We start from the raw sequence: 72,089 nt of genomic DNA, 5'->3' as shown, positions 1-72,089 counted from the left end.
ACTAGTAAGAGATCTATCTCTGTATCTATTCTGTGTCTATTTTCTATATCTAGAGAGAAAGAGAGAGACAGAGAGAATGAATAAGGAGGAGACTGATTTATTATAAGGAATTGGCTAAAGTGATTATGGAGACTGAGAAATCCCAAGATCTGCAATCAGCAAGCTAGAGAGCCAGGAGAGCTGATGGCATGGTTCCATACAATCCAAAAGCCAGCAGGCTTGAGGCCCAAGAGGATCCAGTATTTCAGTTCGAGACAGAAGGCAGAAAAGACCAATGTCTCAGCTCAGCCCTCAGGTCAAAGGAGCTCCCTCTTACTCAAGGGAGAATCTGCCTTTGTTCTATTCAAGCCTTCAACAGACTGGGTAAGGCCCACACATATCCGGAAGGGCAATCTGCTTTACTCAGTCTACTGATTCAAATGCTAACCTTATCTAAAAACACCCTCACAGACACACCCAGGAATACAGTTGGAAGAAATATCTGGGCATCCTTTAGCCCAGTCAGGCTAACACAAATTAACCATCACAGGCCCTTAGTTGCCCAGTTCTCTATTTCTTTCCCTACTTTTGGAAAATAAAATTTCACAGAGGAGTCAAGGTCCTTCCAGATTCTGCTTTCAACCAGAGGTGTCCTTTAGATGTCTAGTTAATTCTTATTCCCTTTCAACATACTGTTCCCCAACAATATACTGTTTCTGCCAATTTTGTTTTTCATGAGTTGTGCACCATTCCACACGCAAACATTTTGTATCGATCACCTATTATGCAGCAGGGACGGTGCCAGAGATCATTCACTCCTTTTGTCTCACCCAGTGAACTATGAATGTCCCTGATTATTTGATTTCAGTTCCTCTCTGCTGCTGGCTTTGCCCACAAGCTCTGAGGAGAGGGTCCACTCTCAGTCCCTGCATTTTCTGGCAGGCACCTATCTATTTTCTTCATATATAAGCAGTATTTTTCTCACTTTGTCAGATTGGTTATTTATTTACATAGTTATTATTTTGCACATCTGTTATAGCTTATAATTCATAGGCAAAGCTAGTGGTTTACTCACAGCAAGATAAATGCAAACAGGAAAAGAAGTCATAAGCTGGCAAGAGATTCACCTATCTGAACAGTACAGAGAGGCTCTAAGTGACCCTCTTGACTGACTGTGTTTGTCTGAGAAATATTAAATTTGGGTAAAAGGACAGCACTGAAAGAGAAGTGGAGTGCAGTGATGGAGCTCTACAGGGAACAGAACTCCGAAGGACTGGGGGACAGACCGATGGCACCTGAGATATTCATGTTTAGTTGGCCGAACCGAAGTTCAGGGATGAGACCACAGTTTCTGAAGAGTGAATTAGCAAGAACGGACTCTGAAGTGAGTGTCTGGTTTTAGACCCACTTTGTAGCTGATAAATCTTGGGCAAATTGTCTAATTTCTTTACCCTGGTTTTGTCATCTATGAAGTGGAAAAACTAACAGCACTCACCTCACAGGATTGCTGTGAAGCTTAAGTGAATGTATGTAAATTACAACATGCAAAGCCTAGCACAAAGTAAGCATTTTAATTTAGACATTATTTTACAGGTTGTCTGAATGGGAACTAATGAGAAAGAGTAATTATAGGAAGTAAATGAAGGTGAGAATTGGGAGTGTCTTCAGGTTCAAAAATTTAGTGAAGAATGTTTCTACCAAAACAGGAGATTAAATGACTAACATGGTAATAAGTGAGGGAGTGAAAAAGTCACCCTGGCACACTTGGCCCAGGCCTGGAAGACCTTGCTGAGCTGAGAGTGTGACCTCAGAGATAAGCCCAACCTTATGAGCAGGCATCTCAGAATCTCAGGTGGGGAGGAAACGGCTACCAGCTTTGGGGACTCATACAGGGCAGTCCTGAAATGTGTTTAACCTCCTATTCTATACAAATATTTGGTAATTTTCATTATGAAATGATATATATATATGAATGTATAACATGTGTAGACTAAATAATATTAGTAAAACACCCCTATATTCACCAACCACAAGATAAAGAATATTATAAGAACCTATGAAGCCCTCTAAGTCCTCTTCCCCACTTATGACCCTTTCCCGTCCCCCATAAGTTAACACTATGCCAAATTTTCTAACAGATTTTTATCATCTATATCAAGTGTCTCTAAACACACTATCTAGTTTTTCAGAGTTTTGAATTGTATGTGTACTCCTCTGTAATTTGCATGTCTTTCTCAGCATTGTCTTTGAGATTTACCCATGCTGATTCATGGACCTGAAGATGTTTCACTGTCATTGTGCTTTGATGCTGTTAATAGAAGTTTTAATTCACTGAGCAAACATTAAAAAATTTAAATAGGACTTTCAGCCAAGATGGAGGTGTAGGTAGACAAACTGTGCCTCCTCGCACAACCAAAAGAAGGACAACAATTTAGAAACAAAATAACCACCAAAAATGACAGAAAATTGAACTGTATGGAACTCCGACAACCAAGGACTTAAAATAGACACATTCATCCAGACCAGTAGGCAGGGCAGAGTTGGATGGCCAGGAGGAGGTCGAGACACAAAAAGTGGTGGCACCAGGCGCACAAGACAGCTCGGTGCGCAAGATGGCAATGGATGGACCCTGGGCACATAGGCGGTGGCTGGCAGACCCCGAGCTCAGGGTGACAATGGGCAGACCCAGCAAGGTGGCCATTGTGAAGCTAGGCACTGTGCATAAGGCAGCTGGCTGACCAGGCGGTCCCACATTCATGTGCAGATAAACCAGGCGAAACTGTGGAGCAAGACAGACCGAGCACCCAGGGTCCCAGCACCAGGAAATAAAGCCTCAAATCACTGATTGAAAACACCTGTGGGAGTTAAGGTGCAGTGAGAGACTTCCAGCCTCACAGGAGAGTTCGTTGGAGAGACCCATAGGGTCCTAGAATGTACACAAACCTATCCACATGGGAATCAGCAACAGAAAGGCCCAGTTTGCTTAGGGGAAGTGGCAGAAGGGACTGAAAGCCAACAGAGAGAGGAACGAGTGCCATTGTTCCCTCTCTGAACCCTCCCCCACATACAATGTCACAACCCAGCAACCTGGGTTGTCCAGCCCTGGTGAACACCTAAGGCTCCGCCCCTCATACATAACAGGTGCAACAAGACAAAAAAAAAAGTGGCCCAGATGGAAGAAGAGATCAAAGCTCCACAGCAAATACAACTAAGCGATGAAGAGATAGCCAACCTATCAGATGCACAGTTCAAAACACTGGTGATCAGGATGCTCACAGAATTGGCTGAATCTGACCACAAGTTAGATGAAAAAATGAAGGCTACTCTAAGTGAAATGAAGAAAAATGCACAGGGAACCAATAGTGATGGGAAGAAAACTGGGATTCAAATCAATAGAGTGGAACAGAAGGAAGAAAGAAACGACCAAACAGAAAAGAATGAAGAAACAAGAATTCAAAAAAATGAGGAGAGGCTTAGGAACCTCCAGGGCAACTTTAAATGTTCCTACATCCAAATTATAGGGGTATCAGAAGTGGAAGAGGAAGAGCAACAAGTAGAAAACTTATTTGAACAAATAATAAAGGAGAACTTCCTCAATCTGACAAAGGAAACAGACTTCCAGGAAGTGCAGGAAGCTAAGAGAGTCCCAAAGAAGTTGGACCCAAGGAGGAACACACCAAGGCACATCATAATTACGTTACCCAAGATTAAAATGAAGGAGAGAATCCTAGAAGCAGCAAGAGATAAGGGGACAGTAACCTATAAAAGAGTTCCCATCAGACTGTCAGCTGATTTCTCAAAAGAGACCTTACAGGCAAGAAGGGGCTGGAAAGAAGTACTCCAAATCATGGAAGGCGAGGACTTACATCCAAGATTGCTCTATCTAGCAAAGCTTTCATTTAGAATGGAAGGGCAGATAAAGCGCTTCTCAGATAAGGTCAAGTTAAAGGAGTTCATCATCACCAAGCCCTTTTTTATGAGATGTTAAAGGAATTTAACTAAGAAAAATATAAAAAACAATTACAGTAAAATGACAGCAAACTCACAATTATTAACAACCACACCTAAAACAAAAACAAAAACTATGTAAACAGCTACAACAGGAACAGAACCACAGAAATGGAGATCACATGGAGGGTTAGCAATAGGGGAGTGGGAGGAGGAGAGAGGGGGAAAAGGTACAGAAAATAAGTAGCATAGATGGCAGGTAGAAAATAGACAGGAGGAGGGCAAGAATAGTATGGGAAATGTAGAAGTTAAAGAACTTATGACACATGTACATGAACTAAAGAAGGGGAAGGTGGGTGGGAGAGGGTGTGCAGAGAGGAGGGGAGTAAAGGGGGGAAATGGGACAACTGTAATAGCATAATCAATAAAATACATTTTTAAAAAATTTAAATAGTAAGTACTTAGTGGCACAGCTTTAAAATACATAAAGCAAAATTTCTTGAAACTACAGGGGGAAATCAACAAGTCCACCATCATGAGGGGAGTTTTAATCTAACTCTATTAAGACAGTAAGTCAAGCAGAGAAATAAATCAGGAATCATAAAAGACAGAAACAAATAGTTGTACAGGTAGCAAGATGAAATTGGTGAACAAAGTATTATCAAGGAAACAGGCATGGTTTAAAGGGAGATTATAAAAACACAAATGAAAAAGAACAAAAAACAAAAACCAAGCATTCTTCAGAACACCCTTTTAATCTATGCCTCTTGCTACACTGGGAATAGAGCTTTAAGGAGAATTATACAATTTTAAAAAATGTCTCTCATACCATCCCTGCCTTTTCTTTAATTTTTTCCTGGAAGGAAGGAACATTGGTTTGATTAGTTGGATCTAGATGACTAACTGAGCCATACTGAACAATGATAAAAGGTTACTGTAGATTTAAAGTTGCCCATATATTGGTTCTCTCTCTTCTTTTTCTTCTCCAGCAAAATGGTGAGTGAACAATTCTGAGGCTGAAGCTTTGGGCTTCTTAGAAGGAGCACGAAATAGAGGCTCCTTAAACTGCATCTTCTGCAATAATTTATAAGAATTCTCAGCATCAGGGCTTAGGGCCCAAGTGTAGGTAACGAGTCATATTTTGCTATTTTTCATCATTCCTTGTAGGCAGATTTTTCATGGGGATGTGTAATTACCATCTGGTGTGCCATTAAGTTATTCCTAGGTTCCCTGAAAATAGTAATACCTATAAGCGTACCAAATGCCCCTATTTTTTTTCTGAGAAGGATATAGTCCTTATTCTGAGTTCTGTCCTCCAGAATCTGTCTTCCCCTCCATGGGAATCATCCTGATTGTGTAGCTTCAGTTGTTCAGAATTTCTTCTGCATCTTTATCTCCTCTAGGCACCTTTTCTCCACACTCCTAACCCTTGATCAGGCTTTAATTTGTCTTCAGGTCATTGGAAACCTGCACTTTCAGATTTACTACTTTCAGTATTTCCTAATTCTCTCTAGGAACTCTTCCTCCTCCCCATAAGCAAAAGAGAAAAGGAACTCTTCTTAAATCCCTTACTCCCCATGAAACAGAGTAACTGTCTACTTTATATATTTGTATATAACTGGTCCCTAAATGATGGAACAATTCACCTGTTCCTGTATGTATGAAACCCAGTTGTAAGGACAGTGTATTTGTCATTTCAATGAGATGCCATTGATAATTATGCAACAGCCATACTGATCTTTTTGTATTTGTATGCTTTGGTCTGCATTCTTGCTACAGGTCTTTTTTAATATATCATTTCCTCCTGACTTCAGTATTTTCCCTTCCACTCTTTGCCTTGTTAGCTCCATCTCTACCTTCGGATCTCAACTCAATCATCATTTCCTCAGACTTTCTTGACCTTTCTTACATCCTTGATAACATAAAATACCTTTATGTTCTTATAGTAACATATTTTTCTCCTTCATGTTTGGTACAGTTGGTATTTCTTATATTTGTGTGTTTGAATAATATATATCTTCCACACTAGACATATGCTCCCTAAGGTTAGGAACTCTATTAGGAGCATAGAGAATTGGGAGAGGTGAGGCTTGGAAGTTAAGCAAGGGCTATATCATAAAGACTTGTAGTTTGGACTAGGAAACTTTAATTTGATCTAAAAGTAAAAGTTTTCTTATGGGCTGTGGATTGTATTTTAAAATTTTATTCAAATTTTTTGTGACAGAAACTGTTGCATAATTACCAAATTACTCATCAGCTCAAGAAGTTGCTATTGAATTAAACAGGAGAGAATTTGAATTTACTCCGTGAAATGAGAAAATTTGAATTCGCCTCTCTAAAAGGAAACAAACTTAAACCAAATCACTAGAAAAATGATAAGAAATCAATTTGTGGTGTTATAACTAAGCATAATTAGTATCCAACCAGAGGAATCAGCTGACCCAGCATGTACTAAAGGAGATCTTCCAGCTCTCCTAAAGGCACTCCCTAATTCTCCAAAGACAGCACCTGAGAGAGAATGTCTACAAGAGGAAGGATAGGTTATACCTCATAGCAAACTTTTGCCCCCTCCTAAAACCTTTCCCCAAAGCACCTAAAATTGGAGATATGTGCATGAAACCAAACTCACTCTTTTCCTGCCCCCTTTTTCCTTATTTCCTAAAAATGACACCAGCATCAATTCTACATCTCTTTCAGAAAACAAAAGATGAAAGATCACTTCCCAATTCATTTTATGAAACTAATGTTACCCACAAAGACAGTATATTAAAAGTGAAGCAAAAGATCAATATCTCATGAATATAGGTGAAAAAAACCCTTAACAATGTATTAGCAAATACAATCCAGCAATCTATAAAAAAGAATTATATATACCATGGCCAAGTTGGGATTATTCCAGAGAGGCAAAGCTGATTTTATATGCAAAAATAAACCAATATAATCCACCATGTTAACATGGTACAGAAAATCACACGAACATAATATAGAAAAACTTCATCACCCATTCACAGTAAAAACTCTCAGAAACACAGGAATACACAGGAACTTTCTTAACCTAATAGAGCATCTATAAAAAACTTATGATAACATTGTGTTTAATGTAGAAAGAGTGAATGCTTTCATCCCAACACTAGGTCAAAGTACTCAGTGTTCATACTCAGCATAAGTGCTGTAAGTTCCAGCCAGGGCAGTAAGGCAAGGGAAAGAAACAAAAAGCATAGAGAGAAAAGGAAGAAACAAAACTGTCCGTACATGCTGATCCCATGATTATTTAGGCAGAAAATATCAAGGAATCCATTCAAAACTGCTAGAACTAGTAAACAGGTTCAGCAAGGTAATGGGATAAAAAATAAACATAAATACTACACTAATAATACTTACCTGGGTAATGAAATTAAAAGTACAATACCATATACTATCACTTGAAAAATGGTATACAAGTGTAAATCTAACAACATGCATATAGGACTTGTATGCTGAAAACTACAAAATGCTGATGAAAGAAATCAAAATAAACAGAGAGACATATTCGGCCCATGGATTGAAGAACTCAACACAGTAAAAATGCCAATTCTCCCCAAATTGATGTGCAACTTAATATGGCTCCTACTAAATTTCCAGCAAGACTTTTTGTAGCTAATAGATGAGACTATTCTAAAACTTACATAGAAAAGCAAAGGAACTAATATAGCTAAAACTTTTTTCAAAAATAAGAATTAGAAGGAAGCAATCTGGCCAATTTAAAGATTTATTATAGAGTTATAGTAATCAAAACTGTGGCACTGGCAGAGGGATGAACAAATGGAATGATGGAACACAACAGGAAGCCCAGATATTGACTCAAACAAATATTCCTAGTAGCTTGCTGACAGAGGTTCAAAGGCAATGCGGTGCATCCAATGGAGGAAGATGGCCTTTTCAACAATTGGACAAAAGATAGGCAAAAACCTTGACCTAAATTTCACACCTTATTGTAAAATTAATTCAAAATAGAGCACAAACTTAAATGTAAAGTGTAAAACTATACTTTCACATTAAAATATAGTTAGCATTTCAGGTGTACAATATAGTGATTCAACATTTATACACCTTACAATATGATCATCAAAACATCAAAATAAGTCAAAAAAACCAATCTTACCTTCATCTTCAAAGATGAGTAGAAATTTTTCCTTTCCAATTGCTTTATGCTTCCTATCAGAATAAGAACAATATTTATTGAACACATTATGTGATGGCCATTCTAACTTGATCCAATTTGATGGTCACATAACACTGGGAGAGAATGTTATCCCTATTTTATACGTGCAGTATCTAAGGCTTAGGGAGGTTAAATATGTATACAAGATTACACTGTTGCTTGCCAAGTTCTAAAGTCAAGGTTCACCTGCAGACTTGTCTGGCCCTAAAACCAGTGTTCTTAACCACCGTATTTTTCAAGGACAATCTGTGATGAGCCTCGCTTGAGCAGGACTTTATTTTGGGCTGAGAGCTAGCAGCATGAGATCTTAATTGTTTTTCCCTCAGCCAGTTGTTTTTTTCTCCTATCTCCTTTCTGCCACTGCTCCTCTGTGCTCTAGTGCAGATACATTTCTTGTATTCCAGAAGCATCGCAAGCAAGCTGAGCTTTTTCTGCTCCACTGACTGACCTGATAAAATCCAATATTTCTTAAAATAAGCTTCTAAATAGCTCATGGAATCATTCCCCGTCATTGCCTGCAGCACCCAGTTTGTTGTTCTTCTGAATCTCCCAGTAAAAGTAGCTGCCTCGCCCTTTCCTCCAACTTCTCTACTTTCTGGGCAGTGGTTTTTAAGTTATGTTAACAAGAAAACCCACTCATTATAATTAATCAAAAACCTCAGGTAGGGGTGAATAATCCCTCAGCCTATGATACCAAATGTTTTGCATTTTCACGGTTGGAGAGATTGAATTCAATATTGAATTAATATTGAATTAATTCTATTTGAATTCAATTAATTCAAAATGGATATGGGAGATTCTTTAGAATTGTCAGCCACACATGGCTCCATAGAGATTGCAGTAAACAAAATGCTACACAAACCAGCCTATTCTTTAGCAGTAATCTCTCTTAATAGTCCTTTGGGAAAGAAATTGAATGTACATTAATTTAGTTATTTATGATGTTTTGGGCACTGTGCTGAGTACTATAAATGTGTTAAATGCTGTAATCCTCCCCAAATCATCACGACATGTGTCTATCATACTCATTTGACAGATGAGAAACAGAGCTGAGAGGTGAGGTGGCTTGCCTCACAACCACACTCGGGATGAGGTTCTGAACTCAAGACGGTCTGATCAAGAGCCCAGAAGCTTAATCTTCATGTTTTTCTACTTCTTCATTTTAACTTATTTGCTTCTCTATTTTACTAATTTGCTTCCATGTACCTTTGGGGATCATTAGAAGAAAGCTGAAGTCAGGAAGAAAATGGAAGTAGAGATAATATCAGAGAAAGTGATTTTTATAATGATTCCAAAGCCAAAATACTAAAAAGAATTCTAGTATGCCTTCAGCCAAGTTTTCCAGTTGTTAGCACTTGACATATTTTCTCTTTCTTTGTGTGTATAAACACATTTTTCTAAATTAGTTAAAAATTAAGTTTCAAGCATGATGACCCATTATTGCTATTTGTTAGAGAAAAGCACTCTCCCCCACGTAACTGCAAAATTGAAAAAAATTAACACTGAGATCATATAATCCAGAAGACCCATTCAAATTTTGCAAATTGTCCCAATGTACTTTATAGGAAAGAAAAGTACAAAGATCTCTGGTTCAAGATCCTTCTGATGATTAAGTGTTACTATACTTCATCACCATTTCTATTTTCAGCCTGGAACAATGTTTCTTGGTTTGTGGTCTTAATGTTTTTGAAAAGAACAAAGAGTTACTTTGTAGAATTCCCTTCAATTTGATTTCATTCATGTTTCTTCAATACTAGGTTCTAGTTATACATTTTTGGCAAGAATGTCACCAAAGTGATAGTGGGTTCTTCTCAGGGTATCTTAGCAAGAATACAATGTTGATTTGTAACATTCCTAGTGATGTTAACTTTCATCACCGGGTGAAGGTGGAGCCTATCAAAGTTCTTCACTGTTAACTTAATCTTCCCTTTGTAATTAGTATCTTGTAGGGAAATCCTTTGGGATTACATTACTATCCCACTAGTTCAATACTCGACTGATTACTCTTGATGAAATAATTATGTTGTTTGCTAATGATAACTTCACTTTGTAGCTCTATCATTCCTTCTATGTTTATTCAATAGTATTGTACTGTAAGAAAGAGCTTTTCCTATATTTATTGATTCACTAATTCATTTATAGGCTGATCCTTATATAATCAGTAAGTTACGATTCATTAATCATTATTTTGATGATGAATTCAGTGTGTGATCAGTGAGACTGAGTTGCCTACTGGATGTATAGAAAGATGGTGATCACTAAGATGCTGAGCAGTAGGGGCTCTGACCATTGAACAAGACTGAAGATAAGTCTCTGAGAGTCACCCATGTATCAGTGGTAGTGGAATAGATGGTAACAGATGATACAACCTAGAGAATTTTGTTCCGTGAAAGGAGACGTCAATGACAGAGTCTGGAAATAAAAACACCCAAGATGTGCTCAGAAGTAGGACTTGCAAATGGGCTTCTCTGTCCTATTTCCCTTTTGCTATCTCTTACAACCTCATTATGTTCTCTCCTCCTTTCTTCCGTCCCACTATGCATCCTTACTTCTTCACATTTTTTATTGTTGTTCAAGTACAGTTGTCTCCATTTCCTCCCCCCCACCCCAGCCATCCCCACTTCCCACCCTTGATCCTACTTTTACGGTAGTATTCAATAATGCAGCTGTCTCCCTCACTGTATTCTTATCCTACCAAAATTTCTATTTGCTCCTTCATTTGGGATTAACTTTACATTAGAAAAGTAAGCTGAGTCAATCAAGCCACCCATGGTTAGTATCTGAAGACCAATTTATGTTGAGGTGTTTGTTTATTCAGTCTCTCTGGAAAGAGGTTTAGGGCAGAGATGTTTTCCTTAACTCACACCAATTGACATCACTATGCAAGACCAGGCTTGTGGGCTGAAGGGAATGTACAAGAGGATGGACTTCCAAAACTTTTGAACTTTCTCTGAAATAGGAAGGCATTGCTCTATCAATTTTTTCTTCCTCTAATCACTTTCCAGGGCTTGAGCTTTAAAAATCCCATTCAGAAAGAGAACAGGATGATCATAGAATTATAGTTTACAGACCCAAAAATGGGACAGTGTCATAGTAACACAGAACATCTGAAAATGTGACTCTCAGAAAATTCTAGAACTCTGTTTGCAATGTGAAAATTCAATAGGAGTTCAGTCCTAGCCCAGGTATTACCTGCACATTCATTAAAAAGTTATTCGGTCTTCTTAGACCTTGATTTTCTTATCCCCACACAAATCTTTCAAAGGGTGATTATAAGAATTAAATCCTCAAAGTTCCATATAATGTAAAATCCAGAATCAGCTCCTCAACCCTTTACAGATAGTATTGCATTAAATCTTCACAGGAATCTACATGGCAGGTACTATTCCTTACTACAACTTTACAGATGAGAAAACAGCCAGAAAGATTCAGGAATGTATTCAAGGTCACACAGTTTGAATTTGTAGAACTCAGGCAGTCTGACTGCAGAGCCTGCACTTTTTAACTACTATATTATTCTAATTCTGGTGGAATATGCTACAGTATTCCATTTGGACTCAATGCAAGTGACTGGTGATTTTCAGTGTGGAAAGCATGGGCATCTTGAGGGTAGGGCTTACATTAGATTTATCTTTGTACCCTTCCCCAACACCTCCCATTCGTGTGCTTTGATAGTTACTCAGTTTATTTTAGTTAAACAAATAAAACATGAACTCAATAGTAAGTGGCAAATGATTTTGAGTGGAAAAAATGTAAATCTTCATTACTAAAATAGTCATTTAAGGCACAGGATTTTATGTAAGTAATAAGTATGCCAAAAAATAATATTGAAGCTAATTCTTCTGTTCAACACCTCCACCAAAAGCTCAGAATTCACCAATCTTAAAGCACAAATCTCTAGTAAGACTGGAGTTTAAACTAAGATACTGTGATTTGCTCTAATTATTCTTTAAAAGCATAGAGCCAATTATAATAACATATTTGCTCTTGGCCTCATTCTGTCTTATTATCCTTAAAAAATGGAAGAAGATATGAAGGAATTGACACTGTATTTTTATGTGGTTCTAAAAATGTCCTAGGATAACATAATGCAAAAGCAACAAAGAAAGTGCCCTGCCATCAAATCCTGTCTCAGGCCTGTGCAGCTTGACATCGTCTGCTCCAGAATAATGCACCTACATGGTGATGCTGCTCCTCACAAGAATTAAAACTTGTTGTCATTCTGTCAGCCACCTGAACATGCTGTGGCAGTATGGTAACTCTCTTATTCTGTAGACAGTGTGGAGTGTCAGAGGTGACCAATCCATCAACACAGTAGAATTTCACAATGTGGATTCCATTCTTGAATAGGTAGCTAATTCCCCAGAAGACCAGTAAGGACACTAATTTCTGACCTAGAACTTAGACCGTAGGACTCAGAAACAGTTATGAGACTTGGAAAGATTACTATGTGTGATAGTTAAACTTGTCTTGTTTCCAAAATTATGTTTCCCAAGGGACCAGTTTTCAGTTTGTTCACCTCGGTCACGTTACAGGCATTCCTTAAATATCTGATGATTCATAGTTGTCTACTTCTATTTAATAATAAGGGAGTAAGACTGACTAGAAGCTCCATAGATGTGGGTGGAATTTAACAACTGGCAGGCTTCACATCTTTTCAAATATATTAAATCATTGGTCCACGAGCCAAATTAGGACACATATAACTTACATTTTATAAATTATATTGTACTTAATTAAAAATTGGGTTATTACACAGAAATGATACTCTGGCTGCTTTGGAAAAATAGACACTATCTAGCAGCAATAGTACCACATTCACAAATCCCACCTGGCCAAGAAGTGGTGGCTTTTCTGCTTGCAACCCATTTTCCAGGTGTGTGTGACCTATCTGGCTCCTAATCACACTGGAACTTAAATACGAGTAGTGAGCAGGCAGGAGGCTGGACCTTCTTCTGGAGAATTCCAATAAAAAGGTTTTTATTCTGACGTGTCAGACCACACTAGCTCTTTCTGGACAGACTTTGTTTCTTTATTTTATTTTATTGTTTTGTTTCTTTTTTTTTAAGATTTTATTTATTTATTTTCAGAGAGGGAAGGGAGGGAGATATAGAGAGAAACATCAATCTGCGGTTGCTGGGGGTCGTGGCCTGCAACCCAGGCACGTACCCTGACTGGGAATCGAACCTGCGACACTTTGGTTTACAGCCCGCACTCAATCCACTGAGCTATGCCAGCCAGGGCTTATTGTTTTGTTTCTTACTGTGCCATCCACACTTCTATTCCATTTTCTTTCATTGACACCAAGTCAAATGTCTTCTCTAAGGTCTTGAATAAGTATTGTATGGAAAACATCATATTACCTGCAAGTAACACCCAGCCTTACAGGAGAATAGTAACATTATACCAGGCTTACCCATCCCTGACACCTATATGAGAAAAGAAAAATAAACAAAAACTACAGACTAGACTCACTTTTGAACACAGATAAGAAATTATAAATCAATATTAGAACCCAGAGTCCAGCAGTGCATTAGGAAAAAATACATCATGATAATGAAAGGTTTATCTGAAGATATTTGTACATCAGAAGTTTAAAGGAAACATACAGCTGTTAATGTTCAACAAACATTCCTGGTTAAAATGATCAAATAAAACCCAACTACTTTTAGCAAACTAGGAAGTAAACCCCATGGCAAACACCATGCCTCATGTTAAATGTCAGAAGCAAGCTGAACACCTGTAGCAGAGCAAACAAGGACTCTCATTGTCACTGCTACTAGTAAAAATTTATTGTGTTGTATCCATTTCAATAACATAAAAAAATATAAATAGACACAATACTGGGGGAAAGGACAAAAAGTGCTATTTTGCAAACTATCTCATTGTCTCCTTAGAATGTATAATAGAAGCAACAGAAAAACCATTAGAGGTTATTATGAGTGTTAAGTTGGCCCTAGATGAGAGAAGTCTACAAAGATCAATAGCTTCCTATACCAAGTAGCGATAGTAATTAGGAAAGACTGAGAAGGAAAAATGTTCACTGAAGGGAGTAAAAGTATTAAATACATTGGAATAAACCTAATGAAATCTATAAAAACCAAATGACTCAATTTTACCTAAGGATCTAAAAGAAACTTCATTTAAATAGAAAAGTAAACTGTATTGTTGGATGAGAAAAATCATTATCTGCAAGTAGTTTAAAAATACCAATTCAAACCAAATTTATCTATAATTCAGTGTATTCTCAATTAAAATAGAAAATCATTTTTTAAGGGACTTGACAAGTTGATTTCCAATTTTGTCATCCATGGGAAAACCCCACACAACTTAGGAGATAGGAAATAGAGGCAGATTTGGCTGTGAAGGGAAGAAGAGCCATAGGGTGACAGCTAGAGAAGGTTTGGTGATCAAGAGAGGTTTTTAAAAGAGACTTGAGCACAGTTAAATGCTGATGGGAAAAGAACAGTGTAAAGGAAGAAGCTGAAATTGAAAAATATAATAGCACAAAGTTACCTAAACAGCTGAGGGGCATGGTTCATTACCAATAAAGTTATAACAAAATGAATATTTACATACTGAATGTTTGTTCAGGGTGGCATCATGAACATATTAGTTTAAATCCTATCTTCAGTCCCTTCTGAATTCTCATTGAAAGGACCAAAAGAATATAATGAAGGTAGAAAGTATCTGTGAGGAGACTATGGAACATATTTTACCTGTCAGTTCCATTGAGAATATATTGAAAGATATAATGGACATAAGACAGGAAAAAAATCACCAAACTGTAATTTCCTACAAGAGACAGAAAAGCCTATCTGGGAATAAGTAGAAAGCGATGCCAAGGTAATTCCTAATTAATCACATCTATTCCCTAGTCACCTCTCTGTGCCTTTATTTGATGCTGAAAAGGGGGTGAACTGCAGTATTTGCAGGGAAAGAGGTCTATGTAAATCCTACTGGAATATAAAGGGAAATGACATTGTTAAAACAAAGAATCCAGGCTCATCACAGATTACTAGCTGATTAAGACGAGGGTCCTGCTGTGGTGATATTTTTAAAAGGCAGTCACACACATTAGAAAAAAGTATAGGTTTAAGGCTATTCTAACCCACCCCATATGCTCTATAGAGATTTAAAAAACCTCTTAAATATTTTGACATATATATTACTTAATATATATTAATCTCAATTATATATTATATATATTTTGACATATATGCCAATGTGTATACATTGACATGTATATTACATAAAAAATATATAATTGAGATACAATATATATCTCAAAATAAATCTTCTGCCCTAGCTGGTATGGCTCAGTGGATTGAGTACTGGCCTGCCAACCAAAAGGTCAATAGTTCAATTCCCAGTCTGGGCGCATGCCTGGGTTGCGGGCCAGGTCCCCAGTAGAGGGCATGTGAGAGGCAACAGTGATGTTTCTCTCCCTTTCTTTCTCCTTCCCTTCCCCTCTTTCTAAAAATAAATAAATAAAATCTTTCAAAAATAAATAAAAGCAATAACGTGATTATTCAAAAGTCAGAGAAGTGGTTATGGTACTCCCAGGAGAGGGAGAGGAGATCCGTTTGAGAGGCAATGGGGGGCTGACCTCCTGTGTGCTGCCTTATCTAGTTAGCAATTATGTATGTGTTCACTTAACAATTTCTCTCTAAACTAAACAAATAATTTTCTACTCTTTTCTCCATGTATATTTTGCAATACACATTTAAAAGGTAAACCAAGACAAAAAAATAAACCTAAGAGGAGGAGGGGGAGGATGACAATGGAGGAGGAGGAAAAAAAGGAGAAACAGTGAAGGCGCCAGGCTAACTTGCACTGACTGTCACAATAAACAAGGGAACATGTTGTTTGAGCAACAAGGCAATGCTCCTTGCTTTGCCACTCCTAGCTCTACAGTTTTAATTTCCCTCATAGCTTTCTGGATCTCTAAAATGGCGAAGTAAAACTTGAGAAAACCTAAAATGTTTCCTTGTTTGTTGCTGTTTCAAGTATTTAAAAGGAATCAACACAGCCTCTGACAAAAGCCACTCTGCCTCCCTGCTGCTAAAACAGAAACACCGCTCACCAGACAAAATGAAAAAGAACAATGAGAACTGTACTACAAAAATACTCATCAGTGAAAAAGAGGAACTGAGCTGACAAATCTGAACAATGTGACACCCACTGGTCACCCCAAGTAAATTGACTTCTTGTCCTGAGAGAGACCAATCATCAGAAATCTCCAATTCACATACTCAACAAGATTTTAGAGTACATTCTGACTTATGAAATGAGAACATAGAATTATGAGAAGCACAATAAGAATTAGGAGATATTTTTCCAGGTTTGAAAACCGTAATTGCTGAAGTTTTTAAATGGAGCCAACAAAGAGATTTGCCATGAGAAAAAAGCTGAGACAAAGTGAACACATGCTCAAGAAAAATTCTTAAACCTCAAAAAAAAAATGGCACAACACAGACAGAACTGGTGAGAAAAATATTAGATACACAAAGGACAAATCAAACACATGAAATATGCATATAAAAAGCATTCTCAAAAGCTTGTATCACAAATGGACATTGAATTTTTATTAATGATTCATTGAAATCTATGGATATAACCATGTGACCTTCTCTTTTGATCTATTGATAGAAAAGATTATATTAATAGATTTTATAAAACCACATTCCTATTTGTTCATGGTGTATTATTTTTTAAATGTTGTGTGGTTCCGTTTACCATTATGTAGAGTATATTTTTATCTACATTTATAGGCAAAAGGTACCTATAATTTTCATATTTTTGTATTTTTGTCAGATTTAGGTAGCACGTTTATACTGGCTTGTAAAATGAACTCAGACATTGCCTACCTTTAAAAATATTCTTTAATGGTTTATATAGCAATGGGAACTACTTCTTTAAAATCTGAGCAAAGCAAGCATGATCTGAGAGTTCATTCTTTCACTGGTTTTAAATTGCTTCAATGGTTATTAGCCTATTTATATATTCTATGTATTCTGAATCTATTTCTATAATTTATATTTTTGTATTAAAACACCTATTTTATTGAGAGCATAGAGGGAAATCCAGGAAAGTATCATTTTGGTATCATTTTTGGGTCACCGAAAATGGTTGTTTACAAACATGTATAAAATCAGATGAGTGTTTCAAGACAGCACATCCCTCCCCTGAAGTTCATAAATCTAGCTTTGTTACTAATCCTGCCCAGAACAAATGAAGCACAGAAGTTCATCCAAATATATTAGTTACATGTAGAGTGTTTTCTCTTCTGGAAAAATGAAAATAAGAGTTTTATTATTGAGGCCATAAAACCCATCTGGTGAGAACTAATCTCAATTTGCTATTTTAGTATAACCAAAATGTTGATAATATTTGACTTCCTTATATCAGAGAAATGATATTTCTTCAAGTCAATTTTGAATTCAGTGTTACGATGTATATTTGGTGCTCTGTCAATATTTCACTGGACATAAAAGAGGAAACACGTAACGGCTTTATCCAGGCCCTGCTTCCCTTCAGCCTTTTATTTAATTTCTGGTCTTCAAATTTCCTTCTGTTCCAAAGCAAAAGCTTGTTTTCCACTGCTACTTAGAAATGTTTTCATTTGTACTCTACATATGAGTTAGGTTACAATGGCTGGTTTGTGTTTTTCTTTTCCACTGGACTGACTGAGATAAACAATCAAAGACAGACCATAATCCATGTCACACACTGACATTTCCACCTTTCAGCACCATGCTTGTCCAGGAGTAAGTGTTGAACTGATCCGTATAAATGAGTGGCAGGAAGGCGGAACACAGCTGTAGCACACAGTGGCTCCCTCTCACGTGCCCTCTGCCCTTTCGTTCTTCTCCAGTGGGTTGGACATTTTCTGAGAAATCACTGAGCATCAAAAAGGTGGAATTGTATCTCCAGGCTGCCTAAATGCCCAGAGTTATTTACTATCCCAAGATCATTCCCTTCTAATTAAATATCATACAAATGGTTCTTTTCCCCAAGTCTCTAATTTTGGTGGAAACACCCCAGCATAATATCAACTACAAAAGACAGAGAGGCTCACCCAAACACAGAATGAGATCTGCAGAAAAAGGCTTATAACAAATTTCTGGACTAAAAGGAAGGCTAGAACTATCTGCTACCACATGTGGCCTCAATAATAAAACAAAACACAAGTGAAAGCAAGAACATTGTAATGGCACAAATTTGAGACTGGAGACAGAATCCTATTATGTATCTTAATGTTATTGGAAAAACAGAGGCAGACAGTTATATAATGTAGTGGGGGAAATTAGGCCATGTAAGTGTTTATGATCTCAAACCAAACAACAGTCAATGAGTTGCTTGCTGCCTCTGAGGTTGTTGGAGGATTTGGGTGAGGGCATGGTTGAGCTAAGGAATCAAATAGTGAGAAGGATTTATTTCAAGTTACATCCACACAACTGCCACCAAAAAGCTGTCAATATGAAAGTAGTGTGTGCCCCAAGATTCTAACAAAGCTGCACTTGACTGGATTTGATACCAAAAATAATCATAGGGCTTTTAAAAAACATGTATTATCAATCCCCGTTGAATATTCACAGTGAGATTTTTAGTTCAAAACAGCTGTCATAATTAAGAAATATGGTACTAATTATAAAATGTTAATGACTGAAAGCAATTAAGAATAGGTAGTAGCCGGCAGAAGGTCATAGCAGCCAACCCATTTTCCTGCTCTATCCTTACGTTGTTTTCCATGAAGGAAATGTGACATGTGAGTTATAAAATGATATTAACACACTGAGTTAAACTAGGGATTGAGTGGGGACTTATCCTTATTAAGTAATCTACATCCTAATTTTTAATATATTTCCTATCATTGTTTTCTATAATTCTGAAATATGAATGCTTATTAAATAGGCAAGAGAACATTCCCCAATTAGTGATTTTTCCCAGAACTTCAAGGTGAGAACTGAGCCACTCGGACTGACAGCACAGAGATTTGGGCTCATGCCATGGCCCGCTGGGCACAGGTGACTTTTTCAGACAGTGTAACCTAGTTAAGTAAAACCTTGGGCTCTAGGGGCAACTTAATTGGATAAAAAATACTACTCCATCAAATTTTTATCTCTGTAACCTTCATCAAATGACTTAGACTTATCATAGGCCTCAGTTTCTTCATTTGTAATATGGGTAATAAACAGGCATCTACTTCACAGGGTCATTGTGAAAACTAAATGAGGTAAATTAACTTCATGCCCACTCAGAGAAATCACTCAAAAATATTAGTTATTTCTGTTACTCATTAAAGCTAGGAAGAAAACTTAGAAATCATCCAGGTCAAAATTATCATAACCTTTCTCAAGCCTTATTCTTGAATTTGAAGACAGCTTAAACAAACTAAATGTTTACATAATTTCTACTAATATTATGATATTTTAATAAGTATATGAAACCTTTTTTAACTGTACAGTTTCTTTTTAGCTGTAAGTTCCAATATGAAATCAGACTTTCTATTTATTCTAAAATACAATTATAGTCTAATACATTACTTAACAAAGCTCCACAAACCCCTATTCTCATTCAATTGTTAGTATCTTCTTAAAATTCGTATCTTGAGACTTCCAGCCAAGATGGAGGCATAGGTAGATACATATTGCCTCCTCACACAACCAAAACTAGGACAACAAATTTAAAAACGAAAAACCAGAACTGCCAGAACATCGAACTGTATGGAAGTCTGACAACCAAGGAGTTAAAGCAGAAACATTCATCCAGACTGGTAGGAGGGGCGGAGACAGGCAGCTGGGATGGAGAGGACTCAAGGCAAGGCAGTGGCTGGTAGACAGGGCGAGGTGATGGCTTGAAGACTGGGTGGTCCCATGTTTGTGTACAGATAAACCAGAGGAACAGCTGGGAAGTGAGACAAATCATGCAACTCAGGGTTCTAGTGAGGGGAAATAAAGCCTCAAAACCTCTGACTGAAAACACCTGTGGGGTTGTGGTAGTGGGACAAACTCCTAGCCTTACAGGAGACTTCCTTGGAGAGACTCACAGGGTCCTAGAAAGTACACCCAGGAATCAGCACCAGAAGGATCCAATTTGCTTGTGGGTAGCGGGGGAAGTGACTGAAAGTCATCCATGAGTGGAGCAAGAAGCACTGTTCCCTCTTGGACCCCTGCCCCCACATACAGAGTCACAACGCAGAAACCTGTGTTGACCCCCTCTGGTGAATATCTAAGATGCTGCCCCTTACTACTACCACAAAAATGGCCCAAGTGAAAGAACAGATCAGAGCTCCAGAAAAAATACAACTAAGCAACGAAGAGATAGCCAACCTATCAGATGCACAGTTCAAAACACTGGTAATCAGGATGCTCACAGAAATGGTTCCATATGGTCGCAAAATAGAGGAAAAAGTGAAGGCTAAGCAAAATGAAATAAAGGAAAATGTAAAGGGAACCAATAGTGATGGGAAGGAAGCTGGGACTCAAATCAACAGTGTGGACCAGAAGGAAGAAAGAAACATTCAACCAGAATAGAATGAAGAAATAAGAATTCAAAAAAATGAGGAGAGACTTAGGAACCCTCAGGACAACTTTAAACATTCCAATATCCAAATCATAGGGGTGCCAGAAGGAGAAGAGGAAGAGTAAGAAATTGAGAACTTACTTGAAAAAATAATGAAGAACTTACTCAATCTGGCAAAAGAAACACTTCCAGGAAGTGCAGGAAGCTCAGAGAGTCCCAAAGAAGTTGGACCCAAGGAGGAACACACCAAGGCACATCATTACCAGAAATTAAAATGAAGGGGAGAATCCTAGAAGAAACAAGAGATAAAGAGACAGTTACCTACAAAGGAGTGCCCATTGGACTGTCAGCTGATTTCTCAAAAGAAACCTTACAGGCAAGAAGGGCCTGTAAAAAGTATTCCAAGTCACAACAGGTGAGGACTTACATCGAATAGTACTTTATACAGCAAAGCTTTCATTTAGAATGAAGGGCAGAAAAAGGGCTTCCCAGGTAAGGTCAAGTTAAAGGAGTTCAGCATCACCAAGCCCTTATTATATGAAATATTAAAGAGACTTATTTAAGAAAAAGGAGGCCAAAAATATGAATGGTAAAATGATAACAAACTCACAAATATTAACAACCTAAAACAAAACCAAAAACAAACCAAGCAAACAACTAGAACAGGAACAGAATCACAGAAATGGAGATCACATGGAGGGTTATCAGTGGGGAAACGAAAGGGTGAAATAGGGAAAAGGTACAGGGAATAAACAGCATACATGGTAGGTAGAAAATAGCCAGGGGGGAGGTTAAGAACAGTACAAGAAACAGAGAAGTCAAAGAACTTGTATGTACAGCCCATGGACATGATTCTAAGGGGGCGATGCGGGGGGGAGACGGGTACAGGACAGAGGGGAGTAAAGGCGGGGGAAATGGGACAACTGTAATAGCACAATCAACAAAATATATTTTAGAAAATTTAAAAATCAATTAACCATAGAAAATACTCATATCTTGTTTTTTCCATGTGATAAACATACAGGGGGAGCATTCCCTTGATGAGGTTTTATTATGTGGCAAAGGTGATGGGATGTCACTTCCATGATTATGGAGAAGCTATACAGATGTTATAGAAGACAAACATTCTGTTTAGTTGTTATGAAGGAGTCTTCATTAGCAGACTGGAGAGTTTCCTTCTTGCAGGCTTTGAAAAAATAATCTGCCATGTTATGAAAGGGCCCGTGGTGGGGTCACGTGACATGGAATTGAGGGGTGGTCACAGCAGTCCCTGGCTGACAACCAGCAAGGAAATGGGGATTTGAATGCCATAGATGAATTCTACCAAGAGAATAAATGTGTGTATACATATATCTGATAAATTAGTAAATTTATGTCATTATTTAGAAAAAAAGTTTTAGTCTTTGGGCAATCAATTAACTGTGATACCTCTGCTGCTAGGCCTAGAAAAATCTTCCCAAATTCAAGATTTTATATATATAAACACATCTATAACTTCTTCTAAGCCTTTTTCAGTTTTTTTACATTTAAAAAGTTAACCCACAATTCAGCAAGATCAAGAGAGTTCTGTGTATAGATGGCAATGCTGTAGCACAACGTGAATGTACTTAATGCCACTAAGCAAACTGTACTCTTACAAATGGATAAGATGGTAAACCTTAAAATTGTATTTTATCACAATTTTTAAGTTTTTACAAACCTTACCCCAAATAGTTAATCTGTGTGGAATTTACTTTGAAGTGTAATGATAAGAATATTTATATTACATATATTTTTTCCTCAAAGTATGTAACCAACGAATTAGCATTACTTACTGAATTATTCATTTTAATCTACCAATCTGAGTACTTGTACACACCTGGATATACTTCTAGTCTTTCCAACTATACACACTCCTCAGTATCTCATTATATGAATATTTCCAGTTGCCTCTACTTCATTTTCATCATATACTGAAGGAATGGCACAAACACCACCCAGCCATAAAACTCAGACCCTGGAGCTCAGGTTCCAAGTGGCAGATAAACAGAAGGAAACACAAAGCCACAATCCTTAAGCTTTTGGTGCCATCTACTGGACATTTTCTTGAGTTAACCTCTGCTCAGAGTCAGAAAATTAGACTCAAAAGTTCAGTTCTCTAATGCCTCCCAACTTGAATGATTCAATTCTCCACCAAGTTGTTAATGGAAAAAAATGTCTTAGCTGTGGAACAAAACTTTGGTTCTAGGCCCAACAACCCGTTTATGTTGATATCTGTATGATCAGTCACACATCTCTCAGACGACAAGGGAGAGAATGCAGGAGTCCGAGTATGATTCAGTTTCAAACAAATCACTTGTTCAAACGGTCTTCTGGAATGAATTAAATTTGAGAACTGAGGTTCCATTGTACTTTCTTTCCTCCACCCAGCTTCTTAACTTGCTAGAAATTTGAATACAAAAAATGGAAGGCTCATCATGCATAGGGTGGCCTTCTACAGAGCTCCAACCTTTTTCTCTGTGGTCTACATTTCAGATGCCAGAGATACAATAGTCACGTGCAGCTCAGACCACCACTCCAATCTTCAGAAGTTTCAATGGCTTCCAACTGGCAAGGGAATAATGTACATGTAAATTAACAAAGAGGGGAATAAAATCAACAAAGATGAGGACAATCCTAAAGTTAATTACAAATATGAACAAAAGGACCTATCTGTATTTAAAATGGTAACATTCACACACATAGACAAGCTTCCTTGTTTCAGGGAAAACCTTGAAATTCACATCCTCTGGAAAGCTTTTCTCTAATCGGAATTCATTTGTTCCCTTGACACACTGCCCATGCCTAGCTCATAGTCCTGACCTCTACCTGTTTGGTGTTCTAGGTAGTTTTAATGCAGAACAATCCGTCTCTCACACTAGATTTTGAATGCCATGAGGATCAAGACAGCATCTGGTTCACCTCAAGTAGCCCTGACACCTTTAAGAAAAATGACTTCCTCTGTAAAGGTAACTCAGACTTTAAAGGGAGTATCAGTGAATATGCAGTTCATTCCAAAACCTTAATCTGGACAATCTATGGGTGTTTCTCAGTTTCTACATTTTACCTATTTATTTTTTCCTCATACTGATCTCATATTTTCTACCTTATTTATTGATTCATATTTTGGTGCTCCTCATTTTTATTCTCCTGGCAATCAACCTCAAGGTAGGCCTTCTTAATTAATGTTAGTGATTCACCTGTGCTCCTTCACCGTTATCTATGTAGCCTGAACTTCCAGCAAAAAACTATCTTGATGTCAAAGCCATAAAAAACCACAGCCTCTATTTACTGAGCTTACTATATGCTACTTGCTTTAATATATTAATTTTCACAGCAATCTAGTTCTGACTTATCCTTGGCATCTTAATTCAGTCATCACTTCCTTAAAAATGCAATCTGACATCCTAAACTACACCAAACCTTTATTAATATATAGCACTTCATAGCACTATGCACCTTTCATGCTTACAATAGTTAAAATTTCACACTTTTTAACCAATATCTAGCTTCCCATTTGAAAATTAATCCCTTTGAAGAGCAATAATGTCTGCTTGTGTGTATCACGGTACTTCCTTTGCTTAGCTAGGAGAGAACTAACTTGTCCAAAACTAATTCCCAGCAGACTGATCTCTCAGAAGATTGGCCTCACACAAAGTTCAGTGGAAACTGGTTAAAGCTGTTTTTAAGGCCATCAGTTGTGATTGGCTACACAGCCTGGAAAGCAGGTGCCCCTACAGCTATGACAGAACAAGGCTAGTGCTTCCCCAGTCATGAATGCTGATCAGTGAATCCTGCCACTAGTTTGCTATGGGACAAGGCTTCCACAGCAAGACTTTGACCCCAGCCCCCACACCACCTCAAAGATGTGTTTTCAGGGTAACATCTTCGCCACTGCCATTTATATTCTAATTCTATCCTCTCTGCCTTCTCTGTTCTTGACAGCTGAACTGGCCAAAAACTTCCACCAGGAGTCTCAGTGCCCCATTTTTGACAAATCTGAAGACAGAGAGATTTCATTATCAACACGTAATTCCTTCAAACCCTAACCATGTGTCACAAGAAGGTCAGAGCTAAGACTCTCTTATGTAGTACTGTTATACCCTAACCCCTAATTATCCTGGGGTGGAACTGGCACTTCCTACATTATCCAACTCAAAAGCTTCAGACCACAAGTGTAGAATCTCTCTCCAAAAGCTGATGTCCAATACTGCATCTCTGTACATTCCCCTGGCATGCATCTGGACCTCCACCAACTGCTACTGCGCTGTCTCTGTGAATCTGTCCTAATGAACATGAATTCAACAGCCAAGTATGTGTGCTGCTTGCTATTTGCCTTGTTGGCCTGGCATTAAGCACAGTGCTTGACATATAGAGGCACTACATGTATATCTGCTCAACACTGGATCTAATTAATAAACAGATAGATGGACAAACCACTACATGAGGTAAACATCCTTGTCTCATTTTATAAGGGAAAGCAAAGCAGAAAGTGATTGATTAACCTAAGATCACACAGTGAATTTGGGGGATATAAGATTTGAATTCAGGTCTACTAGATCCCACACTACTTACTCCAGATCACTGCACCATACTGTAACTTGGGGACTTCCCTAGGTGCACTAGGCCCTAGTTCCATGGTAAAGAACAGTAACAGTAATTGCCTCTCTTTTAAAAAGCCAGGCACTGTAATAGGTACTTTATTTATGGGGTAAAGTGAATTCTCTATAAGCCAACTATGCCAGAGTAATAAATCTAAACCCTACAAGATTTGAAGGACTCAAGGTCTTGATAACATCTACCCACCTCACCTCAGACTGGTTAGGAATTGGGCACTGACTCTGCTGGTGGCAAATTTTGGGTCACCCTAGCTGTCAAGACAAAAGGCAGCAGCAGCACTAGCAGAATATAAACAAGGGCTGTAAAGAGTCAAATATGTCACCAGGATCTCAAGCTGAGTGAATATAAATTGAGTTAAGTGCAGTAAAACTCTCAATTTGAATTTTTTTGATGATGTGTATATGATCAACTTTACTGGTAAGTGGAAAAGGTAAATTCCAAAGGAAAGTCTGCAGTACTGCTGTGTGTAGAATACTGTGATACCACCATTTAATAAATCCCACTGCATTCCAGGTACTATGCTGCACATTTGGTATGCACTGTCTTACTTTTAACTTCCAAATTTTTAAGAGATGACCATCATCACCATCACACATGAAAAAAACTGAAGGTCAAAATTTTTAAGAAAATTGCCCAAGTCACATAAAAGATTTAGGACTGAAACACATGACTGAAAGATTGCCTTTCTACTTAATAAGCAGCCTCCAAACATTATGGGGAAGCCTCAATACTTCTCATCAATATTCTTCCTAAAAACTTCATAATAGATACTCATTTTTTTATTCTCCTGAAATATTTTAATAAATGATAGTGGAATACATACAAAGGGGTCATCGTTGCTTTGTACTTACTCGAGTTAATTTTTTGCCCTTGGTACTCATATCCAATGTCACTCACACAACAGTTAAGACTAAGATTCATTTTTAAAGAGTTCTTCAATGTGCTGCACTGCAAGAGCAATTAGCTTCAGAAGAAATGTCACCACAAACAGAACGTACAGATTCTGAAAGGAATTCCCGCTCCCACTGGATTCCATGTGAGCACAGTAAAGCAACATAGCCTGATTCTGCTTGGTGAGTTCTTAAAAAGGTCCAAAAGAGGAAAACACAGTAACTGTCCCCAAAAAGGACATTTTTGTGTGTGTGTGGAAGGGGAAAGTCATATTACCTTTAAGATAAAAGGCTAAAACAAAGGCATATGGACCTAACATAATCTAAAGGCTGAGAAATTAGAGACCCCAGGTAGAAGGAACTCAGGCAGAAAAGTCTTCCCTTATCATCTGACTTGAGTCAAGGGAAAAAGGGGAACTAAGGGAAAAAAGCGGAAAGAACTCTACCTTCAGCATCCAAAGAGAGCCCCAGGACCCACAGTAGAATCCAGGTTGCAGTCAGAGACAGATGCTCAGCCCTCACCTGGTGGGGAAAATTCACCCTGGTGGGGTAATGCTGTCAGTTGCCCCATGGGCAGTTTGGATGCTCCTGGAACCTTGTTGTGGACAGAAGGAATGTGAAGATGGGGGTCTCAGGCACAAGCAGAGTACACAAGCTCAAGATAGAGAACATAAAAGTTTCAGTTGAGATGTACATTTCTTAAGTTATACCCAAGGACCAAGTCCTGCAAAACACCTGATTTGCTCCCTGCCCCTCTTGTTCGTTATGAAAGCGATTATAAACAAGAGTTCCCAACTGACTAGATCTCTCTTGTATTTTCCTACAAAAGTAGCTTCAATACATTAATATTCAATAAGGAATTACCAGGAATGTTATTTACATATATGAGAAATTCACAGCCTTTTTATGTTACCTTTTGAACTCATCTAACCTCTGGGTCTTTATTTCCAAATGTTTGCATCTCAGTTTTTTGAAAAAAATTATTAATAGTTTCAACATTCAAGAGATTACTCTTCAGAAATACCTATGGTTTCAAAAAAAAAAGTCAAAAAGTACACTAATATTTGTTTCTCATATTTGCAATTTCTACCCTTGAGGTTATGAGCTAGCTATGAGAACATTCTATGAAAAGAATGTTTTATAGACTGACTCAAACAGAGTAAGAAATCACCCACATTGATAATAAAGTTGGGAGAATTATTGTCAAGATTAGTGTGTTGCAACTGAGGTACTTTCTGGATAGACATTTTGTTTGAGTAGCTATTACATGCTAGTGCTGTGCTAAGCTCGTATTAAAATTTGTTATGAAGTATTTTAAAATTGTAACAATGATGCCAATATGTAGACCACAGAAATTTAAGGTGTTAAACATTGTCATTTTTGCTTAAAATCTTTTGAAGAAAAAGAATATTACAGATTCAGCTAAAATCTACCACTCATCCCATCTTCCTTTCCTCCTAACACCAAATATCCTTTTTGTGTATTCATATTTCTATGCTTTTATTAATTATACCTATACTTACGCAATTTGCCTTTTACCTCCAAGTATTCCGATATTTACCTATGCCAATACCCGTGGGTCTGGTTGATTCAAATTAGCTTCTACACAGGACTCCATTACCTCAGTTGAATCCTCTTCGGGTAGGCCGTTTCTGCTTCTTAGCTTCTTAAGACACTCCAAGACAGCTGTAAGGCCAAATCTTGTGACACCTCCTTGTGTACATGTGAAAATTTCTCTAGGTCCTTTCCTTGAAGTGAAATTTCTGGATCATAGGGTATGCACCCTCCAACATTACTAGGCATTGCCACAATTACTTTTTCTTGCTGTTTTTTCTTAAATTGATTTCTAACCCTTCTTTGGAAGTTATTTCAATGCAAATAAATTCTTCCAACCTATGGTTTTATATTTTTCAGCAGTGTCTTTTATCAAATATTTTAGTAATGATATGGAAGATTTTAGCAACGTTTTTCTTCTAGGTTTGTGCTTTTTGTCTTAAAGAGGAATTCTCTAACCCAGTGTGACACATTTCTTCTTAATTTTCTTACAAGTATTTAAAATTTTTCCTCTTCACATTTACATGTTCAAACCATCTAGATTATTGTGTGTGCTATAAGTTAAAAAGTCTCATTTTCTCTTTCTGCAAAGAGATAGGCATTAAAAAGATCCATCCATTCACCAATGCCTTTTAAAGCTATCTGTGTCATGTACCATGTTTTCATATCCAAGTGGGCCTTTTTCTAGGATATTTTGGTCTACTAGTCTTTGTTGAGAACACACAGCTTAAAGCTTAAATTACTAGAAGTTTGTAAGAAGTCAAAGGGTATGCATGCTCCATTATTAGGCATTGCCAAAATTATTTTTTCTTGGTTTTTCTTAAATTGATTTCTAAGCATTTTTTTTATAAGAATGAGTAAGTACAGTAGTCCTTTCTAATTGTTTTTCAGAATTGCTTTGGCTCTTCTTGCTCTTTATTTCACCATAAAAGTTTTAGGTTTAGCTAAATTTCCCATTTGTCTTTTTAATTTACCTGTTTCTTAATAATTTGCTGATAGTGAAATGAAGCTACTTTTGTTTTTTGTTTGTGGTTTGTTGGCCAAATCTTTTAGTTAGTATTCCATCGCTGATCAACACAAATAAATGGAGTTATTAGGAAAGAGGGGTGGGGAGCTGTGTGGAAAAAAAAATCATGTTGTAATTTCCCTTGAAGTTGTATTGATTTTCCAAATTAATTTGGTGAGGTTGAGAATAGCTATGATAAAGTTTTCCCAACCATTTCATGGATTGACTCCTTTTATTTGGTCTTGTTATGTCCTTTAATAAAGATTTAACAATTTGTTCCATAAAGGTCTTACCCATTTTTGCTAGATTCCAGGATTTTTTTTTTTTTTAGTTATTTCTTACATTTGGTCTTCCGGGCCACCAATGCAGCCTTTCCTGTAATTCACCTACTTTATTATTTTGTAAAAAAAATCATGTTTTTAGAGTTGTGTGTGTCAGTGTGTTACATTCAGATCTCTTTGTTGTTGTTGTTCAGGTATTGGTCTGTTTCCTCCAGTAGTTGCTAGGCTGAACATGGATCCTAATATTTTAACCTAATCCTTTTTTCTCTGGTTGCTAGAGTCCCTTGACAGTATAATTACCTTCTCTTAGATAAACAAGGGAATTCCATAGGTACTGAGTGGAAAAGGTATTTCTTGCCCTGAGATTGAAGTGAAAAAGAGGAGACTGTTACATCCCTTTTGAGTCACCCTGGAGGAAGCCTCTTTGATCTTTGTCTACTCAAGTCCTTTGCCCACCTTAAGATATGGAACACTCAACCCATTCCCTTGCCTTTCTGAACAGGAAGACCCAAATCTCACACCAAGTTGAGATCCTCAGATGTTGACTGCCAAACTCTCTCAGGGATTCTCAGAGCTTCTGATGCTGCTTGCATTTATGTGATTCCTCTACCCTTAAGGGAATAAGCCCAGTTCTTTCCACAGAAGCCAGCAGCTGGTTCTAGAGCCAAGGACAGGTAGCTTTGGAGTTAGTAATGGAAGTAATTAAGATCCCCAAATCCACCACTGGTATATTTTCTACCGGTTTCTTAATAATTTGGTGGTGGTTAAAATAAATGCTATTAACTGATATTGCCTGGTCTTAGTTTTCCAGCTTTGTGGTTGATTGGCCAAATCTTTTGGGGAACAAGGGGACAAGAAATTCTGCAGATGCCCCCCACCCCGCAAAAAAAAAAAAAAAAAGCAAAAAAGGCAAAATATAGCTAGCATTATCCATCTGCTTTTGATTTATGAATATAACTTTCTCTGTGTAAGCCTTTGATTTGGGTGGTTTTTGTTTGTTGCTGGTCGTTTGTTAACACTGGCAACACAGATTCAGTTTCAAAGACCCCCTTGAAATCTTAAGAGTAGCATACACCAATTCCTCCCACTCCCCCTTCCCCCCAAAATCTAATTGATTCGGACAGAATAATCCATTTTTTCCATTAGATAGGCAGATATTTGTAAACGATCTTAAAACCGTTTGCCTCAGTTACAAGGAAAAACTGAAAAGGGAAGAAGACTTCAGCAGAACTTATACTTGGAAATATAAGACCAATACGCAGATTCAAGTCATGCTTTTAAACACTTGTTGAAAGAAACGTTAACAATTCCAAAATGAAATTAAACTAGTTTTAACTTTTTCGTCTCAAAAGCATAAAAACTACATGAGAGGAAGTAACAGGAAAGTCTCAAAAAATGAAAACAACTCTTCCTTGTATTAGTCCTTGGGTAGTTACCATAGAACAGGATCTTCTTTTCGAAGACGAATTTTGGTCCCAAGTCTGGTCGAACTTAGTATCTGCTCCGGCCTCCCCCTCTCTCCGAGCGGCTTCCTAGGCGGCCTCCACCTCTCGGGGCTCGGCGGCTCGACCTGCTGTAAGAATCACGAGGCGGAGGGCAGCCCCTTTCCAGGGACGGAGGCAGCCCACGATCGGCTCTGTCGACCCGGTCGCGGCTCCTAGAGTAGCGGTCGCTCCTGCCACCGCCGTAACTGTCGCGGCCGCCGTAGGCGTCGGGTGAGCAGCCCCGGTACTCGTCGTAGCGGCCTCTGCTGTTGTAAGATGGCGGAGGCCCTCGGGCAGGGTTGCTGCTGCGCGGGTCCCCGTAGCTCTCGAAGGGATCTCGGTAGGAGCCTCCGCTCCCATGATCCGCGTAATCACGGCCGCGACCCCCGTAGCCTTCTCGGTCACCGTAGCCTCTCGAAGGGAAGTCGTCCCGGGCACTGGAGTGGCCGTAATCACGATAGGTGTAGTCTCGGGGCGAGGGAGCGAAATCCCGGGACTCCCGGGCGCTTGGGTAGTCACGGCTGGAGTAGCTGTCCCTAGGCGAGTAGCCCTCCTCCCAGGGGCCCGGGTAGGGGTCCCGGCGTGGGGGCAGCGGCTCCCGGCGAGGTGGGCCAGCATAGCCTTCTCGCCCACGTGCGGCCGAGGGCCGCCCGCGCATTCCACCACCGCTGCTGCGAGTCGGGCCCGACGGCGCGGCCCTTTTGGGGGACGGGCCGGCCCTGCGCGGCGGCGGGCCACGCTTCATGGGCATTGGGGCCCTGGACGACCGCAGGTCGAAATCCCCAGCATAACCGCCATCGTCGGTGGACCCACCCCGGGAAGGTGAACGCCGGGGACCCACACCACCTCCGCGGGCCCCGCCCAGGCCCCTCGGGCGACCGCGGCTGCGGGATGGCTGCAGCGGGCCCCGCCGGCCGCTCTCAAACGCCGGTTTGGTGGCCTGGGCTACTTTGATGGCCTTACCATCCAGGGACTTGCCGTTCATGTCTCTGACGGCGGCCTTGGCGTCGGCAGGGCTTTCGAAGGTGACGAACGCGAACCCTCTGGACTTGCTGGTTTCTCGATCTTTCATCAACAGCACCTCGATGACGCGGCCATACTTGCCGAACTCGGCCTCGAGGGTTTTCTCGTCAATTTCGGGGCTAAGCCCGCCAATGAAGAGCTTTCCAGGGCGATCTGCTTCTACCATGTCGGTGGTCAAGCGGCCTGTGGCGGTGGGAAGCAAAGAAGCAGCGTGGTCTTAGCCTACGAGCCTGCTCGCCTAGGTCGGCTCTTACCGGTCAGGCAGCTCGGTCGTCGCGGAGTCCAGAATCTCAGACTCTGCGCGCAGGCGGAACGCTCCAGGTTGTGCCGCTTGGGACTGGTTCCCGCAGGTTGTCAGAGCTTCTGCTAGTTGTGATTGGTTGGCAGGTTGGAAGGGCTCTTGCTAGTTGTGATTGGTTTGGCCAGGGCTCTTCCTGGTTGTGATTGGTTGGTTGCCCCAGGAATGCTATCCTGTTGTAGGGGAAAGTCTTCTGTTTGGCGACCTACTTTACCGTTCCTCTAAACTTTATTAACCTGACTCTGGTTTGTTTTTAAGGTTTCCGCCAAAAGATCGAAAGATCGTGAAAAACTGTTAGGTTAAAAAAAGAATCGTTTTCCCCATTACCGTTAATAAGAATTATAACGCATTACAATCAAAGTTACCCAACCCACTTTTAAACAGAAAAAAGTTCTTTCAAAAATGAGAAAACAACTCAAAAATTGTAACATGCACTTTGTACATTAAGTATATTTGACTTTTTGCTACGGGAAGAGATGACTTGATAGTATACCGTTGGTTGGTGGAATAGGAAAAGGGACTTGTTCGTTCTTTGGATGCAGTTTTCTTGTTTTCCAATCTTTGAAGGGCTCAGATATGTAATATTGAAACCGCCCTTTCAAATAAAGGTGGTATGACACAAAGTGACGTTACGACAAAAAAAAAAAAAAAAGGCAAACCACGACAGCACTTGGACAATCACTAAAGTAGCACCTGAGCAAGCATAACAAATTGAAGGCTTCATCTCTTCCTCTTCAAAGAGGATAAAAACTATTTTGAGTTCACTCCAAAAAAATACACAGTTCAGATTTGTTCTTTACAGTAGTCTCCAAACTGTGAATAACTTGGTGAATGCATCTTTGCTTGAGACTTTAACATTTAAAAACACTTTAAAACCTATATTTAATGCAATTTGGGGCTGTATTTTTAAAACATAGTATAATTTTTTCAAAGGTTGCTATAGTGAAAATAGTCATGAGAAGTCTTTATGTGTATGTGTGTACACATCTTACATTGGTTTATTGCAATGGCCATGTAATGTTGAGACAGGTATGAAAGCAGGCATTTTTATGATGTCTCAGACTTCATGGGGATGCTTTTAAGGTTTTAATGTTTTTACCATGCATTAATGGAAGTTAAAGCTAAATGTATCACATCAGTTCATGTGATCAATTGCAGTAACAGATATTTATTATTAAATAATTGTATTACTTAGATAAACCTGTTTGAGATGTATTCATTTTTAAATATACAGATGATTTCTGCTTGTTCATACTTAGAAATTTTACATTTCTGAACACAAAGGGTATTGCCCTATGATTTTTTTTTTCTCATACTTAGCTGGGGAGATTTTTGCATGAAGTTTTTAGTTTTCCAATTTTTAAAAATTTCTTGACTTGATTTTTGTAGGATGAACATTTGTAAGTTATGTATTTTTACTTGAAAGTTTAAGTATAGTTGTTTTTGCTTTCTCTTTTATGTCTTATCAGAAGTTTTTTTTTTCCACAGAACAAGGCTTTTTCTTTGATGATCCTTTGTTTTGATTTTATTTGCTGCTGTTGCCTTCCTTCTTCCCATATCATTTGGATTAACAGCTTGTATATTTTTGTTCTAAATGTTTAAGTAAGACTCTTTGTGCATTGAATTTTTAAAAAATATTTCTAATTGTATATAAGTTTAAAATTTATTCTATATGGACTAGTTAACAACATGTCCTGAAGTGACATACACAGTGCATTGTTGTTTTTTTTGTCTTAGTTTTAACTCAATCTAGTAAATAGACATGACTCTATTTTGAATTGATTCCAATAGTTCACAGTTTAGTCATACACAAATCCAGAAATTAATATATAGATTTGAAGATAAGTAACTTAGTGTTCTAATTTTTTAATTGTTTAAATTCCTAGTTGTAACAAGACTTTTCTTCAGTCCAAACAATAGTACTGTTATATTGCCTATAGTCCCTGAGCTTTAATTTGTCAAATTCCCTATGCTGTACAGTTTACATTCAATATTATTTTATACTAGTTTCAGGTGTGTAGCATAGTGGTTATTAGACATTTATATAATTTAAGTGATCCTTCTAAGTCTAGTACACACCTGGCACCATATAGTAATTACAGTATTATTGGCTATATTCCCTATGCTGTACTTTAAATACCCTACTATTTAGTAACTGCCAATTTGTATTTTTTAATACCTTAACCTTTTCACCCTTACCCTTTCCCTCTGCCAACCATCAGTTTCTTCCCGGTCTCTATAAGTCTGTTTCTGCTTTGTCTATATTACTCTTTAGATTCTACATGTAAGTGAAATCATATGGTATGTGTTTCTCTGACTTGCTTATTTCACTTAGCATACATAATACCATCCATGCTGTTATAAAAAGGTAAGATTTCATTTTGTTATGGCCGAATAACATTACATTGTGTGTATGTACCACAGCTTTTTAATCCACTTGTCTATTGATGGGCATTTGGGTTGCTTTCACATCTTGACTGTTATACATAACACTGTAATGAACATATGAATGCATATATCTTTTCGATTAGTTTTGGATTTCTTTGGTTAAATACGCAAGAGTGAAATTGTGGGTCATAAGGTAGTTCCATTTTTAGTTTTCTAAAGAAACTCCATACTGTTTTCCATAGTGGCTGCACCAATTTGCAATCCCTTGTAGTGCACAAGGGTTGTTCCCTTTTCTCCATCTACATCCCTGCTAACTCTTCTTTGATGATTTATTGATAATCATTCTGACAGGTGTGAGGTAATGTCTCATTGTGGTTTTAATTTGTATTTCTCTTATAATTACTGACATTGAGCACATTTTCATGTGTCTATTGGCTACCTGTATGTCCTCTTTGAAGAAAGGTACATTCAGGTACACTGCCAGTTTTTAATTGGATTGTTTGGGCTCTGGGGGTGTTAGGTTGTCTGAGTTCTTTATAAATTTTGGATATTAATCCTTTATCAGGTGAATCATTGGCAAATATCTTCTCCCAATTGGTAGGCTTTCAGTTTTGTTGGTGGTTTCCTTTGCTACGCAAACACTTTTTAGTTTGAGATATGGTCCCATTTGTTTGTTCTTTCATTTCCCTCACCCAAGGATCTATATCTGAAAAAATATTACTAAGAGCAATGTCAAGGAGTTTACTGCCTATGATTTCTTTTGGAGTTTTATGGTTTCAGGTCTTACATTTAGGTCTTTAATCCATTTTAAGTTTGTTCTATTGTGGGATGCCCCCCCCCCCCCATCCCCCAGAGCTCTCCAGGCCATGGAGAATGAGAATGAGTCACCCAGGACACAATCTGTCGTTCTGGTGGGAAAGGGGGTGGCGATTCCCTCTAGGGGAGAATGCCCTGAGCCCTTCTCCCAAACTGCTTTTATTGGAATCTGTAAACACAGGAATATATACTATTCGTGCAAAGCACATCAAAGTCTAAAGGCCACAGTTACAAAAACAGATATTATCTGTAGATAACTGAGGAAACAACAGAGACCTGCCTCAGGTCCAGGTCTGTTAGATATGCTGATGCCAGAGGGTTGCTAAGACAGTTGGTGGGAGTGGGAGTTCATTCCCTTATGTTTTGAATTTAAACATCTGGTGTATATTGACAGGGCTATACAAAGAAAAGCAAGCTTCAACGGGTATAATGCATTCTTTAGGCCTGATTTCCCATGGGAACCCTTGGTGTTAGTATTGTGCCTTGCCTGCCGTCTACGTTCCCAGTGTTCCAGTCCAGACTTACGGGCCTCTCTCAAGGCCTGCTCTCGAGGGGCTACAGTTTCCAATACCACACAAAGTGGTCCCCAACATTCTAGTATATAGTGTTAAGATGGTCTAGTTTCATTTTTTAATAACATGGAACTAAATGAACTGATAAAAATTATAGTTTTTATAATTTTTTTATATAAAATGTTACTGGTGCTCGATCTTTGTTTTCCAGATATAGTTTTCTCTCTTAAGTTTCCAATAATCTATGGCAATTTGGTAAATTATACCTTTGTAAGAAAAATTAAAACATTTATCTTTTTCTTCTCACCTGACCCCTCCACAAGTTCAGGTACTCTAATCCATGTATGACCAAATATAAAGGTGTTAACGCTTGGATGCATGTTTCCCATTTAAACAAAGCTCTTATGCCTAACACCCAACTGGACCGCTCAACCAACAGATTTTAAATATTTAAACTTACTAGCAAGTGAAGTAAGTAACATCTGTCATAGGCAACTATTCCAGGATTCCAGACCAGGCCTGTATAATCTACATCTTCATTTTTCCTTTTTTATCACTTTGGTTCCTTCCTACCTCACAAATAGTATGAGAGGACAAGCAGTCACTATAATAGTTATTGTTTCCTTTTGCCCCTTAATTTCTGATTGGAAAGATAATTCAATACTGGGCAGTTACTTTAAACTTACTTCACAGTTCAGAATGTGCAACTAGTTACAGAGCCAAGGATGATTAATGCGTAAGTTTATAAATTCACAAGTGTACGTATAGGTCACAGGAAAAAAAATCCAGTGTAAATTGGAACATATTTGGACATGGGTGCTAGTGAATATACTCTATATCAAGCCTGGGGATTCATCTAATATATACAAAAAGGGAAATTTATAGCTTTAATCCTTATGATTAAAGAGAAAAGGTTGGAAATCAGTAAGCTAAGTATCCTGTGAGTTAGCTTACTGACAGCACAAATTCAAAGGTAAGAGAACATGATCATATTTTACAAATTAAATTTAATTTTTGAAAAGATAAACAGTAAAGAATCAACAAAGCTAGGTTTGTTTTGATCACCCTGTTTGACTCTTTGACCATGCTATTTGATTCTTAACTGCACTATTTAAAATTGTAAACACTTCCTAACCCAGGGCTGTGTTTAGGAAGAGGGCAGTGATTTGCCTGATACACAAGATTTAAGGACATGCCCCCCAAAACTCAGAAATCAAGATAAATGTTTTAGTACATTTTTAAAAATCAAAATTAATACAAAACTATCCATAACTGACTATCAAAAATTTTAATAAGGACAGTATCTAACACTGAACTGGCACAACCCTGAGAATAGTGCCTCAGTTGCCTCACCGCAATCCTTGCTCTTGGATTATTTAACAGCAGTGATACCCGACATGTTTTTAAAATTTAAATAGCAAAGCTTGTAGTATACTGTTGTTAGTGTAGGGTGAACATTCCTCATCATGTTACATAAGTACCTGACAAAAAAAGACTAAATTTTATTGAATGCTTTTTCAATATATATTAAGGTAATTATTTGGCCTTTCTTCATCAATAGCTGATATCATAAACTGTAACATTTCTCCTAATAACTGTCATCTCTTGCACTCTTGTTACGAATCATAGTAGTCATGATATATTTTAATTGAATGTTGGAGTTAATTTTCAAATATTTGTATTTGCTGTTTGCATATATGTGCATAAATGACATTCAACTGTAAATTTCTCAAGGTGCTATTTTTGTGAGATTCGATTATCAATGTTTTTCTAGCTTTATAAAATGAAATTGGAAAGTTATCTTCCTCTATTGTGCTCTGAAACAGTTTTGAAAAAACAGAAGGATTTTCATGTATCTGAAAGTTTGGTAGAAGTCACCTTGATAAGCAGCATTTATCAACTGCTTGGCATTTTACCTGGAAATACTAGTGTCTGTCATCTGAAGAATGAGATGCTTACTGCAAGGTTGCTATATGAAAGGAATGCCGCTTCTCTGATGCTTACAGTAGTCCCACCATTCCCAATTCAATTCAGTGGTTTCAGATACCCAAGGTCAACCATAGTCCAAACATATTACATGGAAAATTCCAGAAATAAACAATTCATAGGTCTTAACTTGTGTGCTGTTCTGAGTGATGAAATCTCACAGTCGCACTCCATCCTGCACAGAACATGTATCATCCCTTTGTCCACACTTTGTCCTTAGTGTATATGCTCCTCACCCTTAGTCACTTAGTAGCCTAACCCTCGCAGTTATCAGATTATCAGCTGTTGTGGTACCCTAGTGCTTGTGTTCAAGTAACTCTTACTGGCTTCAAAGTGTAAGAGAAGTGATGCTGGCAATTCAGATATACCAAAGAGAAGCCATAGAGTGCTTCCTTGAAGTGAAAAGGTATGAATGTTTAGGGAAAAACATAGTATGTGTAGGGTTCTGTACTCTGCAGTTTCAGGCATCCATCCACTGATGGTCTTGGAAAGTATTCCCTATGGACAAGGATTGACTTACTTTTTTGAGTCTGTTCCAACAGTTTGAAGCTAGCTTTCTCTAGCCAGCATGACTGTCATCACTGGGCATCAACCTCAGTGACGACCTCTCCTCTAGGTATCATCTGTGACAAATGTTGGCCATATCCCTGTTCTGTGTAGGTATCAGCTCCAGTAACATTACATATACATTTTCACATGACTGACATCTGCCCCCTTCTAACTGCCATGGTCTACTCTTATCTCCATCCCTACCACATTGTCTTGGGGGCTATTATACCACCTAAGAGGTTTTCTTATCTCCTACAGGCAGAGAGGAAAAAATGATCAAGTTTTTAGTGGACTAAAGAATGCTACAAATTTTTTGACACTACTTCCATCAAGCATCAGGAAGTGACAGCCTTTGAATCTGACTGGCCTCTACTGTTTTGACCAATGGAGTAAGACTGAGTAACTTTATGCCAGTTCTGAGCCTAATTTTTAAAGAACTGGCAACTTCCACATGACCTCTTCAAACCCTTAACTCCCATCAAAGAACTTTGTTTTCTCTGTTGGAGAGACCATGTCGGGAGGCTCTAACATTAGAGGGAGAGGGGTCGCAACCCAACCCAGCCTTCCAGCCATCCTCTCTGAAGTAGCAAGCATGTGGCTAATGTCATCTTGAGGCTTCCAGACCAATTTGGCTGTCAGCTGAATACCACCAAGGGACTCCAGCTGATATTCATGTGGAGCATAAGAAATGCTTAGCTGAGCCCTTTCTGAATTCTAATCCACCAAGTCATGACATATAATGAAGTGGTTATTGTTTGAAGCCACTTAAGTTTTAGAACTGTTTGTTACATAGCGATAAATTACCAAAACAATTTTTTACATAAAATTTTACTGCATCATGTTTCTATCAAACAGAGGTAACCTGTTTTTCACTCTAACCCCAATAATCTTTGTATCCTTTTATCTTCACAGTAGGCTACAGAGAATGGTTACTGCAGAAATGGACTCTGATTTCTAATGACACTAGCTATTCTCAAATATTGGCACACCAAAGAATTCCCTGAGAAGTATTGGAAACGCCAGTTCCTTGGACCCTCACCCAGACAGTCTGATGCAGTAAGTCTAGTATGCGGCTCAGGAATCTGAATTTTAAGAAAGAACCAAGGGATTGTGACACTAGTCCCAAGAACGCACACAGAAAAGCATTCAACAAGACATACCAGAGGCGGTGAGGCTGCGAACTAAGCCATGGCAGTGGGGATGGAGAGAGAGGAAAACAAGGTGCTCTTCCCCAGCCCCAGCCTCCAGATGCATTTCTAGAGTTCTCACATCTAGATCTTAAGTCCTGCATCCAATTAAAAACATCATGGTACACTTTACACAGAGCTTTATAGTTTCCACTTTATTTTAGCCTCCCAAACTCCTATGTGAGGTAGAACAGACATTTTACAGAGTGACTAACCTATATCTAACAGACATCCAATGCAGTATGCCTGGGCACAGGGCATCTAAAGTGGAGAGCCCCAGGCCTTGTCACTCTGAGGTCTTTCTTTTACTTTTTCAAAGAATATCAAGTTCTTCAAATCAGAAACACTGCCACCAGGATCCATCTTCTTTGTTATGGTCATTAAAATCGTGCTTAATGACTAGGTGTGGATTGCTAACCCCCACAGCTTCCAGCAGCTTCTGGGCTTCCTCATCAAATGCCTCTTTGCACAACCTGAGAAAACAAGGAAATATCTCTTCTTGCACTCAGTTTTCTAACAGCCCTTTACTTTCTCTGGGAAATTTATTTCAATGCGGTGGGGGGAACTGTTATTTTAAAGCAGAGAGAGAATATTAACATGGCTGGGGAATAGAAAGGGAAACTGAGGGACATGCTGAGGGGGATACTGTAGTTGAAGAAAAATGGAATTTAGAAGAGAAGGGAGAAATCGATTAATATTTAAAAGGATCCTCCAAGAGTCTTTTTTTTTAGTCAAGCAAAATAGTACTACTAATGACCGTGAAAACAGGTAACACATAGACGGTTTATTATGTTAGGCACTGTTTTAAAGACCATCTATATTGACTTACAATAAGCCTATGTGTAGGTATTAATCATTGCACCCATTTTACAGATAAGGTAACTGAAACACTGTTCAAATATGTAGTAAGTGGTAAGGCCAGAATTCAAACTCAGGTAGTCTGGCTCTAGAGTTCTTGGCTCCTAACCACTATGCTACACAAGTCTCTCAGAATTCAGTGTTCTATGGGAAAAAAACAAATAAGGGCCTAGAAAATACCCCGAGAGCCACAACCAGGTTGATCCTGAGGCCTAGAGCAAATGAGTGGCTCTCCCAATCCCTCATTCCAGAAAACTTTCTTCCTAAAAAGCCAATGAAGACTTACCCTAGAACTTGCAGTTTACATTCAGTAGAACTCAAGACTTCACATAACTTCCTAATTCCTTCACAACCTAAAGTATTCTGTGTCAGGTTCATTTTTGTCAGTCTTTGGTTGCTGCTTAGAGTAGAGGAGAGATCCTGACAACAGAGAGAGGTCAAACCACAGTATTCCAGCCTGCAGGAAGAGAAACTACAGATAAAATTAACTTTATCCCATGAGAGACAGCAAGCACACAAGAGATCTGCAAAATGGGAGTAGAGGATAACTCTAGAAACTTAAAAAGATGAGCACAGTTAGAGGACATTGAAGAAATGTAAGTACTTATAATATTCATTATTCTAGGTATTTATAGGCTGACTGTATCCCTTGCAATATCATGAGTTACAAATTCTTAATTATAGTCCAGGACATAAATAAAGTATGGAAGCACACTAAGAAAAACTATAAAGTAGTTGAATCTCTGAACAGCATTAAAAATATGGCAACATAAGTAGATTTTAGAAATACAGTATTGTTTAAAAAGCAAGGTATATAATGAGGTCCCTTGCACCATGCCATTTATGCAAATAAAAATGCACGCAACAAAGAAAAACATCACATCTTAAATTTCAAACACATTAGGTAAGCTGCCTACATGTATGAAAGAGAATGGTTAGAGGAGATAAATTAACCAACCAACAATCAATGGGCCCTTGTATAAACCAAAGATAATACAATATCATGAACTAAGGAAATATGTTAAACTCAATCTTTTATACCTGATGATTCCCCCAACCAACTAATTTAAATTTAATTTTCACCTTAATGTTTACCTAGTCATTCAACAATTGAGTGCCTCTATAAATACAGAGTATACGAATTTTTTTTTAAGTTGCTGCTCATATGGACAACACATTAGCACAATGGATCAATAGTCCCGTCACTAATTATGACACAAACTGCACAAATATCACACAAAATAAATGTTAGGGTAAAAAGTATTATAAAAGATAAAAAAGATAAAGAACTCATCAGTTAACAATCATCCTATATTTGTATTCACTAATAATAGTCAAATAAGCTGTGGTACGTTTATAAAATGGAATACCATGTGGCTGTAAAAAAAGGAAATCTTACCTTTTGCAACAGCATGGAGATTATTATGCTAAGTGAAATAAGCCAGTCAGAAGAAGACAAACACCATATGATCTCACATATATGTGGAATCTAATGAACAAAATAAACTGAGAACAAAATAGAAACAGAGGGATGGGTACATGGAATAGGCTGACTGCTGTGGGTGGGGGTGGGGTACTGGATAAAAGAAGGTGAAGGGAGTAACCAAAAACCATACAGGCATACCCATAGATCTAGATAACAATGTGGTGAGGACCAGAGGGAAAGGTGGGTGGAGACTGGGTGGAGGCAGACAAAGCAGGGGTGGGGGGCAGGTGGATTGGGTGGTAAAAAGGGACAGAAAGAGACTTTGCTTGGGGTAATGGGTGCATGATGCAGTGTGCAGATGATGTTTTATTGAGTTATACACTTGAAACCTGTATGGTTTTGAGAACCAGTGTCACCCCAATAAATTCAATTAAAAAATGCAGGTAACCAAAACTAACAACTACAAAATGAAAAACAAATCTACAGTTACAGAGGAGATTTTAAACATTTTTCACAGTAGTTAAATCATCTGGAAAAATCATCTGGTTAAAATCGCCACCAAAAATATATAAAAATCTCACCTAAGGACGTATTTATTGACTTTAGAGAGAGACACAGAGAAACACTGATGTGAGAGAGAAACATCAATTGGTTGCCTCCTGCATGCGCCCTGACCAGGGACAGAACCTACAATCCAGGTATGTGCCCTGACTGACCGGGAATTGAACCCACAACCTCTTGGTGTATGGGAGAATGCTCCAATCAATGAGCCACCCAGCCAGGGCAGCAGCCAGATGACTTGTACAATCATAACACTAAGAAAAAAAAATCATTGCCAGAGAAGAATACATAAGGTATCATTACATGTATATAAAATTCAAAATCAAGCAAAATTCAACTATATAGTTTACATACACTCCTGGTTCACTGTACAGGAAAACAAATAAATGACTGCCATAAAATCAGGATAATGGCTGCTTCTTAGAGAGGAGGCAGAAGCTGTGATTTTTGAAGGGATGACTGAGGAGAATTTAGTTAGCTGGGAAAACTCAATTTCCTGACCTGGGTGTGGTTACATACATTTTTTATTTTTTAAATATTAGTTTTATTCACTTTCCTGTACTTAGTTTGTATTTCATAACAAAAATGCTTAAAATGTGATTTGGGAGAGCTTAAAAATAACAGAAGAGGAACATAAAAATTACGTTGTAGAATGTTACATCAGAAGGGGAGAAGTGTATTTTCACCACTGCTGAATGAACTTAATGACTGTTTGGTGTGTCCATAGTATTTTGATCATCTTTCCTTGGAGAGTTTTCCAGAGCCACTGCCTGCCAGCATTGAAACTAGCTGTAGAAAGTCGAAAACCAGCTGATTCTTCCCCTTTCAGTGTCCTTATTTGTTAAAAAGTACTTTTTATTTAGGTCTGGATTGTCCATAGGTTTAATAATTTGTCCTGTGTTGACTTTTCTTTCTTAATATTTTTCTGGGGAAATGGTGTGCCTTTTTAATCTGAAGATTGTGCTCTTTTGTGGGAAGGGGAGGGTTTCCTATCTTTAATTTTTACTTATCTACTTGTTCAATATCTTTTATTGTAGAATCACTAATTATGCTTATGTTGGATCTCTTGTTAGTCTTTATCAGTTAATTTTCTTTAATCCTTTAAAACTCTTCTTTTGCTTGATTTTTTTTCTAATCCATCCTACATATTCCTAAGTGTATTTTTAGCAGTTGTGAAAATGCTGAAAAGTACTTTTAACAGGTAAGGACAGTGAAGAGAAAGAATCTGCTGCCTTTAGACTTTTCTACAGCTCGTTTCGATGCTGACAGGCAGTGGACTCTCTGGAAAACTCTCAGAAAAAGGATGATCAAAATAATACGAATATAGCCAAGCAGTTTTTCAAGTTCATAGAAATAGAAGATGTTTTCAGATATGCAAAAAATCAAGGGGTATAACAACCAGGTCCTCTATTTCAAGGAAACAATGGGTCAATAGTTGGAGTATGCAAGGAACATTCCATGGTCTCTGCCATCCACAAGCATCTGCTATTGCTGAGCTCTGGAATGGCCCCCTCAGAAATAAATCAAAAAGGTTTCTGACTCTACCTCCCTTGTCAACTCCTGATGTACATACCTTAGCAGGACTGTTTGGTCACACAGCTATCTCCTGATATTTTCACCTATTTTGGCCACCTCTTGAATAATGATTAGGATGAAAGCAATAGAAGATTATATAGAACAATTTTGACATTTCAGGATTGCATCCTGACCATTCTTGGGCATGACGCTTTTCCTTCCCTAACTGTAACTCCAGGACAGCCTGGTTGGTACATCCTCCAGGTGGCAGACCAACAAGGAAGGCCCTATGGTGTTCAAACTTATTCAGTTCAGACACCTGGATTCTCTTTTGGATTAACTAGACCCTAAATCATGAGGATAATGATCATCTGATTGAGTACAATACTAGACAAGAGCCAAGGTATGGGGTATAATGGCTTTCTGTACAAACTGTAAAATAGCTTTTGTCCCTCTTGCACCTAACCCTTATAGACCGAAGGTCTGGGTACAAGGGGGGATGACTAGGGAAACAGTGAAGTTACAGACACCGGGCAGGACACGCTGACTTCATGGCTGGGGGTAAGAGTACAATACCAATGCCTAGGAAGGAACACCTCAGAATCTGAGAGGTGCAGGGACTGGGGAGAATAATTAAGACTCTCTTTTTTCCCCAACAATAGGTCCAACAGTGCTCCCTGGCAAAATAAGTACGTGATCTGCTTTAGTCACACAGCAGCTGTGACTGGCAACCTGACCAGCTGTCATGCTGTGTGCAGGCTACGAAAACAGAACATCTCATGTAGACACGGCAGGCCTTAACTCTTCTGCTGTGCCTGAAACCATCAATGGCAGCCCCCAAATGTGGACCCCTCTCATATGTATGCAAACACAACAACAGGTACAACCTTATTTTAGTGTGACTGATATAAATTCTTGAGCTTCCTGATGTCACAACAGCCTGAGGTAGGTCATGTATGGCAAACAAAGCAGCTGTAACCACTCAGGGACACGGCCCACCTGACATAAGCCAATCAATGCAATGGTGGCCCAGGTCAGGTATAACAACAAATCCCATACCGCAGTGACAGGCGCTACTTATTACATGGTGAATGTGGGGAAGTGTGGCCCAATGAGTGTCTCTCTTGGGGATGGGATTGTTTGTGGCTGGTGTTTGCCTCCTTTATTTACTGACAATGACACCAAGATTGGCAGGTCATTCTAACTCCCTATTATGATTTGTACTGGATATTAAGACATATTGTTCCTCTCTAGGTCTACCTCAATTGGCTGAGTCCAGGACCTTGAGCACATAGTTGAAATCAATACTGCAGTTTGGCCTCATCCTGTGCATGGATTCCTGTTGACAGTGGCTTTAATTAAATGGTGTAGGAGACAAAAGAACAAATTTGGTCCCAGATTCTGTTGGTCAGATCAATCAATGGCCAATGGAATGGCACATCATTGTGAAAATACACCAGAAGCCAAGACTGTATTATGTAATTTTTTAAAAAAAAGGAGTGGATATTGTTGGGAGACACTCTTCTATGGGTCTTTGGCCCTCCTACATTTTTTTGAAGACTTATTTATTTTTGAGAGTGGAAGAGAAACACCAGTGTGAGAGAGAAACATCAGATCAGTTGCCTCTCACATGCCCCCTACTGTGAACTTGGCTGGCAACCCAGGCATGTGCCCAGACGGGGAATCAAACCAGTGACCTTTGGTTTGCAGACTAGCACTCAGTCCAGCCATACCAGCCAGGGAAGCCCTCGTACATTTTTACTGACAAAAATGAAAGGCCCTTGACAACTCTTTACCTGAGCCATTTCCTAGGATGTGTGTGCAATGAGCAACTTTAAGGGATGAGGCAATGTCTCCCCTTCCAGGACAAAGAGCAGGCTTGCTCACTGCTTGCTATAAAATGGTGGTGAGTCTCCCAACTCAATGTTCCTCTCTCAGGACGCAAAGTACTGCATGTGCAGGCATCCATTGGGGCCATCCACAACAAGCCTGTGGGGCTTAGGGCACAAGGGAAACTGATACAAACATGTCTAATGCTTGTACCGCTATGCTATGAGTAATAAAAGTCCTCTGTCTCTGGTAAGATTCTGTGTCTCCTTCCAGCATCCATAAGGCAGAAATAGGCTAAGTAAGATAGGCTAACTGATCAGATGATAAATAGGATAAAATTAAATTTCAGCCCCAATAGTTACAGCATCATCATTGCTATGATAAACATATATAAACAGACAAAGGAAACAGAGGGAAAAGCAACACTTTCTTGGAAGATTCAGAGAGACAGATCATAGTGTCTGGGCTTCCCCCATGTGAAGCAAAATTTTTCATCCAGAAGTCAATAACTCATGCTGTATGACTAAAAATGTACTCTCTTAGTTTAAGATTAAAAATAAAAAATAAAAACCTAAGCAATATCTGATTGAACATAAGTATTCAGAACATAGGATAAGATTTGATTAGATTGCTAGCTCCTTAAGAGCATCGATAGCATTTTTCTAGATAGAAGATAATTAGTAAGTCTCAGATTTAATAAGAATCACTAATACATGGCCAGATAGGATATATCTGAAGGATGATAGAATATGAAAAACCTAAATTAAGTACCATTTATTTAATACATACTCTGCCTAAGGTACTGAGAAGGATGCAAAGAAATGTGAACCATGGCTTTATACTAACAACATATATCACACATTGATTCGAATATCTGAAATTCAGATTCTCATTTCTGAGGGTAACTTACTTTCTACTAATCCCATCTATTTTCCATTCTTCTCCATACACTAAATTTCTTCTAGCTATACTAGCTGCCAAATAGCTATCATTTTCCTAATGGAAAACTGAACTCACCCGAGCCTCTGAATATTACAGCTTGGATGTCTCAAAGCTTCACATAGAATTTTGACTCCATCATCCTGCAAGTCATTGTTCCCAAGGTCCAGGCTCCGCAGGCTTGGGTTGTTCACAATAGCAGAAGCCAGATCCAGACAACATGCACTAGTGAGAACACAACCCATCAGTCTGCAAGAAATACAAAAGAAAAGTAGGACCTTCAGTTGTGAGAGCTTATCCCTGGGAGAGATCTCAGGTAGTATCTGAGCCTTTTTTCTGACCCTTTTCTATCTATAGTCCAGGATACACATAGAGAGGTCTAACATTGCCAGTAGGAACAGATGGGATTTCTTAATAAGCAGAAAAAGACAGTAGATAAAACTGCTTTCTTCCATAAACAGGTTGCTATCTGTCGAGCTTCCCAAACCAAGGATATAAACACTTATTCCTACCAATACTAAACAATAGTATAAGCTTTCCCAAGGAGCTGGTACCTATACTTTCAGTTTCTAACATATTTTTGATATAAAAATGCTTTTCAAGAATCTATCTCAAATTGTTATCTCCAAAGAATCAAGACACTTACATACAGAAAGATATTTCTTTCATGTCTTTTGTAGGATATTCTAGAGCATTTACAACCTGGCCTCAAGCGTTCTGTTTCCCTCTCTGTCCCCACTCTATTCTCTAACCATACAACCTATTATTTTACAAATATACCATATCAATCCTCATTCCCTTTTTCTTTCTTCTTTCCTTCTGCCTAGGATATCTACATATAACAAAATCCCCTTCATCTTTCAAACCTAAATGGACTCATGTCTCCTCTGTCCCATTCTTTGCTTGCTCCTTGATAACCTTTGTCATACCCTTATAACAAAACATGGAATAGATCAGAGTTGGCATTTCCCTACTATCAGCATTTTGTGAGTGACTTGCAGACTAAAACATCACCTTAGTAATAACCTTTAGTTCACTCAACATCTAGCTCATATTAGTTGTAAACACTGGTGGAGAGAACTGGCCTGGCCTACAGAGACTATGAAGGTCACTAAGAAAGCACAAATTAATCTGTGCTTACAGCAATGCTAAGGAGAGAAACTGGGCTAAACACCTATCTTGCGTGTAGAGGTCACTTAGAAATTATATCTCTGGAGCTGAAATAAAGGCATTGGATTTAATGATAATTTCCATTAAGTAAAATTTTATCTTCCAAGCAAATCATGATCAAGGAAACTTCAGAGAACTTTTGTCACCCATATCATATATATTTTCCCAAAGGAAGTACAAGTGCTTATTGGACCCAATAATTCAGTCATGTTAGTGTTTATAGATGTGACAAGTAAACTCATATAGAAATTTGGTTATCATGAGTCAGTCCAGTCAAGCCAAACACCTCCCTTGCCCTCACAGTAGTAGTTAAAGTTACACAAAACTAAGGTCAAAGGAGACCTACTCCAGGTCCTGAAGATTACAGCTTGGATGCCGAAAGACATCACACAGAAGCTTTACTCCATCATCTTGTAGCCAGTTGGACCCCAGATCCAGATGTGTCAGGCTCTTGTTGCTTAAGAGAGAAGCTGACAGATGTTCACTGCTAACTGAAGTGAAATGGCAACGTCTCAGCCTACAGGAAGAACAATGTGAGAAAAATGGAGTCATTGCTGTACTGCCTGAATATTTAAATCCTTGAAGAGATTTCATGTTTTCTTGCCCATCTACTTGCCAATACTTCATCTCAGGGCAGCTAGCCTCTTCCCTCATTGCCTCTTTGACTGTCTCACTTGGGAACCATAGGTCTGCACCAAATTGGGCTACAAACTGGATTCATGTTCTTCAAAATTTTTACTGCCATAAATAAAATGTTAATGTCTTTACACTGCCTATAAATACAGTAACCTGTTGCAGAGGTAGCTACATGAAACAGAGGAGCAGGCATCTGGAGTAAAATGGGAGTAATTATAATAAAGTACTTTTCATACATAATAAAAGTGACATTTCCAATCAGTAGGGAAAAGATATATTATGTCATAAATGATTTGGAGACAACAGACCGGACATGGGGGAAAATAAGTTTAATTCTTGTAACAAATTTAATTTGGAATAATTTAACACTTAAATGTTAAAAATTAAACTATACAGAATATAAAAAGATGACATAAGTAGATTTTTTAAAAAGGTAGTTCCCATTATGACAAAACTAGAAGTCATGAAGGGTAGGATAATTATACTTCACAAAAATTTTTAACTTCTATATTCTAAAAGTGACTATAAAAACTAGAAATACAGCAACATGTGAGATAAATTGTTTACAATACATAAAGTATAATAGTGATAGTGTATATGTGATATTAGTAACCATAATATATAATATAAAGAAAAGAGCCAGAAGAAAATTGAGCCTATAAAGAGACAATTCCTTGAATATTAAAGGCCAAAACCAGAAAAGCTGTTCAACATCAAATCCTTTTTAAAATTATTTTCAATGATCTAATTCACAATGATCAAAGTTTCCAGACACTCGGTGAGGATATGAAAATGCAGGCCCCTAGACTGCAGAGGGAATATGAACAATCTGTGTGGAGGCAATTTAACCATATGTGAAAAAAAAAGTTTTGGCTCATCAATTCCATGTCTACAAAATTATCTAACAGCAACTAACAGGATAATCACAGTGTGATCCAGCCATACCATGGAATGCTATACTTGTGTTTAATGGTACTCCTACACATTTACCAGTTCTGAGCCCAGAATATGAATTTGGAGAGACAAACTTTAGTCCTGAATCCATCATTTTCTTGGGAGCATTAGGCCAGGTGCATAAACTTCCTAAGCCTTGCATTCATCACCTGTACAATGGGGCACTTGGAACTCACGTTGCCAATTTGATACCAACAGGTACTTTTGTATAGGTTAAAAAAAAAATCAGTGCAAGGACCAGCACACAGGAAGGACACAATACATTATACTTATTAGTATCATTATCCTCACCATCTTCCTTATCATTAAGGTCAACAGTACGGAAAAAACAAGGAACAACAGAATGTGTTCATATTATCTGCCCATTTTAAATTTCTTTCAAAATGTGGATTTTATTGGAAGATACTTACACAAGACTCTGTAGAGTACACTGTGGATGTTTCAAGACATCACTCATAAGCTTTACTCCACCATCTCCCAAGACGTTGTCTGCCAAGCACAAATGTGTCAGCCTTTTATTGCTGATGAGAGCCAAAGAGAGATCCTTGCAACCAGCAACTGTGAGGCCACAGCTTTCTAAGCTGAAGGAAAAACAGATGGGGAAGGTATCAGTCAAATCCCAAAGTTTATGCTTCTCTTCTCCTTCACAGGGAAGTTAGCTGGTACTTAAAACCCCTACACCTCAACTACAGACTCACCCTCATCAAAGCTTACTTAAATTACGATTCTGTTTCAGCTAGGTACAGGGTGTAATGACACACAAAAGAGGAAGCAAGAGGAGAAGCCCGGAACTAATGGAAATGAAAAGTCAGTCATGAAGAGAAGTGTCTGAAAGTCAAGGAAAAGAGGAAGGACAGGAGAGGGAGAAAAAGGGAAGCTCCTCTATGATTGACAAATGAGCTGATTTGTGTCCAGACCTAGGCAGTTTGCCCATTCACATTATAACTAAGCTATACAAGACTGAACAGGAAACAGAAAACAAAGCAAAAAGACTCACGACAATCTCTCCAGGTGACACTTTGGATGTCTTAAGGCCTCACACAACAGCTCCACTCCATCATCCAATAGATTATTGGTCGACAGATTCAGAAATATCAAGCTCTGGCTTCTGATGAGAGCCTTCGTGATATTCAGACAACAAAGTGTAGTTAGGTAGCAGGATTCTAAGCTGGAAAACAATACAGAAAAATAGAAGTGACCCCTCTGACAGAAGAATTATAACCACCACTCACCCAGCCAGAGCATTTGGCCACGTGGATCTGGGCCTGTGGGACCTTTTCTGAAAATCCAGCTTACCTGTATAGAATGAGTGTTAATGCAATCACAAGGCTCTGAGAGAGAGTTAAGAAGGGGAAAGGGGGAAGCTTGTATTTTCCATCCCCATGTCCCCAGTTCCCTAGGAAAATATATATGAAAATGTTAAAAAATATTTTTAAATGGTCATCATTTTCTGATCGAGAGGAATGTCCTCTAACTAAAACATGGGTAAAGGTGGACTGAAGGAGGGCTGCATCCTTGCCCTCTTTGACTTCTGACAATGGGCAGGAAACTAGGAGCAAATGCTGTGACTCCCACTACTATCTGCCAAGGGCTCATTTACAAATGGGAGTCAATCCACGCTTTTGAAGGAATCAGCCCTTAAATATATAAACAAGAAGTAAATCAGAAGTAAAGGTTTCTAAAAAATAAAGTAAAAGAAGGGAAACAGAAGAAGAAAAGAAGTGCATGTAGAGCCCCTATTTTTGAAGACTTATATTTAGAGACCACTTGTGCTCGAGGGTGACTGGGCCTGATACCAGTCAGCTGTTTGTAAGAAGAGTCCAGCAGCAGCAATATTCCTAGAACATGGTGTTGTTCTGGTTATTCCTTTTAACCAAGGGTTTATTGAGTTGAGTGCCTTGGGAATTTGTTATTTTCATCAAAATCAGGGCATACAGAGGTAGGAACAGGATTAGTCCTCAGTGGAAGACCTAGAATGTGGCCTAAGGCTGAAAAGCTCAACTTGCCCTGAAAAGGTGCTTTAGACTGAACAGTGCTCCCCTTTAAAGAGGTAATTCAATTAAATGAGGTCACAGGAGTGAACCCCTAATCCAATAGAACGGGTGTCCTTATAAGAATAGGACAGGATACCAAGAATGTGCAAACACTAAAAAGGCCATGTGAGGACACAGTGAGAAGGCAGCCACCTGCAAGCCAAGGAGAGAAGCCTCACCAGAAGCCACCCTGCCAGCACTCTGCTTTTGAACTTCCAGCCTCCACAACTATGAGAAGTAAATTTCTGTTGACTAAGCTAGTCTGTGGTATTCTGTTATGGCAGCTGGAGTAGACTAATACTAAAGGCTATTATTACATCAGCAGCCAGGAAGGCAGTTAGAGAAAGAGAAGAAATCTCATACACTGTATTTGGAGAGAGTTCTTCTAAACACATAAAGAATCTAACATTATGGGGCCTATGGATAAATTATTAAAGTTTAACAAAAAGAAAACATTACTGTAATGGGACAGAAAACAGGAACATATATAACATGGCCAGTCAACTGTCCATAGTTATTAAAACATGAGGTCTAAAACAAACATAAAACTGGAAACTTTCCCACATGAAATGTCAATAGGAGCTCTATAGGACTCTTGATTACTCACCCACAATAGGACAACATCCAATCCTACATAATGTAATGTTTTATTATTACAAAGTGCTGATGATTTCTGCTACCAAAACATTCTACTCACTGGTGCAAGGAGCCCTACTAGTTTACCCAGAGAGATGGTTTCCTGTCTAAAATTCTAGTAATTGGGCCTACGTCAAGGTTTTATCAACCCTCAACGGATGAAAAAGATCTTATCCAGTTCAGCTGCTCCGTTAGGTGCTAAGGTATTTTGTCTTGGATCCACAGCTCCCAATGTAAGAAAATATGTTTTCCTCCACTTAACAGCTTTTTGTCACTAATATGTTTTACTTTTAGACAGAGAAACCAATGACCTACTTCTTACTTGGGTTCCAGACCAAAGGCTGAAGGTTATAGAAAATTTCTCAAAATGTCCTAAAACTACTTCATAGATAGTAAAACTGTCTTGCTGATAACAGAACTTGTTTAAGAATTATCTGGAGAATCCAAGATGGCAGAGGAATTGGTGGAGGCTAAAGTAACCTCCTCCCAGGACCAATCTGGAATTACAACTAAATTGAGGAGAAATCATCTTGAATAACCAACTGAACACTAGCTGGAGAGAAGCCTTATAACCATGGACAGATGAAAGAAACCACTTCACCACAACATGACTGGCAGGGAGTATAGAGGAGGCATGAGAGGGTTGGCTGGGCTCCTGCAGGCAACAGCTGAAGCTCCACAAAGGATATTTCAGGGGTCAGGGGGTTCCCCCTGAAAAGTGTGGGGTCTAAACCCCAAGCTGGGCTCCTGGCCTACAGCACCAGGGCCAGAAAGGAACCCAGATAACATCGAGCTGTAAAAAGCAGCAGGGTTTCTGTCTGCCAGGGAGAGGTGGTTGGAGGTGCAGAGAGCCTCTTAAAGGGTCAATGCACAAAATTTCATTTGCAGCCACTTATACTGGGCTCCAGCAAAGGTGGGGCAGAGTGGACTAGAGACACTTGAGGAGAGTCTAGGGCTGGTGGCTCTGGGGAGAGAACTGAAGTAACAGCCACAAGGATCCATGTGTTGAGTCATTCCCCATGCTGCAGGGGCCATTTTTCTCAGGCAGAGTACTCTTCTTAAGTGGCATCAGCCTGAGGGGAAGCAACACCCAGCCGCAGGAATTACTCTGCCCCACCCTGTGGTGCTTAAGCCAGGCTGCCGATCAGAGCTTGATGAGATTAACAGAGACAAAAACTACATGAGCACATCAATAGATGCAGAAAATGTTGACAAAATCCAGTACCCATTTATGGTCAAAACTCTCAGCAAAATGGGATTAGAGGGAGCATACCTAAACATAAGAAAGGCCACATATGATAAACCCACTAGCAGCATCATACCCAATGGGCAAAAACTACAAGCATTCCCACTAAGATTAGAAACAAGACTGGTATGTGTGCTCTCATGTCTCTTATTCAACATAGTACCGGAAGTCCTGGCCACAACAATTAGACAAGAAGAAATAAAAGGTATCCAAATTGGAAAGGAAGAATTATAACTGTCTTTATTTGCAGATGACATGATACTATACATAGAGAACCCCAAAGATTCCACCAAGAAGCTACTAGAATGATTAACAAATTCAGCAAAATAGCAGGATACAAAATTAATATCCAGAAATCAGTTGCACTTTTATATGCCAATAATGAGCTATCAGAAAGAGAAATTAAGAAAACAATTCCATTCACCATTGCTTCAAATAGAATGAAATACCTAGGAATAAACCTAACCAACGATGTAAAAGACCTGTACATGGAAAATTATAAAACACTGAAGAAGACACAAATTAAGTGGAAGCACATACCATGTTCACAGATAGGAAGAATTAATATCATTAAAATGTCCATACTACCCAAAGCAATCTACATATTCAATGCAATTCCTATCAAGATTCCAATGATGTAATCCACAGAACTAGAACAAATATTTCAAAAATTTATATGAAACCACAAAAGGCCCCACATAGCAAAAGTGATCCTGAGAAGGAAGAACAAAATTGGAGGAATCGTGCTACCTAATATCAAACTATACTACAAGGCCATAGTAATCAAAACAGCCTGGTACCAGCATAAAAACAAGAAACATAGATCAATGGAACAGAATAGAGAGCCCAAAAATAAACCCATGCCTTTATAGGAAATTAATATTTGACAGAGGAAGCAAGCAAATACAATGTGTTAAAGATAGTTTATTCAATAAATGGTGTTGGGAAAATTGGACAGATACATGCAGAAAAATGAAACTAGATCACCTTCCAATGCCACCCAAAAAAATATTTTCAAAATGGATCAAAGACTTAACTGTTAGACCTGAAACCATAAAAATCCTAGAAGAAAACATAGGCAACAACATCTCAGACATTGCTTGAAGAAATTTTTTATCAGATAGATCTCCCCAGGCAAAGGAAACAAAAGAGAAAATAAACAAATGGGACTGCATCAAACTAAAACGTTTTTGCACAGCAAAGGAAATCATCCACAAAATAAAAAGACAACCCACAGAACAAGAGAACATATTCGCCAATATATCTGATAAGGGGTTAATATCCAAAATTTATAAAGAACTTACAAAACTCAACACCAAAAAAACAAACAACCCAATTAAAAAATGGGCAAAGGAACTGAATAGGCACTTCTCCAAAGAGGACATACAGACGGCCAATAGACGGATGAACAGATGCTCAACGTTACTAATCATCAGAGAAATGTAAATTAAAACCACAATGAGATACCATCTCATATCATCAGAATGGCTTATCATCAATAAGTCAACAAACAAGTACTGGCAAGGATGTGGAGAAAGGGGAACACTTTTGCACTGCTGGTGGGAATACAGATTGGTGCAGCCACTGTGGAAAGCAGTGTGGAGATACCTCGAAAATTGAAAATGGATCTGCTTTTGACCCATTGATCCTGCTTCTGGGAATGTATCTGAAGGAACCCAAAACACTAATTCAAAACACAAACCCAAAAGAACATAAACATCCCTGTGTTCATTGCAGTGTTATTACTTACCATTGCCAAAACACAAACCCAAAAGAACATAAACATCCCTGTGTTCATTGCAGTGTTATTACTTACCATTGCCAAAACACAAACCCAAAAGAACATAAACATCCCTGTGTTCATTGCAGTGTTATTACTTACCATTGCCAAGTAATGGAAGCAGCCCAAGTGTCCATCAATAGATAACTATTTAAAACAACCATAGGACATTTACATAATGGAATACTATTCAGCTATAAAAAAGAAATATGCAGCAGTATAGATGGACCTGTAAAACATTATGCTAAGTGAAATAAGCCAGTCAGAGAAAGACAAATACTGTATGATTTCACTCATATGTGGAATCTAATGGACAAACTGAAGTAATAAGCAAAACAGACAGATTCACATATGTAGAGCAGATGACAGCTAGTGGGTGGGATTGAGCAAAAAGGGAAAAGAATTCACGGACATGGATAAGTGTGGTGATTACTCACTAGAGGGAAGTACAAGGGAACTAAAGGGTAATGGGAAATATACAATAAAAATTAAAAAATAAAAGATAATTAAAAAAAGAATTATTCAACAACTTTCAGACATGCTGTAAATTAATTTCACCCTGTAAAAACTAGCGAGACCTAAAAATAAATTCCCAGTGGTAACAGAAGTCATATGTTTATTTTCAAAAAGGTCTTGTCTCATATTTTACTTGTATTTTTCTACACACAAATTATCTTTGCCTCCCACAAATACAGGCCTATCTTAGCCTTTCATACATCAAATTTCATTCTTATACCACCCCCACTCCAACTGAGTCCAGGGATCACAAAAACTCCTAAGGTAAAACTTACTATAATGATTTTTTTATTTTGCTTTTGTTCGTTTTTGGTTTTATTTGTGAGAAACTGAATGAAATAGCTTTCATTGGAAAACAAGATCTCTCTTGAACCCGTTAAACAATGTGCAGGCCAAGTGTGACTGCTAAACCTCTCACTTTCACAGAGAAAGAAAATCAGGCCCACCAGGAAGATCAATAGTGTGTGACAGTGAGAGGGCACAGTGGCTACACTGTTCTTCCTCAATTTGCGGTACTGGTCACTGAGTTTTAATTATAAGGGAAAGGTGATTCACTATCAAAAATTAAGTAAAACTGACCCTGCTCCAGCACTGTCCCCCGTTACCATTAGTGCATTTTTTCCTGAGTATTCAAAGATACAACGAATATACACATTCCTTCATTTAAATATGAAAAAAAAATCTTGATAAATTCTGGGTCTACTTTCTCTTTCAAAGTTAGGAGATGGATACACAGAGAACTGTACAATGCGGGGTCTTCAGCCAGGAGTGCGGGAAGTTGAGAGGCATTAGAAGTCCTGTCTAGAGGAAATCAGTTGGAACCTACTGATCCCCTACTACTCCCTGTCATGAGAATAGATTTAAGCTAGCCCTATGAATAGCAATTCCAGGCTGGACAGACAAAATTCTCAATTGTAATGAAAAAATTCATGACTTACCTCAGATTCTGTAGCTTACAATCTGGGTGTCTCAAGGCTTCACATAATGACTTTACTCCACTGTCCCCTATAACACTTCCTTTCAGGTCTAGGTGCTGCAGATTCTGGTTGTGAGTCAAAGTACTAGCGATGCTCCAATAACCATCAGGGAAAGAAAAAAATCTCAACCTTCAGAAGAAAAATATGCAGGAGGAATTACAAAATCATCTCTGTCCCTGGCTACAGCACCCTTTTCTTTTCAAACCCAGTTCTCAGATATTATCTAAACATTCCTGCCATCTCTCATCCTCCTCTGGAGGATTTTCTCATTTTCCAGGTCAGATCACAAACCTGTTTCAGAATGTTGCTTAGAAAAACATTTGGGTTACAGCTCAGGTGTCCATTATATCCTGACAACTGATACTCTCAACTTTTGTGGGGTTTTTTGTTTGTTTTGTGAACTTGAAGAAAAAGAAGGTAGTAACATCAGGAAAAGCAGTAGGAGGGTTTTTGAACTCTTAACCCCAGGAATGGCTATCAAAAATTATTGGGACTATTTCAAATACTGCATTTACAACATTAATTCATGATATTTAATCCTTTAAATAACCTAAGGTGAGTTCACTGTTAATATCAACTGTTAATTTGTGCATTATTAGCAAAACACATTATTGCAAAATATACCCTATCATCTCATGGACCCACCTACAATGCCTTACCTCTGTGTTCTTCCTCATCTAGAAAATTCCTAATCAAGTCTCAAAAATCCCATTTCTATGCAATCTTTCCCAGAACAGGTTAGTTATGCTTCCACATCCCCAGAGCTTTCCACTGTTTACATTCCTAGAGTACCTGACACCGTGAATTTTAAGTATTTTACTGTTGGTCACCCTTAATAAGTAGGAGTGGGAAGTGGGACAAAGAAAAAAATTAGAACTCTATTAAATTTCCTCATGCCAAACTTACAGTAGTTTTTGTAGTTTACAGTATGGGTGCCTTAGCTCTTGATACAAAATCTTCATTGCTAATTCATCAAGGCTGCTATGACCCAGGTCCAATTCTCTCAAGTGTTCATTCGTATGAAGCACAGAACAGAGATCCTGCCAGCAATAATAAGCATCCCTTTGCCTACAAAATGGGAAAAGAAAAGACCAATGACTCTATTTCAGCCCAGGCAACCCTCAGGAGACAGTAGTGGGTAAAAGTGGCCTTTGGAAATGGCAAGAGTGTCCAGTGTAGGCATGGCCCACCAGCATGTCTTCCTCTTGGCACTTCAGAGGCTTTCTTTGCCCAATAGCTCCCCCTACCACTCCTCAACACACTCCTTCAATGCACAGAATAAAACCTAGAGACTTTACTTGAGAGGGAGAGACTCAGGGAGGACGAGATAAGTCTTCAAATATCAGAACAGCCAATATCAGGAAGAAAAAAAATAATATATGACCACAAAGAGTAAGATTAGGAACAGTGGCTACACTTTAGGGAACCACAGGTTTGAGCCCCAGCCCTACCATTTACTAGCTAGAGTCCTTTAAGTAAGTCACATTAATTCTCCAAGCTCAGAGCTTCCGTCCTCTATAAAGTGGAAATGTCATCTCCCCTCCCAGGGCTGTGAGGGTTTAATAGTCAGTTTTAGTTGGTACACAAAAGCATTCTGTAAATTTTAAAATGCCACAGTTTAATTATTAGGCATACAATCAAGAAAGCCATTATAAACAAAAGGTAATAAGAAATAAAGTAGAAGATAATCTAGTGATTATAAGCATAAGCTCTAGAACAAAACAGTCCTGAGTTCCAAGTGCCATTCACTGAAGTAGGTGATTCTGGCAGCATTACTAACCTCAAAAAAGGAACATAATAGTATTTATTTCTTAGGATTACTGTGAAGACTAAGACAAGCTATAGAAAATGCTTAGCAAATGTTTTACATTTTAAATGCCCCTACCAATCAGTAGCTATTTGTATTAAAATATAGGTAAGTCCAGCATGTTGCCTTATACATCACAGCTACTGCAAGACAAGGAAAAAGTATCTTTTTTTCCCTCTGTCCTCCTAGGTTCCCTGGCTCACACCCTGTAAAATCAGACCTAACAAGAGAAAGGCATACAAATTTTATTAGCATGTGCATCACAGATACACATGGGGAAAGTTCAGTTATGAGTAAGGCAAGGGGATGGTTAGAATTTGGGGTCTACAGCCAGAGTGGCTCAGTTGGTTGGAGTGCTGTCCTGTAACTGAGAGATTGTGGGTGTGATTCCTGGTTAGGCACATGCCTAGGTTATAGGGTCATGTGACTCCCAGTCCAGACCCGTACAGGACACAACCAATCAATCCTCTCTTGCATCAATGTTCCTCTCTCTCCCTTCCTTTCTCTCTAAAAGCAATAGGGAAAAAATGCCCTTGGGTGAGGATAAAAAAAAAAAGAGTTTGGGGTCTATATACCTAATTTAGGAGAAGGCATTGGGAGAAAGGGCACTTATAGAAGAACAAATAACTTTTTGGAAAGATAAGTGGGCCTTAGGAGGCCAGATGGGAGACATGATAGTTTATGACCATGTCTGTCTGGGTGTCCTGTCAACTTCTGTCTCCAAGAAGAGATGAGAGCTGCTCTTGGGAAGACTGATGGCAGCTGAGTACCTTTGGGAAGCTCTGCTTTTAGGTAGGTAAAAGATTTAAGGAACTCAAACATCTTAACTCAAAATAATTCTTACCAAAGTGGCACATTTTGGAGAGGCATATCCTGATCCCCTTCACTATTCAATAAACACTGCCCCCCCCCCCATACCTTACTTAAATTGGAATGAATGACATTGCAGAGTAGTGTCCCCTACATCCCCTGAGGTGTTAAATTTGAGGAAACTTGGCAATAAGTTATTCATTCAAACATTCAAGTGCTTGTAAGGTACAAATATTATGGGTAAAATAGTGAACAAGACAGACATCTGCCATTAAGTTTACAATGTAGTTAGGCTGCAGAAGAGACCGAGCTCACCCATAATGTTCCTTTTAAAACACTGGGTTCTCAGACTCTTAATTTTAGCAACAATGCCAACTCTAGTACTAGATAACACTACAAGAGAGGTGAGGATAAGGTAGCATGGAGACTGACTAGATAGTGCCCAGAATGCCCTCATAACATTTATTATTGGGCATAAAGTGCATTCTAATGCCCTGGGCTCGGTTCTGTCTTCTTTAAATAGAACTATGAAATCAGAATCCAGAAAATTGACTGAAGGAGATTACTTTCAACTTCCCCAGGACACTAAAGTGGGGGACAAAGCATTCCAGCTGACAATCCCTACTCCCACAGTTCAGAGAGAAATGAAATGTATTCTTGCAAAAGGAATGCTGTGATTGTATGTCACAGCAATGAGACAGTTTGGGTAGTTGGAAAACTAAGGACTTACAATCACATGTGTGACCTCCATTAAGTTTCACACCTTCTTGTTACCTCAGTTTTTTACAAGTAAAATGGAAATAGGAGCATCCACCTAGGATCTTTAGGAGACTAAACGACTTGGGACTTAGAAGACTATAACATATATGTGAAGCAAATCTTAGGTATTATTTCATGTGTGCTTAAATCAATGATTGTATACTTACTTTCTAGGGGAACTTCCCTGAATCTCAGTTTTCCAGTCTTAAAAATAAATTGAAATGTGGTTTTGACCAGACTTAAATTGGATATGTTCAATATCCTGTGCACTCTATATATCATATAGTAAGCCCTCAATGAATTTCAGTTAAATCTAGAACTAATTCCATAGTTCAATTCTTCCCCCAGACTTAGATGGGTAAAGTCAGAAAAAGCAACTTGAGGAAGAGGAGAAGGTATAATAACAACAAGCATAAAATGCTGAAGATTCATTTATTCTTTCAAAATACTCATTTAGCACCTACTACTTCTTATCTACATCTCACTCTCAACAGTTAGGTGTTAAAGGGCTGAGACCTTTCATACAAAGCTAGGTCAACAGAAGACCGTGGAACATAGCCCAGAGAGATAACCTATGTACACTAGGTCCCACAAGAAATTCCTGGCCCCTATTCTTCCAGAGGGCATTGTTTTTGCAAGTTTTATAGGTGTAGGACAGAGGATATAAGTTTATGGTATGCCACAGCCCTCCTTGGGGACTGAAGCACTGGTTCCCCAGTTGTTGAGCATGTTCACAACAGACAGCTCTCAGCCAAGTCCCTCTACTGGGATTACCCTCAAGCCAAGGAGCCACTCAAGACAAGTTTTTGCCCATTCTTTACCAGTAGCCATGACTGGTCAAGAGGGGCTTCCCTGCCTGGCCTCCATTTCTCAAGGTGGGGCAACTCTGAAAGGTCATCCTGGGACCTCAGCTAACAACTCCCCTCCCCCTGACAAAATCTACTTCCTTCACTCCCCGGCAGGGCACTTTTGGGGAATGACCTAGCACACTTACCAAAATTCAGCTGGGTGGCTTGAGTTTAACGTCTTCTTCTCAAATACCTCAGTTACACACAGTTTAATGGTCTGCAAACACTGGCAATGCTTAAGGCAGAATGCAGACACAAGCAAGTGGATTTTCCTGCAGATATTAATGACAACCTTTTGGAAATATCTCATTGCCTGGCCTGTAAATGCTTCATCTTGAGTCTCATACAGACAGTGAAACAACTCCAGACATCCCAGCTGTGATAGGAAATAGTCACTGTTTCCTAATATTTCCATCCCCTGAAGTATCTTCTCTTTTATCTCCAGGGACATTTTACAGTTAAAAGTTTCCTCCAGTTGTTTTACTCGATCTTCATTCAAAAGGCCAAACAAAAAACATTTCATCTGTATCAAATGAGGGTCTTTATAACTGCTGCTTTCCAGTAACAGCTTCAAGTCTGCAAAAGACTGAGAGGAATGGTCCATGGGTCCCCAGCTGTCTTCCAATATATACAACATAGCTGCAAAAAACTCCTGAATGTGTAGGTGGGTGAACTCATAGCAATTTTCATAATCTGAGTCCTTCTGAAGAATATTCATGGCCAGAAAAATTGAGACATCAGATTTCGTTAACCCATGCTTTCTGAGGTTTTCCCTGTAAAACACATGTGTCATAGTGCACACTCCTTTGGCAGCCAAGTGGCACAGGCTCCTCAGTTGGGTTTGGTTGGGTAGACCAGAACAGCTTCCATCTACAAGAGTGAACAAGTCAGAGACATAGCAGGTAAACAGAGCCGTGGTGGTTTTGCAGGTCAATGTGACATCACCACCTTTCTCCATTTGCTGCTCCAGACAAGTACAAATGGCCCGGCACAACATGGGGACTTTGCACATGCTAAAAAGCACCTCATTGTTTCTTAGTAAATGCAATACTTGCAAGGCCCACTTCTTATCTTCAAAAAACTGGTAAATATATTCCTCTCTTGCATCCTCAGACATACCTAGTAGCTCCACAGAACGCTGACTCTTCAACAAGGGCTTTAGTTTCTTGCAAGCTGTGAGTCTTGTTGTCACCAATAAGGATGACTCAGGAAGCATCACTTTCCTCAGCAAACTACTCATGAGGAAGGACACTGGATGCACCTGGGTCCAGTCTTCACACAGCGCAAACTCAGGTTCCTCAAAGGAGAAGTTCAGTTCATCAAAACTATCAATTATAAAAAGCAGACTATTTGGCTGGGACATAATCCTTTCAATGGGGCCTTCTGTGCCGGGCCAGTTCTTTGATATCATTTGAACAAAGCTTCTTTCTCTCCACTGGTTAATTTCTCTTGCGTTCAGATAAAAAATATAGGTAAACTTCTGCTGATAGAGATTGCCCTGGGACCAGTCTAACATGGCCTTTCTCACCAAGGTGGTTTTCCCAACTCCAGCAGCCCCCTGAAGCACCACTGTCTGTGGCTGCTCACCGGTGTTGACATCCACATCGAACAAATGTTCCAACAGTTCTCTACCTTCCCCAGCAATTTCATGATGGAAATTTCTAGGTTCTCCAAGCAAACACTTACTGCCCCGTGTGAGGCCAAATTGTTCCTGTATTTGAATTCTATAGTCTGTTCCATCACCTAAGTCAGAAAAAAAGCAAGAACAAAACAAAGATACACATGATCAAAACAATTCTATGATTTGCAATGTTTAGAATACTGGACTTGGACTTAGGAACAAGAAGTGAAATAGGCTAAAATCAAAGTACAACTGGATTAGGTAAGAAAAAACAAACAAAAATATTCCTGTAGATTTAAAACATACATTAGAAATTGAAAAAAAGAACTGGCAATACAGAAAAATCTTTCTTTCTGATGTTTGTGATGGAAAATAAAAATTAATTCCATTCCAGAAATATTATACTTTTCTCCACAGAGGAAAAAGATGGTATGTATGTAGAACACGGTCACATCCAGATTTAAAAGGCACGCAGGCCACAATTAACAATGATAGCCAGAGAGGACCTGAAGACAGAGACGAGGTTATGGATCCAAATAATCCACTTTATACAAGTAAAACACTGATAGGAATGAACATTGAAACCTAGCCTGAAGAATATTTTTCCTTTCATTTTATTTATTTTTATTGAATTTATTGGGGTGACACTGGTTAACAAAATTATACAGAGAGAGCCCTGGCTGGCGTAGCTCAGCGGATTGAGGGCAGGCTAGGAACCAAAGTGTCCCAGGTTCGATTCCCAGCCAGGGTACATGCCTGGGTTGCAGGCCATAACCCCCAGCAACCACACATTAATGTTTCTCTCTCTCTCTCTCTCTCTCTCTCTCTCTCCCTCTCTCTCTCTCACTCTCCCCCCCTTCCCTCTCTAAAAATAAATAAAATCTTTAAAAAAAATTATACAGAGAGAAGAAAAAAATTCTTAAATGTCCAAGCAGAATTTAACTACAATTTCATCTTTAGTTAGTTAAGCCTGATGCCATCTTTAGATCTCAATTAAATGTCACTATCTCAGGAAGGAAGCCTTCTCTGAACCTCAATGCCAGAAGGCATTCATATATACTCTCTTTCATATATTCTCAAAACACAGACTATTTTTCTTTCATAGCACATACCACAAGCTATCATAATTTAATTTTTTAAAGTAAACACAGTTGCCCATTGAACAACACAGGTTTGATCTGCATGGGTCTATTTACACGTGGATTTTTTTCAATAATATTCAGTTGGCCCTCCATATCTCTGGGTTTTGCATCCACAGAGGCAACCAACGGTGGACTGAAAACAGTATTTTTGATATATAGTTGGGCATGTGTGGGTGTGGAGGGCTGACCATACACACTGTTCTACACCATTTTATATGTGACTTGAGCACTCACAGAAGAGTCCTGGAACCAATTCTCTCCAGATATTATAAGACTGTAATTTTCTGTTTGTTCTACTAGGGCACTCAGTACAAACATCTAACATAGTTCATATCCCACTGATTTGTGGTCAATTACCCTCAAAGAGAACTTATGGTACTAGGTATTCTATATGGTATAATATCTAGTACAGTACAGTACTTATAAGAAGTAACAATAATTTTTACTTTCCTTGTTTACTTTTAATTGTATTCCAAATTTTCTAACAGTAAATTTCTATGGAGATGGAACCTTGGTTTCTTAAATTTGTGGCCAGTTATATACCACAAAAATAAATTGCCTTATACTGAGTCAGAAATTAAGGTCAAAGTGGGAAATCATCTTCAGGATCATTTAATACAATAAGCAATTTTTATTTGTTAGTCCTTGAAGTGAAGCAAGTTCTTGATTATTTCTTTAATGAATAAGTGTGGCCTGTTAGAAACCAGCATTGCTGAATTAAGAATAAAGCTTTTTCACCTGCTCCAGTTTTCTCTGTACTGTAATTCTATTTACAGAAGCTGGAATTCAACTATATAGAATTCAAAACAAAGTAGGGGGAATGGAAATGGGATTGAACTAAGACTGAGAAGACCTGATTCTGGGAATTACTTTATTTTTATTTATTTTTAGAGAGAGGGGAAGGGATGGAGAAAGAAAGGGAAACATCAATGTGTGGATGCCTCTTGCACACCCCTTACTAACACCCCCATAACTCAGGCATGTGCCCTGACTGATAATTGAATAGGCAACCCTTTAGTTCACAGGTTGGCACTCAACTCACTAAGCCACACCAGCCAGGGCTAGGAATTACTTTTTATATGGACTAGTCAGTCACCATCCTATGAACTCAAGTATAGCATTACTTCTAAAGGAAGGGAATAAATATGATAAGCCAAACACAATCCCTGTCAACTGAGGGACTCTCTATTCCATACAACCTAGACACGAATATACCTTTGTTCATTAGACTTTCATTGCTGATTGGGCATTCCCAAATACCATCCTCTTGAGGCCATGAATCAACATGGCTCTGACTTTGACTTTGGCCAGAGAGCCAGTTTTGTTGAGTCTTTTTGAAAGATAATCAGCAAATAGGTAGGATATTAGAAGTTAACAAGTTAAACAAAAGCACCCTGCACACAAACCCCATCATGCTTCATAAACTCACATTCCTCCCAAATCTAACAAAAGCCCATCTACTTACCCTCCTGGCCCAGGTCACCTTGTGTCTCTCCAGCCCAGGTGTCCTCTGGTCTCATGGTCTGGGCAGCCCCTGCCACAGGTTCCAACAGGATCATGAGATTACAAAAACAAGAACTTTGGTAATAGCCAGAACAGGGGCCCAAGTTACCCTTAGTGGTCCAATTCTATGACCATCAGGGTTTAAAAAAACTGGAGTCAACAGAGAGCCTCCCACTGCACCAGTTTAGCTGAGGGAAGAGTGATGTGATTATAAACAACACCGAAGTAGGACCCCCACCCTCTAACAGGGCAAGTGGTCTAGTCTAAACCTCAGTTTCATCGTCTGTATGGACGTCACAGTGATATGATAAGGCTCAAAGGAAACATGAATAAGGAATTTTAGATTTCTACAATATTTCATACTTGGGAATGACTAAAAATACTGACTTGGCTTAGGTCCTGTAATGATTTTTTTGTCCTTTCCTCATATTTCAGCAAAGATTTAAATCATATTTGAGATCCCTTAAAATTTAGCCTAATTCTTATCACAGTTGCTTTCATCATGCTAACTGATACCAAATGGATGAATTACCCGAAATTAATGAGCCAGGCTGGGTAACAGTACTCAAAACTTTCCTGCCTCTTCAGTGTTTCTCAAATGATCCAACAAGCTCCCAGTGTACTTGGCCACCATGGAGCTTGCGTCCCACAGAATGGTGTAATCTCTAAAGCCCTTTCATGGAATCATCCCAGCAGGCTCCAAGAAGCACTTCCTTCCCCCTCCCCCCAGGTATGTTCCCAGCATCACTCACGGTTGATCTCTGGTTTTACTCTCTCATACAGGTCCTTCAGGTTCATCTTGTCAAAGATTTTGAGAGCCACATCCAAGGCCTGCTCTCCTGGATAATGCTTGTTCATCATGTTAGCCAGGTCCTCCCGCTTGGCCTTCTTCACCTCAGCCCAGGGTATCCTGCAGTACCCAGGCCCCGTGATCTCATTCTTTAGGAGGAACTTGAATTTATGTAATTCCTCTTTGTTTAACTCCTCCAAGCACAGGAGCAGCCCAAACTCCGGAAAGAAGGAAGACGACGATGAATCTGTCATCTTATGTTTGCATCAATATTCAGGCTTTGGTAGGAAAAAACAACTGGAACACATGGGACCTGTGGAAAACATTAGGAAATGAAATACCTATAAAAATATAGATTAATTCAACAAAAACATGTTGAAGCTCACTGTATTCTGCTCAGTGCTTAGTGTACTCTGTAATACATTTTCCATCACAAAAACATTCCTCTAATATAGGCCACTGTATGTTCCTTCCACCTTCCTAAGAGTTACTACTCCCAGTCCCACCATGTATGAGCTGTAAGAAATAAAGACAACTCATCTCTCTGAGCCTCAGTTTACTCCTCTGCAAAGTGAGGGTATCAGAGGCAACCACAAAGGGCTGTGGTATAAATTAAATCAGATAAAGTGCATGTATCACCTGGCATGGAACAGGATCCTTCTAAGCACTGGCAACTTTCCTCATCCCTTTTCCCCTCACCAACACTCAACATATATCTCAGCCTATAAAACACTGTTGTTGTACCCCAACCAAACACATCAATACTCCAGAAGCATATGCAACTGAAAAATGCTACCATCTACCTCTTCTTGGCGTGTCATCTCTGGCCACAAACCCATATGAAGTCACTGTGGGTCTGTGCTCCTAGCTCACAAGCTCCTTTCACCTCCACTCCCCACCACAATTCTGAGTAAATTCAAAGTTAAAGCCCATCTGAAACATCACTCTCTCACATCCTTGACCTTAACTGCCATGACCTTATTTTACTCCAGCACTTCACTCTGAGGCTCACTTCAGACTTTATCAACAACTACTCAAAATCTTAAACCCCAAAGTCCCATAACCCATTCTCTACTAATAATCTTCCAGTTTACTGAGCAGTTGCATGCCCTTACTCCCATTGTGACAGTTCTCCAAACACTACCAAATCCTAGTCTTCTGAGTCCTGTGCTTTCCTCTTATTTATCTGCCATCTTAAGAATCTTATTCAATTTCCTATTCAGCACTGGGTATTCCAGTTAATCACTTAAACCATATCTTCAAGTTCCTTATCTCCTGTTCAGTGACTGACCTAAAGAGACAGAGCTAGTAAGTGGTACAGCTGCAGCTTAACTTAGATCTTTCTCTAAACCCCTTTCTAGTCTTTCATAATGCCTCCCTCTATACTTGCCAATGAGATTGGAAGAGTTTCATAGGGAAATAAAAAAATGTACCAGGACTTCCAGCCAAGATGGAGGCATAGGTAGACACACTGTGCCTCCTTGCATAACCAAGATAGGGACAACAACAACAACTTAGAAACAGAATAACAACCACAACTGACAGAAAATTGAACTGTATGGAAGTCAGACAACCAAGAAGTTAAAATACACCCATTCATCCAGATTGGTAGGAGGGGTGGAGTTGGGCAGCTGGGCGTGGGTCGCAGCACAAAGAGCAGAGAGCATTGGGACTGGGCGCATAAGGCATCTGGGGTGCGCAAGACTGCAGCGGGTGGACGCTGAGTGCACAGGCAGCAGCTGGCAGACCCTGGCTGAGGGGTGGCAACCAGCAGACCCAACGAGATGGCGATTGTGAAGCAAGGCACTGTGTGCAACCCAGGATCACAATACTGAGAAATAGAGCCTTGGGACACTAATTGAAAACACCTGTGGGAGTTGAGGCGCAGGGAGAGACTCCCAGCCTCACAGGAGAGGTCCTTGGAAAGTCCCATGGAGTGCACAAGCCCACCCACATGGGCACTGGCACCAGAGGGGACCAGTTTGCTCGGGGGAAGCAATGGAAGGGACTGAGGTCTGACAGAGAATGGAGCAAGCGCCATTGTTCCCTCTCAACCCCACCCCCACATACAACGTCACAACCCAGCGACTGGGGTGCCCTGCCCTGGTGAACACCTGAGGCTCCGCCCCTCACACATAACAGGCACAACCAGACCAAAGGAAAAAAAAGATGGCTCAAACAGAATTGAAAGCCTCATAATCAGTACTTTTAAGCGACTAAGAAATAGCCAACCTATCAGATGCACAGTTCAAAGCACTGGTGATCAGGAAGCTCACAGAACTGGTTGATTTGGGTCACAAATTAGATGAAAAAATGAAGGCTACAGTAAGTGAAATGAAGAAAAATGCACAGGGAACAAACAGTGATGGAATGAAAGCTGGGTCTCACATCAATGGTGTGGACCAGAAGGAAGAAACAACCAACCAAACAGAAAAAAATGAAGAAACAAGAATTCAAAAAAATGAGGAGAGGCCTTGGAACCTCCAGGACATTTTTAAACAATCCAACATCCGAATTATAGGGGTACCAGAAGGAGAAGAGGAAGAGTAACAAGTGGAAAACTTATTTGGACAAATAATAAAGGAGAACTTCCCCATTCTGGCAAAAGAAATAGACTTCCAGGAAGTCCAGGAAGCTCAGAGAGTCCCAAAGAAGTTGGTGTGTTCCTCCTTGGGAGAGGACCCAAGGAGGAACACACCAAGGCACATCATAACTACATTAGCCAAGGTAAAAATGAAGGAGAGAATCCTAGAAGCAACAAGAGATAAGGAGATAGACCTACAAAGGAGTTCCCATCAGACTGTCAGCTGATTTCTCAAAAGAGACCTTGCAGGCAAGAAGGGGCTGGAAAGAAATATTCCAAGTCATGAAAGGCAAGGACCTATATCCCAGATTGCTCTATCTAGCAAAGTTTTCTTTCTTTCTCTTTCTTTCTTTCATGAGTTTTTTTAAGATTTTATTTATTTATTTTTAGAGAGGGAAGGAAGGGAGAGAGAGAGAAACATCAGTGTGCACTTGCTGGGGGCCATGGCCTGCAACCCAGGCATGTGCCCTGACTGGGAATCAAACCTGCGATGCTTTGGTTCGCAGCCCATGCTCAATCCATTGAACTACACCAGCCAGGGCATCCAGCAAAGCTTTAATTTAGAATGGAAGGGCAGATAAAGTGTTTCTCAGATACAGTCAAGTTAAAGGAGTTCATCATCACCAAGCCCTTATTTTATGAAATGTTAAAGGGACCTATCTACGAAAAAGAAGAAAAAACATGTATAGTAAAATGACAGCAAACTCATAATTATTAACAACCACACCTAAACCAAAAATAAAAACAAAAAGAAACTAAGCAAACAACTACAACAGGAACAGAACCACAGAAATGGAGATCACGTGGAGGTTTAGCAACAGGAGAGTGGGAGGAGAAAAGAGGGGGAAAAGGTATGGAGAATAAGTAGCTTAGATGGTAGGTAGAAAATAGACACAGGGAAGACAAGAATAGTATGGGAAATATAGAAGCTAAAGAGCTTATGACACATGGATATGAACTAAAGGGGGGAATGTGGGTGGGAGAGGGTGTGCAAAGTAGAGGGGAGTGAAGAGGGGGAAATGGGACAACTGTAATAGCATAATCAATAAAATATATTTAAAAAAAATAAGTGGATAAAATGTACCAAAGCAAGATCTTACTTCTTAAACAAAAGGTGAATTATGTCAAAACTATAAAGTAAATCAGGATTATATCCCAAGGTAACTGGTGAGATATCAGTTGTTTTTTGTGGGGGGGGGAGGGGGTGCTTGGTTTGCTTTTTGTTTTAACTGTACTGCAGAATTATTCTAGATTATAGACTAGGATGTAACCATAACAGTTTTCATAGTGAAGAAAGAAAAAGAAAGGAGAAGAGAGGAGAAGAAGAAGAAAGGAAGAAGGAAGAAGCAGCAGCAGCAACAGTAGCAGCAAAAGGAGCCCTGGCTGGTGTGGCTCAGTGGATTGAGTGATGGCCTGTAAACCAAAGGGTCACAAGTTCAAGTCCCAGTCAGGGCACATGCCTGGGTTGTAGGCCAGGTCCCCAGCATGGGGTGCTTGAGAGGCAACCACACATTGATGTTTCTCTCCCTCTCTTTCTCCTTCCCTTCCCCTCTCTCCAAAAATAAATATTTTTTTAAAAAAAGAAAAAGGAGTAAATTTGAGGAAACTTCAAAGGAATACTGAAATTTCCCCAAGACATACAGACTATGGTGAGGGAAAATGAGACATAGAACACAACACCCTCAACTTCCTGCCTAGAAATCCACAGATATCACTGTGTGGGGGCCTATCCCTCCACCTGTGATCTGAATTGCCTCAGGATCCAATTATTAAGGGATTTAATCTGTTTATAATCTCTCTCCTCTATCTACAATTTCTCCAAATCCAGTAATTCCTCCCATTAACATTTAAACTTCCCAAATGTACTTTAGTCCTCTACAAATGTTCCCTTTACTCCACACTCCCTTCATCTTCACAAACTTCTTCAGAGTTTTCTATATTTTACTAACTATACCTCCTCAATACACTGCAATCTAATTTTCACGACCAAACTTCCACTGAGATAAATCGTACAGATTACCACCTTGTTGCAAAACCCAATACGTATTCTTGGATTCAATTTTCATACCTGTAAGCAGGAAAAATAACAGTACCTACCTGTGTAAGGATCAGATGCTGACACATGCACCTATTTTACAGGGTGCCCCCTGTAAATAATGTGTATAATAACACTATTTTAACAGTGCCTCAATTCTTGATATTCTCTCTCCCCTTGACTCTCATAATCCTCTGCTTTCTTCATTTTCCTCCTGCCTTTCTGTGTGTCTCTCTGAGCCAGTATCTATATGGTTCTGAATACTACTGGGTTTCTACTACATGATATCCACAATTCTGATGGAAAGTACAATATATTCTGGCCTCCTTCCCAAAGGTTTTATGCTATACTTGAGGGCATTTGTTTCATTTTGTAGTCTTCTTTTGTTTATATTTTTGGGAGGAGAATAACAGTTGTGCAGTATTGCTCATCTTGTGGAAGGCAGTCCTAAATTCCAAAATGTCCTAAACCAAATATGAACTCATGGTCTGAAAGGATGGATTTCAATTCACAAGTTTATTTACATGAATTTTTACCACCTGTAACAATTAAAGCATATTTGTTCAAAATAATTTAGTCATTTAGGCACATGTTAATAATGCCCATATTTGTGGAGGATCTACTGTGAAACATTCTTTATTAAAATTTTCTATAGTCGTAAAAATAGTCATGATGGTTCAGTCTTATCCATATTTACAGATACAAGGACTTGGAAATTAAAGTACTGCCCAGAGTTGACAAGTATCCTATACAACTACAAAGTTCCTTCTCTTTGTACTAGATACACTTTTTTAAAAGATTTTATTTATTTTTGGAGAACAGAAGGGAAGGAGATAGAGAGGGAAAGAAACATCAATGTGTGATTGTCTCTCATGTGCTCCCTGCTAGGAACCTACCTGGCCCACAGCCCAGGCATGTGCACTGACTGGTAGTCAAACAGGCGACCCTTTGGTTTGTAGGCTGGTGCTCAATCCACTGCGCCATACCAGCCAAGTCTCTAGTAGGTACTTTTAATTTCACCTTATTTTCCTAGGCACTGGGAATTCAGAATTAAGTGAAACCTGTGTAGCCGTGGTCTGTGATACCGTAGCTCTGTGCTGAACACTGGGCTAACGGAAGAGAAACACCTCTACACACATTGGGTTGGCCAAAAAGTCTGCACGTTTGTTTCCATAAAATAAAAGATATTTTTCATGTTTACCAATAACTTGATTGATTTGGACATTGAGTATGTTGGCTATCTCCTGCTATTGACTTCTAGTGGGCAGAGGCCAGGGGTGCTGCTACACATCTTCTAATGCATAAGACAGCCCCACAGCAAAGAATTGGTTGACCAAAATGTCAAAAGTACCAGGAAACTTCACAAACCACTTCTGACACGTTTTCACAGCACCTTCTCCATACATACACAAATCTTTCTTTTTTGCATTTCAGATGCATTTTTACCTTTCTTAAAATAATAAAGCATAATACACCAAAAATGTTGTGTATCTTTTTCCATCTTCAATATTGAAATGGCTGCACAAAAATTCACTGACTTTGATTTTCTTAATGCACACTGATATGACAGCTGTCACAATACAATCCAACAAAATTGTTTCAAATGATGTTAAAGACAGCTAAGCATTACTAGAGCCACTGTACAGAAAAAACCAAACAAATTTTTTGGCCAACCTAATAAAATGGCCATTTTCTGAGCTCTAGTGGTTCTAAGGGGAGGGCTTCTTTTCTATAGAGTATAGAGATGAGAAGGTCTTGAGGAAGTGGCATTTTATCTAGGAAACAGGACATTCCCACCTTTTCATATGCTCCTGCCTAATTTCTTTTCCCAGTTGTTCTAATAGG

At 39.0% G+C, this 72,089-nt stretch overlaps 2 protein-coding genes across 2 annotated transcripts; both read right to left on the bottom strand.

Moving 5' to 3' along the window:
* Positions 1-30,240: 30,240 nt before the first annotated feature.
* On the bottom strand, positions 30,241-32,582 carry RBMXL2 (RBMX like 2). The gene has a single exon (XM_028516937.2). It carries the CDS (start codon positions 31,696-31,698, stop codon positions 30,517-30,519), a length of 1,182 nt encoding a protein of 393 aa, XP_028372738.1. The 5' UTR covers positions 31,699-32,582; the 3' UTR covers positions 30,241-30,516.
* A 6,746-nt stretch (positions 32,583-39,328) lies between these two features.
* NLRP14 (NLR family pyrin domain containing 14) lies at positions 39,329-65,955 on the bottom strand. The gene is made up of 11 exons (XM_036028947.1): positions 65,588-65,955; positions 64,798-64,866; positions 60,716-62,312; positions 57,252-57,413; positions 56,307-56,474; positions 50,155-50,325; positions 49,568-49,738; positions 47,914-48,084; positions 46,476-46,646; positions 40,413-40,583; positions 39,329-39,741 (listed from the first exon to the last, which is right to left on the bottom strand). The coding sequence occupies exons 1-11, from the start codon at positions 65,877-65,879 to the stop codon at positions 39,606-39,608; spliced, it is 3,279 nt and encodes a 1,092-aa protein (XP_035884840.1). The 5' UTR covers positions 65,880-65,955; the 3' UTR covers positions 39,329-39,605.
* Positions 65,956-72,089: the final 6,134 nt, after the last annotated feature.

The sequence above is a fragment of the Phyllostomus discolor genome, chromosome 6 (assembly GCF_004126475.2).
Source record: "Phyllostomus discolor isolate MPI-MPIP mPhyDis1 chromosome 6, mPhyDis1.pri.v3, whole genome shotgun sequence".
Classification (NCBI taxonomy): Eukaryota; Metazoa; Chordata; class Mammalia; order Chiroptera; family Phyllostomidae; genus Phyllostomus; species Phyllostomus discolor.
The sequence above is the reverse complement of the archived record's forward strand: the minus strand, read 5'-3'. Positions and strand labels throughout refer to the sequence as shown.

What these genes read in the sequence shown, in the direction of transcription:
- RBMXL2 (XM_028516937.2), bottom strand. Translation starts at nt 31,698, where the DNA reads ATGGTAGAAGCAGATCGCCCTGGAAAGCTCTTCATTGGCGGGCTTAGC.
- NLRP14 (XM_036028947.1), bottom strand. Translation starts at nt 65,879, where the DNA reads ATGACAGATTCATCGTCGTCTTCCTTCTTTCCGGAGTTTGGGCTGCTC. An exon ending in AGGTGACCTGGGCCAGGAGG is followed by an intron (nt 62,313 to 64,797) that starts GTAAGTAGATGG and finishes TTTCTGACTTAG; the next exon opens with GTGATGGAACAGACTATAGA. An exon ending in TGTAAGCTACAGAATCTGAG is followed by an intron (nt 50,326 to 56,306) that starts GTAAGTCATGAA and finishes ATTGTTTTCCAG; the next exon opens with CTTAGAATCCTGCTACCTAA.